Raw genomic sequence first — 72,089 nt, 5'->3', positions numbered from 1 at the left:
CAAACCCATACAGAAGAAAAAGAGGATTCATGTTAAATTTTCAAACTTTTGGCTTAGTGGACAGGAAGGAGGGAAGAAAGAAAGCATGGCATTATGGAGAGGGAAGGTAGCAGGCATACCATTGGCCTAGAGGACATCACATATTAAAAGAACCCAGAAGCCTCCAAATCTCTGCCAACAGAGCTGTCCCATATAGCATGTTGCTGTGTGTTAATATTTAACTTTGTCTTCATTTTATAGACAAGACAGTCATTAATTTATTTACTTCAGGTTTGGCAAATATGGGGAAATACTTGCAACCCTTCTTTATTCACAGCAGTCTGCAGTGTGGAATCCTAGGGAACCCTCAAAGCCTTCTCAGGACGATGCTCTGAACACCCACCATTTGTGGACTGGAGTTCATAATTGGCCCTGCCGGATCTCTGTGTTTGCCGTGAGGAAGGCTTCCTCATTTTAGTGGATGCTTCATACATTGGCATTGTATTACTTAGGTTAAATCAAAATGTTATAATAAATACAATGTATAACATTATGTATTATATAATATAATAAATACACTCAGAATTATATATTGCTGGAATATAATAGAGGTTTCTTTCCTTTTTAAGGTAACAGTCCAAGCTATTTATTTCTAGTTGATGAGGTGCATTACTAGTATTATTCAATGACCCAGGCTCTTTACACTTTGTGGCTCCCCTCCAATTGCTACTGTCTCATTGTCATCTTCAGTCAGCCGGTAAAAGAGGAGAGAGAACGTAGAGGAACAAATATCCATCTTAAAAGCTCTGTCTCAGAGATGACTCACATCACTTCCTCTCACATTTTATTGATGAGATCCAGTCATGTGGACTCATTTAGCTACAAGAGAGCCTGGAAAATGTATTTTAGCCATGATTCCAGCCACAGTCCCACCTGTACGGAAGGAAAGGGTGGATTTGGGTGGGGGCTAGTTGTCTCTCCAACAGGTGTCACTGTCCTCTGACAGCAATTGCAGGCACTAATTTGAGAAGACAGTGTACTCTCCATCTTCTTGCACATCTTATTGGAGTATAGTTGTGGTTCAAGGGTTTAGACAGTTGCAAAACAAGCATGGGGACATATTTGGAGATATGCAAAAAGATAAGATGAGTTAATCTCTTTCATACAAGCAAATACATCACTGTGATATAGCGTCAAAATGTTACCCTTTTGAATACATGGGAGCAACAATTATTTATTTTCTAAAAATTAGACACAAATTAAACTTCCAAATTTGCAATAGACTATTAGATATTTGAAAACATTGGAAAAAGTTTCAATGTTTTCAATAACTTATAGTAGATTTTGTATTTTTATACATTTTAACAAATTTAGTGATGTTTATCACTGCAAACAACAGGAGTAGAGCTAAAGGAAAAATTTGTTTTATATTTATGTTAAACTCTAAACACATACAATGTTGATTATTTTCCATTTTCAATTCCACATGTTCTCACATTTGCATCTCAGGACATTAGAATGGGACGGATGCAGTGACATTTTCAAAGCCAAGAAAGCCATTATCTGAGAAACACCTGGCCACATGGAATTCCAGAAATAATTATAAATACAGGAGTCGCATGCCTGTATTGGTAGAAAAGACTGGAAAGGAATACAGGAACAGTATATTATTTATTCAAGTTCATCAAGATCTGTGTAGTTGTGGGCTGCGGGTGTGTGCAAAGCCTCAGACAGCATAGAAACGACATCTCACAGCCTTTCCCCATCCTGTCTGCTCTCCCAGGCCTTCTATTGGGTTATAAAGTACAAACCACATGCAAACACACACAAACAGACAAATGCAGTCAAGCTTTATATCAAAATCATAATATACACTGGAAAACTCAGCTGCTAATATATCATTGCACATAGAACTAGAAAACTACCAAAAATTTCCAAAATTGCATTCTATGCTCTATTCTTCCATTTGCCTATAACTATAAAAGTCTTTCCTCATCCAGCAGCACAATCTAAGTGATCTTTTAAGTCTCTCAAGAAGGAAAAGGCAACCCGTTTTAGCCTAGTATTCTTCATTATTTGATTATAATTGTAACCAATGATAATATTGGTTGTAATTATGAAATAATCTACACAAAATGATTGTTGTTAGAACTATGTGTACATAAAAGCCTCAATCAGTATCTAGTCAGCATACAGAAGGTACTTGATAAATGTCAACAGCTATTAAATATGGGAAAATATTTATAAAAATAGGATGAGTATATTAGTTGTATTTTCAAATCCATATTAAGAATGTAAAGGCGAACTCCAATATTTGTTTATGGAAGAGCAACAGGAATGATGATTCACGTACAAGTGGTTCCCTGTCTATTTGTTACACCTCTGCCCCCTTAGGAAATGAAACATACCCTAACTTAGGACGTGAGAACCCTGCCAGCATGGAACACATGAAGCTTCGTCAAAACGCTTTTGGAGTCCACGAAATGCTCTGCTCCGAGGGAGCCACACACTAAGTACTGGGGAGATAAACGTAGCTATTAATCCTGCTCACCTGCGCTCCCCTCTGCACTGATCCAACAGATGATGCTTTGTAACGGCGAGACCTCAGCACCCGCCCACCTGTAATTTACTGGGAAATCAGCCAAGTACCAGGATAGCTCAGTCACCAGCAGCGAGGTACACACAGAGTCAATTTTTGTCATTTCGCAGGTGACGCCTTCATCCAGAATTCATCCTCAGCACCTGTGTTGCCCTCGGCCCGTGATATGCGAATTGAACGCCCCTGTGGGCATATGCCTCTTCCTGTTCAAAGACTCTGGGTTTATGTAGTATTATATCGTTTTTAAAAGAAATGTAAGTATGTGCTATTTTGGCACAATGTGTGTCTGCTCAGTTTACGCTTCAGGAGAGTAAACCATATTATGTATTTTCCCTTGGTTAGTGTTTTTTATACACTATTTAAACTTTATCTAAGGATGGAGCCTTCAGAGACATTTTAAACACTAGAGTAAGCACATAACTGCTTATTCAGCTGCAGGAGAAAGGCTATCAGGTTGCTTCTGCGGTGAACTCTAGGGAAAAAATCATTACGGGACAAGTATTTCAGTTGTCATGGAGCCTTTACAGTGACTTTGTAGTTTCATTTATTGGATAGTAATCAGGCTTTATTTGCCTAGAAATATTCTCACCATAAACTAGCACTGTAGAAGAAGAGATATTTTTTATTGTTATATCTTTAATATTTTATCATGGAATGAGTGTAAGAATCCAGGAACAATAAACAAGGAAGCACCAGAAGCAGCAGAAAAATTCCAAACCAAAACGAGACTTCAAAGCCCAGTGGGCATGCTAATATTTTGTGAAAATTTAACATATACTTAGTGAGTGTCTCAGGACAAACAAAATAGATATAAATAGAGTGGAGTCTTTCTAAAGCATCGAGGATGATGTAAGATCAATTCTCTTTCTGAAGACTGTGTCTGTGAATAGGCAATACTCTCATCATTAAACTAAGATTCCAAAATCATGAGATAGGCTAATGTGTGTGTGTGTGTGTGTGTGTATTTGAAAGACTTTCATCCAGATTCACTGCCAGTGTTACTTGGAAACTTTTAATATTTCTACCTTTTTTTTCCTTCTAGAGCTGTTTTACTTTTCCCCTAAGAAAAATTAAAATTATTCTTTAATCCACTTTACATTAACTTATCTGATCCTTTCCTTTTAGCTGTGAAATCACTGAAGCAGCAAGTTCTTCATAACTTGGCATTCACACACTTCCATGGAGATTTCAGTAGTTTCATGAAAAAAAACCAAATACGATGATCTGAATTCAATAAACTTCACCTTTGAAACAAACCTGTGTAGTCTAAATGGAGTTTGTGAGAACAACCTTTGGAACATGTCCACACATCTTAGTCAGCACAGGCTGAGTTCCACTGCAGGAACAGAGACTGCCGCATTACAGTAGCTACAGCAACATGAAGACGTATTTCTCTGAGTCACTCAGAGCTCAGCTGGGCTCTGTGCCCAGCAGCGCTCCTGTCGGGGTGGAACCATCAGGGCGGGAAGGTGACTCTGCTCCTCAGAAAGGGTCTGTGAATGATGATAACCTGCATGACATTTACTCTACTTTTGCTACAATTATTTCATTAGAAAGACGTATTCTGTATTTATAAATAAGTACATGGAGGAGTATAAATTATTCTTCTTTGAGAAACTCACTGGTTGATTATTTAAAAACTCATCTATAGAAACTGTACTAAGAATCCGTGCTGACTCACACGTACCACAGAGAAACACAGTGTGTGGAAGGCAGAGGAGTGTGCACTAGAAATCTTGAGAAGAGCAGAAAAGTTTGTAAGTACTATATAAATCAGTGAGAATATGTGTGTGAAATCGATTTAAGTTAAAACAGCAAGAATTAAATTCCAATTTCAATCTAATATTTTTAAAATTCCAAGATATCTAATCATTTTATATCTAAACTTTTTTCGTAAATGCAACAATCAACAGTTTTCAATCCAGTCTGTGAGGAGCTTAGAAGTGGCTTCTCCATCCTAATAACAAATAAAAACCTGAGCAAACTGAAAACTCAACAACTCTTCTTACATGTGTCAAAGAAGTGAGCTCACAGAGCAAAACGCTGTCCCCAGAATTGGAGAGACAGGACAGCAGATTCAGAGAATCAGAAGCAGAGCAGAAAGCCCCAAGCAGGAACCTCCACTGTAACCAGCACTCGGGTAGCAGACCTGAACGATAACTGATAACCTGCTGGAGGTTCAGTGTGGACAAGGTGAGGGGTAAAAACTCCCAGGGGACCTGGTCCCAGCAGCCCAGCACCCTTCTGTGAGTTTCACCTCCAGGAGGTGGAACAGGTGCTTACAGGAGATATCAGAGGAAAATTCTCTCCTTCTTCTGTCAGGGGAGGGGAAAAGAATCATTTTAGGGTACTCCAGAGCATTCTGTTCTTCTTAGCAAGGACTGCCCTCAAGGAAACTAGTTTTCCAGAGGCTAAACTGTTGAGTTTATCAGAGCATAACTGACCTGGGGTGGAAAATACCCAACTCCAGCCCCTCTAACCTTCCTGGCCCACCTAAAGAGGCAAAAAATCAAGAAACACCTGTGGAGTTCACAGTTCAGAGGTTTGGACTGACTAAAATACTAATCATAGTCTTTATCAAAGGACTTGAGAATGCTTCCCCTCCCTCCACACCTCCAGACCACATTACTCAAGGACTGTTTACAGCAGTATCTTTTACCCAGTACATCATGTCTGACTATAACGAAAATTACAAGACACACTAAAAAACAAGTTGAAGAGGGGCCGGCTCTGTGGCGTAGTGGTTAAGTTTGGCATGCTCCACTTCAGCGGCCCAGGTTCACAGGTGCAGATCCCAGGCATGGACCTGCACCACTCATCAGCCATACTGTGGTAGCAACCCACATACAAAATAGAGGAAGATTGGCATGATGTTAGCTCAGAGCTAATCTTCCTCAAGCAAAAAAAGAGGAAGATTGTCAACAGATGTGAATCGTCCCCAGCAAAAAAAAGAAAAACACGTTTAAAGAGACAGAGCCAGCATCAGAACCAGACATAGTGAAGATGTAAAAATTATCAGACTTGGAGTTTAAAAGAACTATGATGAAGATGGTAAGGGCTTTAATGGATAAAGTAGACAGCATGCAAGAACAGATAGACAATGTAAGCAGAAATGGAAATTCTAAGAAAGAACAAAAGAGAAATACTAGAGATCAAAAACACTGTAACAGAAATAAAAATTGCCTTTGATGGGCTCGTTAGTAGACTGGATATGGCTGAGAAAAGAATCTCTGAGCTTGAGGATATGTCAGTAGAAAGTTCCAAGCTAAAAAGGTAAAGAGAATACAGACTGAAAGAAACAGAAGAGGAAATCTGAAGACCGTGGGACAGCTACAGATGTGTAACATACATGGACTGGGAATGCAAGAAGGAGACGAAAGAGATAAAGGAACAAAAGAAATATTTGAGACAACAACGATGAAGAATTCCCCCCAATTAATGTCAGCCACCAAACCACAGTTCCAGTTAGCTCAGTAAGCACCACACAGGATAAATGCCAAAAAAAAGCTCACTAGGTGTACCACATGCAAATTGAAGATAAGGATTAGAAAAAAATCTTGAAAAAGCAAGACGTTACCAATACAGGATCAAAGATAAGAATTACATCCTACTTCTCCGAAACGATGGAAGCAAGAAGAGAGTGGAGTGAAATATTTAATGTTGAGAGAAACAAAACCTACCTAAAATTCTGTATTTGGGGAAATTGTCTTTGAAAATTGAAGGAGAAATAAAGACTATCTCAGAAAAACAAATATTGACAGAATTTGCTGTCAGTATATCTGTCTTGCAAGAAATGTTAAAAGAAGTTGTTCAGCAAGAAGGAGAATGAAATAGGTCAGAAACTCAGAGGTACATAAAGAAAGCAAGAGCAGGGCTGGCCTGGCGGCCCAGCGGTTAAGTTCACACACACCGCTTCGGCGGGTTCAGATCCCGCATGGGGACCTACTCACTGCTTATCCGGCCACCTTGTGGCAGGTGCCCCATATAAGTGGAGGAAGATGGGCACAGATGTTAGGTCAGGGCCAGTCTTCGTCAGGAAAAAGGGGAGGACTGGCAACAGATGTTAGCTCAGGGCTAATCTTCCTCAAAAAAAAAAAAGGAAAAGCACTGAAGAAAAGATAAGTGAAGGTAAAATAAAACGTTTTGTTTTTCTTATTCTTAATTGATCTAACAGATAACACTCTGCTTAAAATAATAATACAAACAATGTATTTGATTATATACACTTATGTACATATCATATATATTGTATATGTACTTATGTATGCTTATATATAAGGAAAATGAATGACAGCAATGATACAAGGAATGAGAGGGAGGAATTAGGATATTTTGTTATTATAAGTACACACTCTACCTGTGAGGGTATAGTGTCATTTGAAAGTGGATTTGGATTAGCTGAAATGTATATTGAAAACTCTGAAGCAACAACTAAAAGAATTTTTTAAAGAAATGTAACAAATATGCTAAGAAAGGAGAGAAAATGGAATCATAAAATGCTTAATAAAACCACAAAAGGTAGAAAAAGGAATGGAGGACAAAAATAGGAACAAAAAACAAAGGCAATGGTAGAAAATACTAACCAATATGGTAGATATTAATCTGACTGTATCAATAATCGCTTTGAACATCAATGGTCTAAAGAAACCAATTAATAGAAATTTTCAGAGTAGATCAAAAAACCAACTATATGAACCAACTATATGTTGTCTATGAGAAACCACTTTAAATATAAAGACATATACAGTCATGTGTCACTTAATGACAGGGACGCGTCCTGAGAAATCCCTTGTCAGGTGACTTTATTATTGTGCAAACATCATAGAGTGCACTTACACAAACCTAGATGGTATAGCCTGCTACATGCTCAGGCCGTATGATACTAATCTTATGGGATCACCATTGCATACTCAGTCCATAGTTGACCAAAATGTCATTATGCAGCTCATGACTATATAACTTAAAAGCAAATGGATGGAGAAAAATGTACCAACATAACACTAATCAAAAGAAAGAAGGAGTAACTGTATTAAATTCAGAGAGAGAAGATTTCATCAGGTATAAAGAAAGGCAAAACATAATGATAAAGAGGTCATTCTCCAAGAGGACATAGCAATCCTTAAAGTGTGTGAGCTTAACAACAGAGGGCCAAACTATGTCAGACAAAAATGGATAGAACTGCAAGGAGAAGTAAATAAGTCCACTACCATTATTGGGAGCTTCAATGCTCCCCTATCAGAAATGGACAGATCCAGGAGATAAAACAGGAAGGGCATAGTTGAACTCAGCCACACCATGAATCAACTTGATATAATTGTTATCTATAGACTGCTTCATGTAACAACAGCAGAACATACATTTTTCTCAAGCTCACAAGGAAGAGTTGCCAAGATAGATCACATTCTGGACCATAAAATATACCTCAACAAATTTGGAAAAATAAAAGTCATACAATGTCTGCTGTCAGATCACAATCAAATTAAACCGGAAATCAATTACAGAAAGATAGATGGGAAAATCCCAAACTACATGGAGATTAAATAACATATTTCTAAATAATATGAGTCAAAGATTTCAAGAGAAGTTTAAAAATATTTTGAACTACCGACACATAGATCAGTGGAACAGAATTGAGATCCCAGAAGTAAACCCACACGTTTATGGACAGCTAATATTCCACATGGGAGCCAACAGCATACGATGGAGAAAGGAGAGTCTCTTCAATAAATGGCGTTGGGAAAATTGGACAGCCACATGCAAAAGAATGAAAGTAGACCATTCCCTTACACCATGGACAAAAATCAACTCAAAATGGATTCAAGACTTGAATGTAAGACCCAAAACCATGAGACTTCTAGAAGAAAACATAGGCAGTACGCTCTATGACATTGGTCTGAGCAGCATATTTTCAAATCCCACGTCTGACTGGGCAAGGGAAACAAAAGAAAAAAATGAACAAACAGGACTACATCAAACTAAAAAGCTTCTGCACAGCAAAGGAAACCATCAACAAAATGAAAAGACAATGTAACAATTGGGAGAAGATATTTGCAAACCATATATCTGATAAGGGATTAATATCCAAAATATACAAAGAACTCATACAGCTCAACAACAAAAAATCCAACAATCCAATTAGAAAATGGGCAAAAGATCTGAACAGAGATTTCTCCAAAGACGATATATGGATGGCCAACAAGCATATGAAAAGATGCTTAACATCATTAGCTATCAGGGAATTGCAAATCAAAACTACAATGAGGTATCACCTCACTCTGGTCAGAATGGCTATAATTAACAAGACAGGAAACAACAAGTGTTGGAGAGGATGTGGAGAGAAGGGAACACTTGTTCACTGCTAGCCGGAGTGCAAACTGGTGCAGCCACTATGGAAAGCAGTATGGAGTATCCTCAGAAAATTAAAAATAGATCTACCATATGACCCAGCTATCCCACTGCTGGGTATTTATCCAAAGAACTTGAAAACACAAAAGCATAAAGATACTTGCACCCCTATGTTCGTTGCAGCCTTATACACAGTAGCCAAGACATAGAAGCAATCTAGGTGCCCATCAAGGGACGAATGGATAAAGAAGATGTGGTATTATACACGATGGACTACTACTCGGCCATAAGAAATTATGAAATCCAGCCATTTGGGACAACATGGATGGACCTTGAGGGTATTATGCTGAGTGAAATAAGTCAGATGGAGAAAATCAGATACCATATGATCTCAATCATAAGTAGAAGATAAAAACAATGATAAAAAACACACAGCATTGGAGATTGGATTGGTGGTTACCATAGGGGAAGGGGGAACGGGGAAGGGAAAAAAGGGGTGATTAGGCTCACATGTGAGGGGATGGACTCTAATTAGTTTTCGGGTGGTAAACATGATGTAATGTACATAGAATTCGAAATATGATGTACTGCATATGGTGGAATTATCATACAGTTAGATTTCAGGCAGTCTTTGCCTTACTCCAAGGACCCTTGACTTCAGCCAAAATAAGGATGAAATGTGCTAATTAGTGATTATAGTGTGCTGCTTAAAGCTTTTATCCAAAAATAAAAAAGTTAAAAAAACATTTTGAACTAAATGAAAATAAAAACACAACTTATCAAAATTTTGGGGATCCAGTGAAGGCAATATTTAGAGGGAAATTTATAGCATTGAATGCATATATTAAAAAGGAGGAAAGATGTAAAATCAAAAATCTGTTTCCACCTTAGGAAACCAGAAAAAGAAGAGCAAATTAAATCCAAAGTAAGAAGAAGCAAAGAAATAGTAGAAATTAGAGATGAAATCAATAAAATTGATTTCTAAAAAACAAAGTCTATTTAAAAAAGTAATGATCACGTATGACTGTTTTCTAAAGAATTTCTAAAGATATTTCTAAAGGTAAAGGCAAGATGCTTCTTAATTTGAAAATCTAAAATTCTCATTTAAATACTAAAATTTCATTTATAAATATTTAATTTAATGTTTAAATATTAATATAGGCACTATATGATCTATAAAATCTCTTTTAAGAAATGTAATTATCGTCTACTTAAGTTTGGGCATAATTAATATTCAGAATTATAAATTGACACAATTAGATCTTAATCCACTAGATTTCCCTTAGGTTTTCTGCCTAACAAGTCACTGCAATAATCACTTTAACACCCACCATCTTCTTGCTCACAGGTTTGTAGGTAAAGAATTAGGGCAGGCTCAGTAGGGACAGTTGTTCTCCATTCCACCTGTCATTGGCTCTCATGGCTCAGTTAGAGATTGAGGATTCAAGACCTTACTCACACGCCTAGCACCTTGATGAAGGTTGTCAGCCTGGATTCTTGGGTTTTTCCTCCATGTAGCCCCATTATGTTCTCTCTCATTCTGCAGGGCTTCTTTCTCTAAGAGGTTTGCCTGGACTTCTCTACATGGAAGCTCAAAGTAGCAAGTAAGCAAAAGCAGAAACTACCAGGTCTCTTATTTGAAACACACAATGTCACTTCCAGCAGATTTTACTTTCCAAAGCAAGTCAAAAGCTCATCTCAGAACAGAGTGGAGGGGAATCAGTCCTCTTTTTGGGGAAAGAGGCACACATGTGCAGGGAGAGAAGGAATTGTTGACAAGCACTGCATATGGTGGAATTATCATACAGTTAGATTTCAGGCAGTCTTTGCCTTACTCCAAGGACCCTTGACTTCAGCCAAAATAAGGATGAAATGTGCTAATTAGTGATTATAGTGTGCTGCTTAAAGCTTGAAACTCCTCTGGAAGTATGTGGTCTAATTGGTCTACATTGTTTAGGAATCTACAGATAACTTACACCCAGTTAAACCTCTTCCACAGCCTGGTGTGGCTACGTGACCCATGGGGTGTAAAAGACCTGCCGGAGACTTTTGCCCAAGTTCTCCTGAAACCAAGATTCCTCCCACATATCTGCATGGCTCACCATCCAGACACAAAGTGCATCCTGTGTGACCAAGAAGGGAGCTGGAGAGCTGCACCTGGAAAGCTTGCCTGCAATTTCTTTTTCCTTTTTTACCATACTATTCACTTTTATTAAAGGCTTACATTAGTATATTCAGTGGAGTCTTGCGAGTCCCTCCAATTATCTAACCGTGCATAACCATTTTAGACAATCTTTTACAATTCACTATAAAAAAAAGGAAAAAGTATAATCCCTTCATTTACAAAAAACACACACAAAAGTTAGTCCCTAGTGAACCACTTATAATCTAACAACAAATTTTTGGTTTAAAACTAAAGTTTTCTTTTTCTATTAGATGGGAGGGGTCAGAAGTACCTACTTTTTTTACAAATACTAATTTTACTACTGTTGATACTATAAATAATAATCATAATGGCTAAAATTTATTGAGTGTTTACCACAGGCCAAGCATTTAAATCCACTATATCACATATTTCTCACAAAAATATTATTTATGAAATCATTAACACTATATATAAATTCTACATCCATATTAATGTTCTCCAAATACATTTTACAGTGTATCTATATATATTAAATATATTATCCATTGTCTTTGATAGTGTTTGTGTTTATCAGACTAGTAGACTTTGTAAACTTTTCTTTTCCAAACCACGTTAACATAGGATATTTCTGAAACACGTTTCCTTCTAGACCGTTTGATAGAACAGTTAACTTGTTCCTTTAGAATATGTTTCTGCATAATTCATTTCACTTTCCCCGGATATATTTTACCCAAACTATCTTCTTCCACGCCTGTCGTTATGCCGTATCCACTGGAATGTTACTGTTCAGCTCTGCTCTCCGTGGCAGCCCTGATTTCAGGAATGCAGGGAGAGGCCCACACCTCAAGAAAGTTGAACTCCCTCAGGCTCCGTTCTTCCTTGATCCGAGGGCTCTCTCTTTTACAGTGCCTTTAAACCAAGATCTCATTTTCCTTATACTCATCTTAAAAAGAATACATTTACCCCATTTCTCAACACATTTTGTATTGAATCGGAATCCAACTTTCCCTGGGGCTGGATATTTTTGTCTCCCCTTAAATTTTCAGGCACCCTGTTTTTCAGAAGAACCCCTTTAGTTATGAAGGTTTCTTATATCTTCCTGGGAGAAATCGGTGTGTCCTGGAATTGATGACGAAAGCCCCTCACTCAAAAGAATATCAGTGAAAGAAGATCAGGTCAAACACAGCAAACATTACACAGAAAATGGACAAAACTAAGGAAGGAATCCATTGGCTCAATAACAAAAGGCCTAGACCAATAGAAAGAACTAGGACTCTGGAGAAATAGCTGATTCTAGGGCTAAGGCAAGAAATATACAGGATGAGCCTGGAGCATCTCATCATGTCATGAAATAAACAAGTTTGCAAAACACACACAAACACACATGCACATACCCGTTGATGAGAGTATGTTAAATGGACACAGGAGTCACCTGAAAGTGTTCTCAATGGCCAAGCCTGGAACAAGGTGAGCAATATTATTAATAAAATAAATATGAGCGACTTCATACTGATATAAATAAATGATGAATAAATACATAAGTGGAGATGAGACACATCTCCCATGCCGAAGAATCCCAAATAATTTACGTAGTTACTGCACCCTCAAGGAGACTGAGCATAACTCCTCACTTCTTAGGTGGGGTCTGTGCCATAGTGACATCTTTCCAAAGAATATGGAGCTGGGGAACTTTATGGTGGAGAAAGCTGACAAACACTACCTCAGCCAAGTGACAAAGGTCAGCATTAACAAGGATAACTGATAAGTCATACTGATAATACGGACCCTTGATGAGAGGTGAAAAAAATGACAGTTTGTCTTTATAGTCTTGCTACCCAAAATCCATAGCTGCAATCTAAACATGATAAAAACATCAGACAAATCTCAAGAGGGACATTTTACAAAATACCTGCCCAAGACTTCTCAAAACTGTCAATGTAGTGAAAATCAAGGAAAGTCCGAGAAATTGTCACAGCCAAGACGAGTCTAAGAAGACATAATACATAAGACACACAGGTAATACATTATCCTGGATGAGATCCTGAAACAGAAAAGGAACATTGAGTGAAAACTAAGGAAATCTGAATAAAATATGAACTTGACAATTACAGTGCATCAATATTGTTTTTTTAATTGTAACAAATACACTGTACTAATGTAAGATGTTACTAAAAGGGGAAACTGGGTGTAAGGATTATGGAATCTCTGTACTATCTTCACAGTTTTTCTTTAAATTTAAAAATATTCTAAAAATCTAAGTTTATTAAAAAATCGAAAAGCTCAACACTGATTGAAATGCTTAGAACAGAGGAGGAAATCAACTTTCAATTCCTAAAGATAGACTAAACAATGAGTAAAAAAAAAAAAAAATCCTAAAATCAATCCAAAATTGAGAAGATCCAAAAAAATCTATGTCTGTGAGTAAAAGTTTGGAGACATTTCAGTTGTCTAGTTCATGCCTTTGTGAAAGTTACAAGTCAAAACACCACCAATACTAAAATAGCTATAAAAAATCTATAAATTTATAAAGAATTCCATTGTGGGTGTTATGAAGAAAGGATGTAGGACCTAGGCTGAAGTGCCTTTCACTGGGCAAATCTGGAAAACTTTTGATAGTGAAAAAGAAAATTGATGGCTTCAAAAAATTAATGGTTTGAAAATATTGAATAGATAAAAATCCTCAAATCCATAGTAGTATTCAGAGAGAGAGCAAAGGAAGGCAAAAGAGAAGGAAGGAAGAGAAGAACACAAAAGACATTGAAAATAGAGTAGATCATAGTCTATCAACTGTTAAACAATAAAAGGAAAGTCTGTAAACTTAAATACAGAAAAACAGAAAGCCCCTTATTAGGCAAAAATAATTAGGAATCTAAGGATGTGTTGGTAGACAGAATAATGAAAAATATTAAAATTAAGTTGTAGTATAACATGCCAAGCAAACAATAAGAACACAGAAGACTTAAATGGAAAAGCAATAACTAATAAAATGTTATTTGCAAAAATTGAAAAATATCTTTGAAATGATTGACTAATACTCATAAAAATTGGTCATGTGCTCAGTCATAAAAAGACAAAATCACAAATAGGAAATTCTAAAGCCCACATTCAATGCTCACAGCACAATAAAAATTAACAACACAATTATAAACAAGAAACTCATGGTCATTTCAAAACTTCAGAATAATTTTTTAAAGAGCTTTTGAATCATAAAGAAAATTTTAAAAGCTTAAATCAGTGTACTTTGAAAATAACAAGGTGTGTAAACTTATGCAATCAAATTTCACCACAGTCATATTTAGAGGTTAAGTGATAGCATTAATATGCCATAATTACCAAAATTAAAATTTATTTAATTAATTAGTAGTTTCAGAATTTGGGGAAAAAATAATTAAAATGAAACAACCAGGCTCTTGGAGAACACAAAGTTCTTATAGTCTTTTCACATTTTGTGCTTTAAAATGTTAGCTCTGCATTTATGTCAATTTCCTTGAGAGTTTTGTGGGGTTATTAAAGAAAAAAACCCTAAGCATTTAATATAAGACTCAAATCATAAAATATATTTCCTTGGGAGACAATTTTAGTGACAGCAAGGGAGACTATATATCTATCAAGGATCTTTCATTCCATTGATGTTATTAGAAAAAAACATGGTATTTATTTGGAAGAAAAATTATTTTTAAGAAAATAAAAATAATTGCTTTTCAGTTTCTTTGGCCATGTGATGTTTCATATACCTTTGCCTCCAGGAGTAACATATATCAAGGATTTTAAAAATTGAGAGAAAATACAACATGACAACCCAGTCCATATCTACCAAAGGCAGTAATCTAAAAGGAAGTCTAGATTCTCTCTTTTCCCAGCATAAGAAAAATGCCATACTTATTTGAACTGGTTTCCAAAACAGCAGGAATAAGTCTAAATGAATTCACATTTTCAAAACAAAGAGGACTTTTAAAAATTAAAAGTGTCATAAAAATTAGAAAAGAAAATTTTTCATAATTTCAATCGCTTAACTCAAACACTAAATACAAAACTTGTAAGAATTTTAAGTGCTATAGAATACTGTCAGAATTATAAAGGAAGGTGAGCAAACAGCAAGGGATTTTGCAGTTTATCTTAAGAAAATGTAAAATCTCTTTGGTCTACATATCAGAGCACAGCCAATTTTAGGTGTCTATACTTCCCTTCTTTGAAGTAATTCTCCATTTTGAAAAATACAGATAGACGCACAAAGACAGTGGAAGTAAGCACAATTTAACAACAAGAACTTGATGGTTTTGTACTTGATCAATTCTCGTCTTATAAAATGATTTATACCTATAAAGATTGGAATTAGCATTTCAAGTAAATGCTAAAACAAAATATACCTAGTGCACACAAACAGGAAGAGAGTTGACAGTCTCAAAAGAAATGATGCAGAAGCCCACCAGTCATACTAACTTGAACTCACAGGTCTGAGTAGTACCTTAATCAAATGATGTGGCTCTACACTGTAGCCAACGCACAATGAAACACAGAATTCCTCGAGGGGTTAGCTAACTGCCAGCACATGATGTCTGGGTTCTAGCAAATAAAGCTGCTGCATAGAAGGCAATGGGCAATCCCCTTTATTACAGGCAAAAACAGCAAAAAGCACAGACCCCTCGTGTGCAAACCAGCAGAACTAGAAATGGAGGGACTTGAGGAGGATTGGGGTTAGCTTCACCTTTCATAAGGAAACTCGAGCCTTTGAAAGATTCTCTATAATGTTCTTTTTGACTTATTTTCTGATTAATATGTACTCAGTAAACAAGTATTATATTCCTAGGGCAAATTAGTTCTGCAGACTAAATTCAGAACAATTGACAAGAGGGCGTTGATATTCGCCTTGGCTTGACTAAACTTAAGACACATTTCTTCCTGACTGTAGGTTCCTTTTTGTTACAGCTTTTACTTTAGAAAATTGGCAATTGTAAATACTTTTATCCCCTTTTTGCTATGAAATTTTCCCCTACGTACCTGCCAGTTTTACAGCCCAGGAATATCTTTCTTGAGGACCTGGGAAACAACCTTTTGAAACGTAATTATGAAATGAAATGAAAAGGAAAGTGACAAGAAAGATAGGGCCCCTCTTTCACTGCCTCTGTAGGAGGACAGGAGCCTAACATCCTCAATAAACACGAGTTAGCAAACACCAATAGCGGATCACATTGACCAGCCTCACCCTAATGTCCTCCAGCACATTTCCACAACTCACTCCAGGGTTAGAACTGTCCTGGGTGAGAACTCTGGGCTACAACTGTTCAGGGTGAGAACTCTTGGGGTGAGAATTTCCGGGGTTACAAATCTCCAGGGTGAGAACTCATGAGAGTTAGAACTCTCGGGGGTTACAACGCTCTGGAGTGAGAACTCTCCAGGGTGAGAACCCTCTGGGGTGAGAACTCTTCACAGTGAGAACTATCCAGAGTTAGAACTCTACAGGGGTCAGAACTCTACAGAGTGAGAACTCTCCAGGGTGAGACTTGTCAGAGGTCAAAACTCTCCAGGGAGAGAAAATTCCAGGAGTTAAGACTCTCTGGGATGAGAACACTCAAGGGATCAGAAGTCTCCAGGGTGAGAACTCTCTGGAGGGAGAATTCTGTGAGGTGAGAACTCTTCAGGGTGAGAAGTCTCCAGGGTGAGAATTGTTCAGAGTGAGAACTCTCTGGGGTGAGAACTCTTCACAGTGAGAATGCTCCAGAGAGAGAACTCTCCAGGGGTCAGAGCTCTCCATGGTGAGAACTCTCCAAGGCTGAGAACTCTCGGGGGTGAGAACTCTTCAGTGTGAGAACCCTCTGGAAAGGGAACTTTCTCGGGTGAGAACTCTCTGGGGTTAGAACTCTCAAGGGGTGAAAACTCTCAAGGGTGAGAACTCTCCATGGGTCAGAACTCTCCAGAGTGGAAACTCTACAAGGGTGAGAAAACTACAGGGTGAGAAGTCTCCAGGGTTAGAACTCTGATGGGTCAGGACTCTCCTGGGTGACAACACTTCAGCGGTCAGAACTCTCTGGAGTGTGAACTCTCTTGGGTGAGAACTCGCCAGGAATCAGAACTCTCTGTGGTCAGAACTCTCCAGAGTCATAACTCTTCACAGTGAGAACTATCCATATTTAGAACTCTCCAGGGGTTAGAACTCTCCCTGGTGAGAACACTACAGGGGTCAGAACTCTCTAGGGTGAGGGCACTCCAGGGGTGAGAACTCTCAGGGTTGAGAACCCACCAGGGATCAGTACTCTCTGGGGTGAGAACTTGGCAGGGTGCAAATGTTCAAGGGTTAGAACTCTCCAAGGGTCAGAATTCTCTGGGGTGAGAACTCTCCAGGGGTCAGAACTCTCTGGGGTGAGAACTCTCCACGGGTGAGATCTCTTGAGGTTCAGAATTATATGGGGTGAGAACTTTAGAGGGTTAGAATGCTGAAGAGTGAGAACTCTCCTGGGCGAGAACACTCCAGGGGTCAGAAATCTATGGAGTGAGAACTCTCAAGGGGTGACAACTTTCCTGGGTGAGAACTTTTGGGGGTGAGAACTCTCCAGGTTCAGAACTCTCTGGAGTGAGAACACTATACAGGTGAGAACTCTCCAAGATGAGAACTTTCTGGGGTGCAAACTGTCTGGGGTGAGAACTCTCCAGGGTTAGAACTCTGATGGGTGAGGACTCTCCTGGGTGAGAGCTCTCCAGCAGTCAGAACTTTCCAGGGTGAGAACTCTCAGGGGTTAGAACTCTCCAGGTTCAGAAATCTCCAGAGTGAGAGCTCTTCAGGGGTGAGTACTCTTCGGGAGTCAGGACTCTCCGTGGTGAGAACACTCCAGACGTCAGAAGTCTCTAGGGTCAGATCTCTTTGGGGTGAGAACTCTCTGAGGTGAGAAAACTTCACAGAAAGAATTCTCCAGGGGTGAGAACTCTCCAGGGTGAGGACTCTCCAGATTGGTAGCTCTCTGTGGTGAGAACTCTCGGGGGTGAGAACTCTCCAGTGGTCAGACCTCTCCAGGTGTCAGATTTCTTTGGGGTGAGAACTCTCCATGAGTGAGAACTCTCCAGGTTCAGAACTCTCCAGGGTGAGAACTCTCTGGGGTGACAACTCTCCAGGGGTGAGAACTCTTTGGGGTGAGAACTCTGCATGCTGAGAAGTCTCCATGGGTCAGAATTCTTTAGGGTGACACTCTCCAGAGTGAGAATTCCCCAGCGTTCAGAACTCTCCAGGGGTGAGAACTCTCCAGGGTGAGAACTCTCTAGGGGTCAGAACTCTTCATGGTGAGAACTCTCCAGCATTCAGAACTCTCCAGGGTCAGAACTCTCCAGGTGAGAACACTCCAGAGTGACAACTATCTGGAACTATCTGGATTGAGAACTCTCTAGGGTTAGAACTTTCCAGGGGTCAGAACTCTTTGTGGTGAGAACCCTTCATGGGTGAGAACTCTTCCGGGTGAGAACTCCCTGGGTTAGAACTCTCCAGGGTGACAACTCTCCAGGGTTAGAACTCTGATGAGTGAGAACGCTCAAGGGTGAGAACTCTCTGTGATTAGATCTCTCCTGGGTGAGAACTCTCCAGAGTGAGAACTATCCGTGTTAGAACTCTCCAGTTTGAGAACTCTCCAGGGTGAGAACTCCCTGGGTTAGAATTGTCCAGGGTGAGAACTCTCCAGGCTATGAACTCTCCTGCCTGTCATTTCCATGAAACTGGGCTCAGTCTCCCCTTCCCTATCAATAGTCTTGAATAAAGTATTCCTGCCTATTTAACTCTGTCCAGTGAAATTTTTCTTTGACACAATGCAGGATTCTCAAACCAGTGAAAGAAACTACTTGGACTGAGATGGGGTAAAATAGGTGTTGGTAGCTTTTCTTAGTTATAAGAAAGAGTGATTTGGTCTGGGTGTCAGATGACACTGAAATAAAATGGGCAGTCACTACATGGAAAGCTTTGAGTTCAGCAGTGGCAGCTTATCTCCACTGCTGTTCCTTATGGTAAAAACCAATATCTACCCACTTTTAATAGGGTATGGCATATGGAAAATAAAAATACATATTTCTGAATTGTTGCATGAATAAACCAAGGAATCAAGTGTTCAAAGTACGTAAATGTCCCCTTCTATAAAAGAACAGAATTCATGAAGACAACGTTTGTCGGCATGGCTCTTTTTCCCTTCTGCATTTGCTTTGCTTTTAGTCTTCTCAGATTCCAAAAGCTCAGCTGATTCTCTTGGGTGCACCTTTCGCTTCTACAAACAACTGAAGCAAGAGTAGATATGAAGCCAGTAGCAATGGCAAGTTTGAAATACAAGTTGTTATAGCTACATCCCTTTAAAAAAAATTCAGGGGCTAGCCTGGTGGTCTAGTGTTTAAATTCATGCACTCCACTTTGGTAGCCCGGGGCTCATGGGTTCAGATCCTGGGCATGGATCTATACACCCCTCCTCAAGTCATGCTGTGGTGGCATCCCACATACAAAATAGAGGGATATTGGTAACAGATGTTAGCTCAGAGCCAATCTTTCTCACACAAAAAAATTCAAATACGTATTTTCATTAAAAAATAAAAAAAAAATCCCATGTTTTACATGTGTATCCTTCAAGAAGATTTCTTTTAAAATGCCATTTAACTCACTAGATAATTATGAGTGGAAATTTGCAATATAAATATGTAATAAGATGATGAGATATTCTATCCCAAAACAATTAAATCAGAAGACAAATCTGTGCCTCTAAGATAAGGCAAAGAATTTGAAAAAGAACTCAGACATCATTTTCCTTAAAACAGAATTGACTAATCTATCTATATTTCATTTTGAAATATTTTAATTTGCCTGAATTACAGATGTGTGCTCTGAGCTAAATCATATATAATGCCAATAAACCACATTTGTAAGGAATGACACATCACGAAAAGGATTGTCTATAAGCATTTCCAAAGATTTTTATTGAGTCTGCATATTTCCCATATTACAAATGATTTGCATTTGATATCTAGCCAATAAAACATCAAGCATCAAATATAACTATGAATGAAAAAATACACTTTAACATCTATGTAGTAAAAAGCAATCTTGTGCTTTTATCTGAACCCCATTGTCTTTTCTTTTCCAGAAGGAAGATCTGAAAGGGTTACCACAACACACATCAGGACACGCATTTTAAAAGTTTTATTTCTACTTAGCTGCCTATCACAATATTCTTAACATGTGAACTGTACTTTTAAGCTAGTGTATATATATAAGTCTTGAGTCTTCAAAAAGAGTAACTAAATAGATGTACATTCACAGATTTTGCAGATGTAAATAAACACAATACCGAACTAAAGACCCATTTAGAAAACAACAGTTGTGTAGGGGAGTGTTTTCTATGTAATAATGACGCACACAAAATGAAAATATAGTCTACTTTTTCCAAAAATGTCTGTATACCACTTTAAATCCAATTTTAGACCGGACTGTGAGATCATGGAATCACAGATATGGCTGTGCAGTGATATTGGGAAAGTTTATATTACAATTTCTGAACACAAGGAATTGTTCAAAAGTATAAAACACAAACAAGGGTGTTGTGTGGTTTGAGTGGCATTTTCCAGAAACAATCTTTTGAGGAGGCTAAAGCTTGGATAGATTTTCATCAAATAAAATACTGCAGTAATTAGAGACATGCAGTTCAGGTACAGAAAAACACCTGCCATAACATTTTGCATAAACATCTATGGAAACCAGAAACTAGAATCTCTTTACTTGATTTTCTTATTTTATTAATATAACTCTAGCTGTTTCAAAAATTGTTATGTTTATCTTATCTTTTGTATTCTAAACAGTTTCTGCCATCACATTTTATGAAATTTTCTTCTTTCTGGTTGATTTTCATACTATATATAATAACAAGGTAGCAACAGATCGATGAAAATGTACTGGCTAGTAAGTTTCAGAACTGATAGAAAACACGAATCTTCAGATTCAGGGAGTCCAAAGAATCTCAATTTGAATAAATGAAAAGAAATTTACATTTAAATACATGAGAACGAAGTAGCTTATTACCAAAAACTAAAAGATCTAAAAAGTAGCCAGACAGAAAAATGAACATTCTGCAAAGAAGCAACAATAAAATGGATTTGTCAACAACAACAAAAGATGTAAGATGATAAAACTATGTCCTGAGTGTGTTAGAAAAAATATTCACCTAGAATATATTCTCAAGGAAATTTCCTTTCAGGAACAAGAATGAAATAGACATATTTTCAGACAAAAAACAAAAGAGTTACTAGCAATAACACCTCACTAAGTGGAATTTTAACAGATGTCCTTAAAAAGGAATGATGATCAAGAGGGAAGGTTTCAGATGCTAGAAGAAATGTTAAGCAAAGAAATCGGTAAATGTGTGAGCAAATTCAAGCAAATATTGATACATTTGATAATATCTAAATTATAGAATACTATACATATTGGGACAAAAGTCATCATGGCTGTGTTGTTCCAAAGAAGAGAAAGAAAACATTAATTTTAAGGTTTATTTATACTTTGTTAAAATTAGTATTCACATTAAAATTTCTATTTCCTAAAATACTATAAATAGCATACACAATGTCCAAGCCAGTAGAAGAAAAATATTAATATGAGAAAAAAAGGAAGTAATACAATTAATCCAAAATAAGGCAAAGAAGGAGAAAAAATATATAAAATGTAATACATAAGCAAAGCATAAAATAAAATAGTAGGCATGAATCAGATATTTCAGTAATTGTGATAAATATAAATGAGTTACATCTTCAGATAAAATACAGGATCTAAGACTGTAGTTGAGGAGCCGGCCCAGTGGTGCAACGGTTAAGTGTGCAAGTTCCGCTTTGGTGGCCCAGGGTTCACTGGTTCACATCCAAGGTGCGGGCATGGCACTGCTTGACAAGCCATGCTGTAGCATGCATCCCACATATAAAGTAGAGGAAGATGAGCACGGATGTTAGCTCAGGGCCAGTCTTCCTCAGCAAAATGAGGAGGATTGGCGGCAGATGTTAGCTCAGGACTCATCTTCCTCAAAAAAAAAAAAAGACTGTAGTTGGTAAGTCAGAAATACATTCATTACCTGAAGCATGCCTACAATAGAAGGGCACACAAAGACTTTTTAAGATGTGGAAAAACATACACGATAAATTCCAACCAAAAGAATGCTGGTGTAGTTATCTTAGTACCATGCCAAGTTGTTTTTGCTAGAGGCAAAGTCATTCGATAATGATTTATCATCAGAAAATGAAGAGCAAATAAAATGGATTCTTCCCCCACACCATAAAAATTCTTCATGTATTAAGGACTTAAGTATAAATAGCAAAACCACTAAACTTTGTAACCAATACAAGAATATAGCTGTGAACTTTGAGGTAAAGGAAGACTTCCTACAGAAAAAGTATAAAATATAAAGGAAAAGATTTATGAATTTGAATATATTAAAATTATGAGTTTCTCTTAATCAAAAAACGTCATAAAGTACATGAAAAGATAATCTGCAAAATGAGAAAATCTTTGCAATAATAAAACTTACAAAGGAATAAGTATCCAGAATATAGTTTTCAAAAAAACTCCCAAATACCTATAAGAAAGAGACTTAAAAAAATCAAAAGGAGAGTGGGCAAATGATTTTTAATAGGCACTTCATGAAAAAGGAAAAAATAATGTGTAATAAACAGTCCAATAGGTACTCAAATTCAATAAAAATAAGGGGAAAACAAAATGACTGAGATCAGTTTTACTTCCACCAGACTAGCAAAAATTAAAGTCCCTCAATATGAAGTATTTGCAAGGGTGAAACCATCAGGACTCATGCGCTGTTGATAGTAAGAGGACATTGGTACAACTGCTTTAAAAAACATGTTGACAATGTTGAACAAAGTCAAAGATTCATACGTCTTATGACCTGACAATATTACTAATAGGCATATACCATAAAGAGGCTTTTGTCCACACACACCATGAGAAATGTATGTAAAATATACAGCATCATTGTTTATAGAAACAAAAATATGATAATACAATGTAATTTATATAATCATACAAATTATTGTATGAATATGTGAATATGTAATATTTATAAAATGAAATACTATGCAGAAAGTGAATTATTGATTGCCATAATCATCAACATGTATTATCAATGAAAAACATAAGTTGCATAAAAATATATCCCATATAGTACCATTTATATAACCTTCAATACCATGCAAACATGTTATAAGCATTAGAAAGACAAAAATATGTTATACGTAAAGTTTAGCACAGTGATAACTTTCAGAAAAAAATATAGAAAGAAAGTTGATGGAATTGAGTAGGGGGAAACCAGGATGTTCAAAGTATGGCTATTTCTAAAAGTGAGTGATGAATATACAGATGTTTGTTTTGCAGTTATTCTTTGTATCTCAACTTTGTCATTTTTACAAATTTAATGATCTATGTTATCTATCTATTGATCTATAGATCAAGAATCAATAGATAGACGATGATAGATAGATGATAGATGGATAGATAAATATAGGTAGTTGGTAGGTAGTTAGGTAGATTCTTTTTCTTAAGATTGAGAACTCTGTAGACAATGATCAAAACCTTGCTATGAATCTTTGTGGCTGTGTGACTTTGGACAATTTACTTAAATTATTTTTGCCTCAATTTCCTCTATTGTAATGGAAATAATAACAATAATACCTACTTAATAGGGATGGGAGGATTAAATGATGTAATGTTAAGCAGTTATTACAGTGCTAGTATATAGTGCTTAATAAATGTTAATGAATCTTTTTAATTCGTATTTTTAAAAACTGCCACACAGAGAACGAATATACGGGAATACAATGCAGATGTGAGAAGGCTAGAGACATCATGCTGGCTGGAATAGACTACCTTTTTTCATGCAAAAGTGTTCTCATGTGACAATTGTGTTTCCCCTAAAGACTCATACATCTTAGATCTCCAACTTCCCTATCAGAGACATCCTCGTGTCATAGTTGTGTCACACAAATATACTTTACTCCTCCCAAACCTATGCCCTCCATTCTCTGTTAAAACAGTCATTAAATTGTCTCCATCTTCTAACAACCAACTCATTCTAACTTGTCATTTTTAAAAATATGTACATTTAATCCATTACACATTTCATCTATTAATGGTCAATTAGCCTAAAATTTTAAGTAAACTAGTTTATAATAAATTGGTTTGCTATTAGTTAGAAATTTGGATTACTACTGTTTTGTAAGTGAAAATTAATATTCTTTTTGTCAGAGTTTTATCCCACTGACTAAATACTTAGAAGTAAGATTTCTATTGGCAATTTTATTGCTAATTTTGTATTACATGAAAAAGATATAAAATCATATTTTAACTTAAATGTTATTTTCAATATTGTGGTTGCATAGACATACATGTAATAAACTAAAAATAAATGTTTTAAAAATATTGAAGCACTGATGAGAAAATTCGACCCCGATATGATAAACTATAAAAATTTAGCTACTCTAAGCTATATTTGAAAAGATCATAGAATCACTGAAATAGAAACTCTAGAACTGAAATAAAAGAAAAATCACACTGTTATAATTTACACTAGGACAAAAATATCTACCAACTCTAAAAAGATGGAAACCAAAGAACATGAATAGAATGAAGAAGGCAAACATGTCAAGAGTTCAGTTAAGAATTAAGAAAAACTGTAAGTTCTTAAATCATCCTCAAAAGGTTACTATACCATAGATGTTTTTGGAAAGCACAGGTAAAAACCAACTCTTTAAAATGTTAAAAATTAGCCATTTTTGGGTATAATTAACAAGACGAGAAATAACAAGTGTTGGAGAGGATGTGGAGAAAAGGGAACTCTCATACACTACTGGTGAGAGTACAAACCGGTGAAGCCACCATGGAAAACAGTAAGGAGATTCCTCAAAAAATTAAGAATAGAACAATCATATGATCCAGCTATTCGACTGCTGGGTATTTATCCAAAGATCATGAAAACAAGAATGTGTAGAGATATATGCCTGCCTGGTGGTGTAGTGCTTAAATTTGAACACTTCACTTTGGGGGCTGGGGGTCACAGGTTCGGTCCTGGGCGCAGACCTACACGCCACTCATCAAGTCATCTGTGGCAGTGTCCTACATGCAAAATAGAGGAAGATTGGCACAGATGTTAGCTCAGGGACAATATTCCTCCATCAAAAAAGGGAAGATTGTCAACAGATATTCACTCAGGGCCAATCTTACTCACAAGAAAACAGAAAACGCTATAGGCACCCCTATTTCGTTACAGTATTATTCACAATAGCCAAGACTTGGAAGCAGCCTAGGTGCCCAACAAGGGATGAATGGATAAAGATGATGTGGTCTATATACACAATGGAATACTACTCAGCCAAAGAAAAAGATGAAATCTTGTCATTTGCAATAACATGGATGAACCTCGAGGGTATTATGCTAAGCAAAATAAGTCAGAAGGAGAAAGTCAAATATCACATGATCTCAATCATAAGTAGAAGACAAAAACGATGACAAACAAACACATAGAGACTGGGATTGGATTGGTGGTTACCAAAAGGGGAAGGGAGAGAGAGAAGAGAGCAAAAGGGGTGATTAGGCACATGTGTGTGGTGATGGGTGGTAATGAGTCTTTGGGTGGTGATCATGATGTAATATACCCAGAAATCAGAATATAATGGTGTACACCTGCAACTTATATAATGTTATAAAACAATGGTACCTCAATACAAAATAAAAATTAAAAAAATTAGTTATTTTATATGTGTCTTTCAAAAGAGATTTGGGGATGGTATCAAAGTATAAACATTTCAGATTTGTTAGATAATATCTATCCACAGTTTACATATTTTCAATAAATGGTGACTATAGCTTCTTATCTGCTAGTGCATTCCCTTTGGCAATAAAACTCAGATTTATTAAGTTTTTGATCCTGAAAATATTGTTTTTCCTCATCAAGTTACGATTTAATCATACATATTCTTGTCCACAACTCTTACATATATTTGTATGGAAGTATGATCATGTAAAGGATATAGTGTTAATTAGTAATGAATTAATAACTCTTAATTAGGTAAAAGTTAATGTTAACTATATAACAATGTTAAGCACCACTTCTGTAGTTAGTTGTATTGATATAGGAGAATCATCCACGTTTCACAATTAGAACTCCAGAAAGGAAGTGACCTAATGTGACATATATTCTTTTTTTTTTTTTTTTTTTTTTGAGGAAGATTAGCCCTGAGCTAACTATGGCCAATCCTCCTCTTTTTGCTGAGGAAGCCTGGCCCTGAGCTAACATCCATGTCCATCTTCCTCTACTTTATATGTGGGACACCTACCACAGCATGGCTTTTGCCAAGTGGTGCCATGTCTGCACACGGGATCCGAACCAGTGAAGCCGCTGAGAAGCAGAACGTGCAAACTTAACTGCTGTACCACCCGGCCAGCCCTTGTGACATACAGTCTTAATAAGTGTGCCCAACGTATCAATCAGGAATTAGAGAGGGATAAGAAAGGCACAAGAAAAGAACAAATATCACACAATTGGATGACCGAGTTGATGGGACTCTGAACCTTCGTAGTGGTAGTGAATGTGAAGACTAGAGAGATGTACTAAGTAGGATCAACAAAATTTGGGGAGTAGTCCTATGTCAAGTGTAAGAGAAGAGAAAGCTGTCAAAGATGACCCAAAGGTTTCTACTTAAGAAGCTAAGTGTAAAGAAAACCTAAAACCAGTCAAAGGAAGAATATGTTTTGGGGGTAAGAAAAATTACAAATTTGGTTTTGCATACATTCAAAGTTAAGATTTCAAGCTATGGTTCAAATCAACATATCTAATAGATAATTAGATATATGGAGCCAAAACGCAGAACAGAATTTGGAGCTAGAGATAGAAATTTTAGTGTGGTCTGCAGCATCCTGTTTAAAAGTACTTGTGTGGGAAAATAAAACATTGATGGGAGCTAATAAAAGAGTGTGCCAAAGATAGAGTCATGTCAAATGGCAAAATTTTAGAGGCAGGTCAAGAAAGGTAACATATAAAAATACAGGTCATAGAAAACAAATTGTCATTAAAGCAAAAGAGGTAAGTACGCTAGATGTGGCGAGTCGTCCAGTTAGAAAAGATTGACCACAAATTATTAAGCATGAAATAGCATGATATAGCCACCAAATAAAATCATAATTCACAAGAGAAGGAAAGTATCGCATACTAAGTCAACGATGGCTTTATGAAAACCTAGAACATGGCTTGAACTTTAAAAGTTGAGTAGAATATAGCCAAGTAAAAAATAAAGAGAGGACATATTTCATGAGATAAACAACATATGACAAAGAACAGGAGTGGTGGTGAGCATGGTTCTTGAAATATAAAGACTACTACAGGTTTTCACTGTGTGAAAGAATTGGATCGGTATGGGCTAGAGTAGAAGAAATCCTATGACTGGGCAAAGGAGGTTTATATTTAGCATAATATAGAGAAGAGAAGATAATGGAGGATCTTGTGCAGGGAAGCAACATATAAAACTGGCATTCAATCATGGATTTCTCAGAAGTAATGAATGGATCTAGCTGAATGAAAAAAACAAACTAGAGAGCCACTCTTCTAAACCAGGAATGAGTGGCAATGAATTTGACTACGGTAGTAGGACAAGAAAAAACAGAGAGAGAGAGAAACATTTTGAAAGAAAAAGTCTGATCTCCAAGCCCAAAAATTTAAATAAAGATGAATTTAATAAAAAATTTAAATAGAGATGAATAAGTCAAAGACGACTCCAAGATTTAACCTGTAAGTGACTGGGAACTTAATAGGAAGCGGAGATCTGATAAACACTAATTTAGGATGAGAAGTACAAGTTTACTTTGGTATCAAAGTTTACTGCGATGGAATCCATCCAAGAAGATATGTCCATTGGACAACTGGTGAAGGGAATAGAGGATGGCAAACAGATTTGAATTATTTTATTAGATATATAAGTACATGATAATTGATAATTTGTCATACTTTATTCATAGATATTGGATCATTTTTTGTATTTCGGATATTTCAAAAATAATATCAAGCACATATTGAACACTCGAAGTATTCCAGGAAACATTTTTATCTCTTTACATGTATTTAATTCTTAGAACAAAAGTTCAATCTTGGTATCACTGTTATGAATTATATTGTAAACATGAAAACATTGTGAGAAAAAGAGAAGTTAAGTGACTTGCCCAAGGTCACGGCGCTACAGATGGAGTGGAATACCACATGGGTGCTCTGAATCCAGAGCCTGAACTGTAGCCACCAGGCAATATTTATTGCAGGCACTAAGGGTAAATAGGCTCCAAACATTCATAGAAGGAAAATTTGTTGATTCTGTTAAAAGTAAAGGGCTGAAGGACTTCTTTAAACGTTATCTGAAAACATCCATGAAATAAAATCTGTAAGAGAATTAGCAAATAATGGAATCATGAAGCTGACTTTCTTCTTCGAAAAGAGGAAACACTTTAGTTACTCAAAGTGTATATTTGTTAAAGAAAGCATATCTTAAATAGTAAATGTAAAAATATCATCTATGTTTATGTAGGCTTAATTTCTATAAATTTTTGTAACTTCCAATGCTTCATGTTTTAAAAGACTAAAACAATAGTCTTAACTTTTGTGCTGAGCTGTATTCTGATTTTCCAGTTACTGCTTTAGAATTATTCTTTGAAGAACTATAGGTCACTTGGAAATTTTGATTATAATAATTTTCTCTTCATAAACAACAGTTATTGTTATAAGACAATACAACTGTTACAACTGCACAGTAACAGTAGATACTTGAAGGCAAAACACTGAATTTTCTCAAGATGACGCTTCAGTGCACGCTTCAAGCTCGGAAAGTTACCTTGGGGCATGCGCTATAATTATGCACTACTGAAAATGAGTAAAAGATGTTCTTCTGAAACCAATATAACGTAATCTTAGAACTCTTCCTTTGTTCTAATTTGGAACAATGCTACCACATATGTAATCCAAAATAAATTTTATTTTAAAACATTCAGGGTTACATATAAAGTAATATTAAAGGACAAATATATTACACACACAATAAAATAAGGTATCAATTATTCATGAATATTTTTTCTTCTACAGATAAAGTTAAACCACCACCATTTTCTTTATTTTTTCCACCGTGGAGATTTAAGACTCTTTCAAGTACCTATATTCCATAGGTTAAATAGTAGCCAATTCTCAAAAAGAGCAAGACAGGGGCCACCCAGTGGCATAGCAGTTAAGTTCCAGCACTCTGCTTTTGGGCTGGGGGTTCACTGGTGTGGATGCTAGGTGTGGACCTACTTACCACATGTCAGGCCATGCTGTGGCAGGCATCGTACATATAAAGTGGAGGAAGTTGCACACGGATGTTAGCTCAGGGCCAGTCTTCCTCAGCAAAAAGAGGAGGATTGGCGGCAGATGTTAGCTCAGGGCTAATCTTCCTCAAAAAAAAAATTAAATTTTTTAATAAAAGCAAGACAAATTGTACCTACTAATGGATGCCAACTAGGCTTTTGTAAGCAAATCATGCAGTTTATTTCTTACAATATCTTTGATAGACTGCAATTGAATACATAGTGAATATGCTTTAAAAATAATGATCTTTATTGCTTAGATTTAGTAATTTATCTGTCCATAGGACTTGACAAAAACTATAGACCAAAGATTAGATTCAGTTAGAAAATTAAAATGAGATTCTGATCATTGATTAATTTAACACTTTAGGATACTTGCTAATAGTAGACATTAGCTTACTGAAGTCACTTTATTACTGCCTGGAATAGCTGTGTTGCTGATTCTTGAACAGATTAAAGTAGAGACTCTCAGAGGCTGAACACATGCCTACATGAGACAGTGGGCATCTCCCTTTACTAGATTTAATGCTGACTAAATGTTGTTGGTTTTATCCCCAAGGAACTTCTGACCCTGATCCTGGAACATAGGGCAGATTAAAAAAAGAGAAAAAATAAGCTGTTAGACAATGAGAAATTCTTTCCACCCTAGCAGCCTAGTGGAGCTTCAAGATTTAGATTAATCTTTATATTAAATCATTAATAGACATAAAAATTATTTCTGTATAATTTGAGTTAATGCCAGTTTTTGTTGTTAATGAAAAAGTGTCTACCTCTACAACAGTGGTACAGAAATGCTTAGGTCAAGTTGGTGGCATAAGCAGACTCTGAACTCATCTCCTCCCATGAACACAACCAGGTTACAACTATTTTTGGAAAAATTACCCTGGATAGAAAACTGAAAACTGGATAAAAAGAACCCCCACAACAAGGGACAGTCCTGATTAAGGCAAAAGAGGCAGAAATTCCTGCTGGAGAGAAAAATAGCCACCTTCAGGAGCAGAGGAGTTTCTCAGCCAGCCAGGTGGGAACCACCCTAATGTACCCAGCCCTCCCTGGAGGAGTGAGGTACAGAGCAGGGAACAGGGACCCATACTGCTATAAGCATGCTTCAGACTAAGCACTACTGAGACGAAGGTCTTACTATCTGGCTTTGTTGGCTGTTAACTGCAGTGGGGAATACTAGCAGAAAAGCTATTGGATGAAAGCTGAAAAGACTGGGGTCTTAACCGGCCCACACACAAATTTACTCTCTCAGCAACCTAAGATCACCAGAAAGAAGATTGACAGCCGTTTGATGAAAAGGGACTCACCTGGTGGGCTCTGGGGACATCTTGGTGAGAGGAGGGACCTCTCTGGAGACTGAGACATTGGTGGGGGCCATTGTTCTGACCTATTCCAGGCATGCTGACACAGACCCTGGCAGAGCCATTGAGGTTCTTCCCCTGGCTGCCACACCCACTAGAGTGCAGATTTAATCCAGTTCAGCGAGGGCAGGCAGCACACCCTAGGGACCAGCCCCTCCCAACAGCAAGCCCTCAGGTTACTTGTTGGCCTGCATTGACTGGGTACCTTGATCCTTTACAGGCAGGCAAGGGTATCTGCCTCTGTGGGGCAGAGCCTGTGTGAGGACCAGGTGAACTGTGGGGGGCATTGGTGGGGAGGTGGGGGCCTCTGCAGTGGGGCATAGGGGTATGCTCCAGGGGTTTGGGAAGTGTGCACAGACCAGGGCTGTGTTGATGTTGTGTGTGGTCATGTGGGGGGTGGGGGTGATGCTTATCAGCAGCATAAAACCTGTGCTCCACAAATAGCCATAAAAAGGATTAGGCCCACCTTGCAAAGGCTGAAACAATTGAGTGCTCCTGTGCCTAAGGCCAGCCCCACTCAGCAACACTACTAAGAGAACTGACAACAGCCTTGTAGACCTGAGGACTATAACAGGTGTAAGCCCCTGAGCCTAGCAACCAGCTACACTGGGTACCAACCCAATTAAGAGGAAAACTGCAACAGGAGCATGCTGTTAGACCTTGTAGTCAATGGTGCTGAGGCTCCCCATACCAGATTTACAAACAGCTGGCCAAGGAAGGAAAGACTGGACTCCCTGGGTACCTGCATTAGGAGCAACCCTGCCACAGCAGAAGGACACAAGTAGCCCACAAAGTGGTCACTCCTGGATCTTTTGGTCTGGTGACGAGACGGAAGCACACTGCTGGGCCTCAAAAGGCATCTCTTATGTAAGGCCAGATCTCCAAGATCAGGAGACATAGCTGACTAACCTAATACATAGAAATAAGCACAGAGAAAGAGGCATAATGAGGAGACAAAGGAATACATTTCAAGCAAGGGAAGAGGACAAAACCCCAGAAATAGAACTAAATGAAACAGAAATCAGTGACCTACCTGACAAAGAGTTCAAACAAAATCTCATAAGGATGCTTACAGATATTAGGAGAAGATTAGATGAACACAGAGAGCTCATCAACAACTGGAAAATATAAAAAAGAATCTATAATAAATGAAGAATACAATACTGGAAATGAAAAGTTGACTAGAGGGACTCAATAGCAGAGTAAAAGATACACAAGAAGGGATCAGTGAGCTAGACAAAAGACTAGAGGAAATCACCCAAGCAGAACAGAAAAAAGAAAAAAGGATTCAACAGAATGAGAACAGTCTCAGGGAACTCTGGGACAATATCAAGCACACTAACATTTATATTATAGGTATCCCAGAAGGAGAAGAGAGAGACAAAGGGGCAGAAAATATGCTTGAATAAATAATAGATGAAAATTTTCCTAATCTAAGGATGGAAACAGACATTCAAGTTGAGGAAGCACAGAAAGCTCCAAACAAGATAAGCCCAAATAGGCCCACACCAAGACACATTATTATTAAAATGTCCAAAGTTAAAGATAAAGAGAGACTCCTAAAAGCAGCAAGAGAAAGGCAACAAGTCACATACAAAGGAAAGCCCATAAGGCTATCAGTGGATTTCTCAGTCAAAACCCCACAGACGAGAAGTGAATGGCATGATGTATTTAAAGCGCTAAAAGGAAAAATCCTACAGCCAAGAATACTCTATCCACCAAGGCTGTCATTCAGAAAGGAAGGAGAGATAATGAGCTTCCCAGACAAGCAAAACGTTAAACGAGTTTATCACCAAAAACCCAGTTCTACAAGAATTGCTGAAGGGACTTATTTAAGTGTGAAAGTGATGACCACAAATAGGAATAAAAAAATTATCAAAAAAAAAAATAACCCCCCCAAAAAACCCAGGCAATAAAATCACTGCTAAAGGCAAAAATTTAGTAAAGGTGGCCGATCAACCACCTGTGAAGATAATATGAAGGTTAAAAGACAAAAGTACTAAAATCACCTATTTCAATCATAAGGGGCTAATGGATAGACACACACAAAACAAGAGATTAGATATGATTTCTTAAACATAAACAGTGGGGGGGGAGTGAAAAAGTAGAGCTTTTAGAAAGATGTTAAGCTAAAGATTCTATCAACTAGATATAGACTGTTATATACATAGAATATTAAATAGGATCCTCATGGTAATCACAAATCAGAAACCTATAATAAGTAAGCAAATAAGTTTGAGAAAAGAAATCAAACACATTACTAAAGAAAGACTTCAAACCACAAGGGAAGAGAGCAAGAGAAAAAGAAAGGAACAAAGAAGAACTACTAAAACACCCAGAACAAAAAGTAACAAAATGGCAATAAATACATATTTATCAATAGCTACTTTAAATGTCAATGGACTAAATGTCCCAATCAAAAGACATAGGGTGTCCAATTGGATAAAAAGACAAGACTCAAGTATATGCTGCATACAAGAGACACACATCAGACCTAAAGACCCTCACAAACTGAAAGTGAAAGGATGGAAAAAGATATTCCATGCAAACGGAAAAGAAAAGAAAGTGGGGGTAGCAATACTTATATCAGACAAAATAGACTTTAAAACAAAAACTGTAACAAGAGACAAAGAAGGGCACTACATAATGATAAAGGGAACAATCCAACAAGAAGATATAACACTTGTAAATATCTACGCACGCAACATAGAAGCACCTAAATATATAAAATAATTATTAACAGACATAAAAGGACACATAGACAGTAACACAATAATACTAGGGGACTTTAACACTCCACTTACATCAACGGATAGATCATTCAAACAGAAGGTCAATAAGAAAGCACTGGCCTTAAACGACACATTTGACGAGATGGACTTAATGGATGTATGCAGAACATTCCATCCAAAAACTGCAGAATACACATTCTTTTCAAATGCCCATGGAACATTCTCCAAGACTGATCACATATTAGGCCACAAAACAAATCTCAATAAATTTAAGAATATCAAAATAATACCATGCATCTTTTCTGATCAAAGGTATGAAACAAGAATTCAACTACAAGAAGAAAACAAGAAAAGCCATAAAAATGTGGATATTAAACAAAATGCTACTGAACAATGATTGGGTAAATGAAGAAATCAAAGGAGAAATCAAAAAACTCCTGGAGAAAAATGAAAATGAAAATAAGACATGCCAAAATCTATGGGATACAGCTAAACCAGTTCTAAGAGGGAAGTTTATAGCAATTCAGGCCTATCTCAACAAAGAAGAAAAATCTCAAATAAGCAACCTGACAGCACATCTAAGTGTACTGGAAAAAGAAGCATAAGCAAAGCCGAAAATCAGCAGAATGAAGGAAATAATAAAAATCAGCAGAAACAAACAAAATAGAGACTAAAGAAACAATAGAAAAAATTAATGAAACCAAGAACTGGTTCTTTGAAAAGATAAACAAAATTGACAAACCCTTAGCTAGACTCACCATGAAAAAAAGAGAGAAGGCTCAAATAAATAAAATCAGAAATGAAAGAGGAGAGATTACAATGGACACCTCAGAAATACAAAAGATAATAAGAGAATATTATGAAAAGCTAATAGCCAACAAATTGGGTAATCTAGAAAAATGCATAAATTCTTAGAAGCATACAACCTTCCAAAACTGGACCGAGAAGAACGATAAAATTTGAATAGATCAATCTAAGGAGATCAAAACAGCAATCAAAAACCTCCCAAAAAATAAAAGTCCAGGACCAGATGGCTTCCCTGGTGAATTCTACCAAACATACAAAGAAGACTTAATACCTATCCTTCTCAAATTCTTCCAAAAAATTGAAGAGGAGGGCAGGCTTCCTAACTCAATCTCTGAAGCCAACATTATCCTGATACCAAAACCAGACAAGGACAACACAAAAAAAGAAAAATACAGGCTGATATCACTAATGAACATCGATGCAAAAATTCTCAACAAAACACTAGCAACCCAAATACAACAATACATTAAAAAGATCAGGGGCTGGCCCGGTGGCTCAGTGGTTAAGTGTACAAGATCTGCTTCAGAGCCCCGGGGTTCACCGGTTCGGATCCCGGGTGCAGACATGGAACCACTTGGCACGCCATGCTATGGTAGGCACCCCACATATAAAGTAGAGGAAGATGGGCACAGATGTTAGCTCAGGGCCAGTCTTCCTCTGCGAAATGAGGAGGATTTGCAGCAGTTAGCTCAGGGCTAATCTTCCTCAAAAAAAAGAAAAACGAATAGAACTACCATATGATCCAGCTATCCCACTGCTAGGTATTTATCCAAAGAACTTGAAAAGGCAAATGCATAAAGATACATGCACCCCTATGTTGATTGCAGCATTATACACAATAGCTAAGACTTGGAAGCAACCTAGGTGCCCATCAATGGATGAATGGATAAAGAAGATGTGGTATATATACACAATGGAGTACTACTCAGCCATAAGAAATGATGAAATACAGCCATTTGTGACAACATGGATGGACCTTGAGGGTATTATGCAGAGTGAATAAGTCAGAGGGAAAAAGTCAAATACCGTATGATCTCACTCAAAAGTAGAAGGTAAAAACAACAACAAACAAACACATAGCAATGGAGATTGGATTGGTGGTTACCATAGGGGAAGGGGGGAGGGCAAAAAAAGGGTTGATTAGGCTCACATGTGAGGGGATGGACTATAAGTTTTTGGGTGGTGAACATGATGTAATTTACACAGAATTCGAAATATATTATCACGTACATCTGAAAGCTATATAATGTTATAATCCATTGTTACTGCAATAAAAAAAAAAAAGAAAAGAAATGTTTAGGTCACTACACATTTTTGGATTAAACAAAAGGGAATTGTATGTGTTTGGTTCTTGATCAATCTTATCCAAAGCCTTGTTATTCAGGTGAAAGGTACTCTGTCTGGGAAATTGAGTCGTGTCATACACTGCAAATCTTCTTTGCCCTCCTTGTCCAAATTGTCACTACATCCCAAGTTCCCTGTCTAAATATCAGTGTCAACAACATTTGTTCCTTTTTCTCAACCACCCACCAATCTACATACCACACTACTATAATTCAAGTCCTCATTTTTTTACATATAATAACTTCTTTTTAAAAGTTTCTTTTACCAATACATTTATTAGGCCTCATTATGCTTATTATTAAATATAAATTCTAAAAGAAATACGGAAAAATTCTCATCTTATTTTCCAGAAGATGTAACCAGTTTTGTAACCTTACAGACATTTTCAGTGTAAGCAAAACTATGTATGTATGTGCATTCAAATTTAACAAAAATGAATTCATATGTCCTGTTTTCTAATTTTAATATCATGTATGTGGAGGCATGGTGGTGTGTGCATATGTCTGCATTGTTAATATTTGGCTGTAATTTTATTAGGGCCGCTTGGCAAACCCTTGTAGTCAGTGCCTCAGTGTTGTATAGAGTTGTATTTGCCCAATTTTTCAAAAATTAATTTAAAATGTCAGAAAATAAAAATGAACGAAATAATCAAAACTTTTAAAGCTTTATGCAAAAATTTTGAGTTGACAATTTCTGCAGGGCTCCTTTTCACTTTACTGTATGGATTCCTAAGAATCAGTTGATGAAAGACACCATTTTATTTGGTATTAACATATATATTGTTATTCTATTTTCACAGACATTCCTTAATAACTTTACAATTCTTGTCTTATTTCTAAAGTTATTATAGACACAGAAAACAGATAATTTAGCAAATTGGAGCTTAGGTAAACTTTAAAGCAAATATCCAAAAATTTGCGTAGATTGAAATAGGCTGCTTCTTCAGCCACATTTGCGTTCTGTGGTAATTAAAAGATCACCACAAAAAATATACTTTAAAATACTTTGGGATGAGAAGGATATGCACCAATCACATCCTCTAGCATGGAACATAGTTTGCTAAAATCCAAAAGGAGACCAGAATTGCTCTCCTTGGTTGAACCTGGGTAGAAACAGTAATTTTCCCCCAAGTGTCTGTGATATGCTCAGACAGGGCAGTTCCCAGAAAATTAATCTTAGAACTGGTAACACCAGAAGTTTTCTATTTCCATGTACCTAATGAGTAACAAGTTATTTACAATATTCTATGCTTCTTAAAGATTATAAATAAGTGTATTTCTACAAAGCACTTTCAAATGCTTTGGACATTGCAGCCCCAGTCACAATCGCAGTGGCCTCAGCAGTTTGATTTACTTGCCAATTTCTTCGCTTCCCTAATTTCTAGAAAAAGCAATCCATTATCACTGTTTCTACTTCCTCAGCATGCTCTTTTTTGAATTATCTCTAGTCAAAATTCTACCCCATTCAACTCACAAAATGCTTTGAGAAATAATCAGAGATTTTCCAAATGATGCTCCACATCAATGTTTTCATTTGTGTCCTTGTTTTATATAATGCTACATTAGCCTGGTCCTCCTCATACCTTCACCATTAGTTTTACTAACTCTACTTCTTCCTGTGCTCAACAGTTTACCTTTATCTTTATTTTTTTCTCCCTTTATACACTTCTTTTTTGTAGGTTCCTGAACCCCATTTCATGAGAAATCCCCTCTCTACATCTACTGTTCAAGTCTGCATTTTATTTTCTTTCAAAGTTCTAGTTACTTGCATCCTGAATATTTCTGCTTGGATATCTTACTACCCTAGAAAATAGAGCTTAAGTTTAAATATTTAAATAGCATTCCCTTAATCATACTTCCTCCCTCCATTCCAATTTCCTTCACTCTCTTACTGCCTATGCAGTAAAGTCAAATCTCTTTAGCCTATCATTTTCAGGGAACCTTCCAGCCTTATTGCATCTTCTCATCTTTTCAATGGTCACCATTCACATTTAATTTGAGCACTCACTGATGACCCCCAAGAAGTCTGGTAATTTTCTTTCTCTTTTCTCTATACCTCTCCAATTGCTGATAATCTTCTCCCAATTCGTGATCTGTCTAAAGCCTATCCATTCTCAAAGAACATCTTACATCTCCAAAATGGTGCCTCTGTTAGTCTATCAAGCTGTCTGTTACTTCTTTAGTATTGCTTAGCACAAACTTTAATTACCAGACCTGTATATATGTTTATCTATGAATATGTATAATATACACATAGGAAGACCAGAAAGACCAATAGAACATGAGCTTCCCTTTGTCAAGGTACTTCTGCTGGACAGTAATTATTTTTACACATGTCTTTAATCAGAAGTGCCCTAAAGTGACCCCTCAATGAGTCACACTCTTGGATAATCCTCTCCCCTTGAGGGTGAGAGAAATCTTTGACTTGCTTCTGGCCGATAGAATATCGCAAAAGCATAGTCACCCCTTTGATTAGGATATGTTATATGGCCAAAGATGATGGAACAGTCATTCACATAGTTATGTATAAAACTCCATCTTAGTAGACTGGAGTGAGAGACTCTCCTGCTCACCTTAAAAAAGTAAGTGAGTATGAAAAAGCCTGTGAGAGGGCAATATGGCAAGGAACTGTGAGTAACGTTTATAAGCTGATCTCTAGAAGCTAGGTGACAGACAGCGAGAAATGGAGACCTCAGTCCTACAGCCACAAGAATCTGCACTCTGCTAACAACAAAGTGAGCCTGGAAGAATAGTCTGAGCTCCAGAAAAGAACTCAACCTAACTGCCATCTTAAGTTCAGCCTATGAGACTTTGAGCAGAGGACTGTGTTCCCACACCCAGACTCCTGACCCATAAGGACTGTGAGATTATAAACATGTTCTAACCAATTAAGTATGTGATAATTTGTTGAATAGCAATAAAAATCTAATACAGGCCCTGGTGACTTTTGTTCTGGCCTATCTTTTCCAGAACGATTGTTTGGCAAAGAGCCTTGGAATATCAGCATCTCCTGCAAACATGAGGGCAAGGTTGCTGACTGACTGGTATAATCAGTGTCTCCTTCCAGAGCAAAGGACAGGCAGGTTTGCTTACTGTCCATAATAAAAGAGTCGGGATCTCTAAGCCCAGGGTTCCTCAGCTGTGATGCAAACCCACTACCTGTTCAGTGCGTGCCTGAGCCCCTTCACGTCACCCCTGGGGGACTTGAAGTACAAGGGGAACTCACCCAAACATGAAGCTCCTTCTTTTTGCTGTGCCGTTAAGTGTAAAGACTCTGACTCAGAACAGGAGTCGCACACCCTCTGCCGTTATCCACAATACTATGGCAGGCTGACTTGTGAGTCTGCACATAGGGTGAAAGCTCATACCATTCACAGTTTTTGACAGAGTTTATCTTATTTGCTTTTGTATTCCCTGCATGTGACATAAGCCCTAGAATCATGCCTAACACATCATAGGTGGTCAACTGAAGATTTTAAAGTAACTAATTAACTAATGAATCCAGTTCAACCACTATAATCTTAAGGAATTTCTCCTTATGAAATATGTCATTTACAGTCTGCGTAATTAAGTTTCCTATAATGTCTTTATTAACATTTTGAATATGTAAATTTTATATTTAATTTTGTATTCCCAAATAGATGATATGCTTGTTGAGGACATGGATTTTTTTCCCCAGTATTTATTTATATCTCTGATTGTGTCTACAGAGTATAGTATTTAATAAATTGTGAGTACCTAATGACTACATCCATTTATTTATTAAATTTGATTTTTAATGTAGTCACACACACTTTCAGAAGCAGTATATTGCCCCACATCATTTTCAACTGATCTGCCAACTAATTGCATTTTAAATAATAAATAATGAATAATATGCGATCACTAGCTATTTGAAGAATGTTCAACCTTTTTAATATAAAGTCTTCTGGTGGTAAACAGATGATTTTCTTAGAATTATTTGGATTATCAATATGAATGTCATTTACAACATTCTCACACTATACCTATGGCATACAGGCCCAGGATGCTATATTCTCAAGAAGGCTAGTTTGACATTGTTATTATGTTAGAGTAGACTATATAACATTATTTTTCTTCTTTTGTCTAATATTTTGTATGTTGTGAATGAGAATTCACATTAATTATCTCTTTCATACTCACTTGGAAGGATAGGTAATATGCTATGAGTGAAGAATTTGAAACATATGAGTTACTTACATCACACACAGATCAATGAAAAACCTAGTAGTGAAATGTAGGTCTGAGGTCATATCCCAGAGCATTTTTAGGTAAGTTGCCTGCTTTAAAAGCCACAGAAAGTAGAGGAGGACCCATGGAAATCTTAACTTTGGGCTTGAAATATAAAGTTTTCAAGTCTCTTCAGTTGGGGAAAATAAACACTCTTGGATTTGGTAGTGGCCTTAGTATTTTCTATCTTCATTTCTTTTTTCTCTCCAAAGCCCCAGTACATAGTTGTATATCCTAGTTGTAAGTCCTTCTAGTTCTTCTCTGTGGGATGCAGCCACAGCACGGCTTGATGAACAGTGTGTAGGTGCGTGCCCAGGATCCGAAGTGGAGTGTGAGATTGTAACCACCACCCCACCAGGCTGGCCCCTCCATCTTCATTTCAAGAGTTCAGTTTATCCTGTGAGGCAGAGCTTGAGAAGGAAATCTTTTTCGGTATGTACCTCTTATCTGATGAGAATTCTTGTCAGATACAAGATGGCTTAAGTTTAGCAATTTAACTAATTTGAAAGTTTCCACCACTAAAGTGGCTTTGTCATCTAACATCTTATTCTTAAAATTCAAAATGGCAGGCTAATAGGCAACTAGAAAGTACTAGAAAAATGTGACCCTGAATACCTCTACACTAAATAATACCTTTATCCTAAGGGATCCAATGATAAATTTCAGGAGGCATTTGAATCTCCAGAAATTTTGCATATGTGCTTATTTTGTGTGTGAACATATAGTCATGCATCTCTTAATGATGGGGATGTGTTCTGAGAAATGGGGCGTTAGGCAATTTCATCTTTGTGTGGACATCATAGAGTGCACTTACACAAACCTAGATGATACAGCCTATTACACTGCATGGTACTAATCTTATGGAGCCTCTATCATACATGCAGTCCGTTGTCGACTGAAACCATCATTACACGGTGCATGACTGTATGTTCTAGGGAAAGTCTGTACATATTTGATCATATTCTCATGATCATATTCCTGTCCCATAAGGGAATGAATTAAGGAGATTATAAACACAGGCTAGTTGTTCTAGAATCTAGATTAGTAGATGAGTAAATTTAAGGGCATTCTAAAATTTTAAAAACTAATTTTCATTCTTGTTATAAAACAGCATGTAACCTGTTACATTATTTCTTATAGAAGAAAGCTTTGTTATAAATCAAGGCATTTAATCAATAAGAACGTTTTCATTCACCAACCCTCTCCTGTTTACACACTAGACCATATTAATAATAACTATACCATCTCCAAAATCTTGAGTTCGAGTAACCAATTCTTTGACTCTTATCCTCCAGGCATACCAACTGTAATGTTCACATTCCAAAAATTCTTCAGTTCATCTGAATCTCCAATCCACATATTTACTTTCCATCTCTCATCTCATGGTCTCATGTACCTTCTTAATCAGTTTGAATTTCATGGCCCGTCATTATAACAATTTCTGTGCATATACCCACAACTCCTTTGTTCATTTTTGTTTAATTCATATTTTCCTGACTACCACCCCCACCCACCCCCTGCTAAAGATGCCTGTTTTGATGGACAGACTGTTTATAAACTATCTCTGGACAACTGCTCCATTTGTGCACTAGGTTCTTTTATCCATCGCCTCTCACCTAACCTTAGAATTTTTTCTTGAAAGGTTCACTTTCCCTCCTGCATCATGATTTTCCATATTTACTGGAAAATTTCTACAGCTATATGGACATGTATTAAAGTAAGATTGGGAGTTTTTCAGTAGAGCGATACAGAGGATAGGGTGGAAGAAGGGAAGAGCACAGCTGCAAAAGGTGTTTTCAATAGTGATATTGTAGTAGCATATCACAGAACGTAAGCTGGATAAGGAGAAAACACACAGGAGGAGATTAAGATTGTACAGTGAAAAGGTGATGAAATCAGTGGATCTGTGCTCTTGAGGAAAGTCAAAGAACTGTTGGGTGCTATAAAAATATAGATGAGCTGGAAGTTGGTGGTCAGAGAGGAGAAAAACTAAAATTGAGATGTAAAGTTGTGATATAATTATTGTTAATGGAAATATCCCAAGTTTATCCATGGGAGTGGTGAAAAAGTAGTGTGGAGGAAAAGCAACTGAGGGCTCAGGGTATTGGTGGGTAATTAACAAGGTTATAGAAGACACTAAAAACCCAGGCAAGAGTAGTGATGGAAAGGAAGGCAGTGATCTGGACAGCAAAGCGTGGCATGAATGTGATGTGGAGGTGGGAACTGACATGGGCATAAGTAAATGCCATCAATTAAGAGTTTAGTCTGAAGGTTTATTCTGATAGCATGCACTTTAGAGAAGTTGAGACTATGTGGGAGAGAGGAGAATTTGCTTGAAAAACAGCAAACAAAGCACAAAAGATACCATCTACCCCCAGACTGACATCACATGTGAGAGAGGGGAAACACTCTCCACCTGAGAGAGCCCTGGGAGGAGTGTCCTCAGTGAACAGCTACATTTCCAGTAGAACAGGAAACGGAAGGGACACTCAGAAGTAGGCTGTTGAAGACAAGGTTACTAGACCCTTCATAGACCTCACGGTGCTATGGAGGTAAAAAGCGCCATGAAATTTTGGGGGCTTCTGTTCAAATTGGCCATTCTAAGTGGATATTAAAATTGGCTCAAGGAATATACCCCAGTCTAGTTACTGCATTCATAAACCATTTAATAATTTTACCTCATTAAATACATTTACATTTGAATCCTAGCTGGGAGAGTGAATCAGAATTTATTCATTCGAATGATAACACAGTTACAGGGCAAATAGAGCTGGACTTTGTGTTTAACTGAATTTATCCTTTACAGACTCAACATGAGGTAATCAGCTTTTTAGCCAGATCTTAATAACAAATCCAAAAGAAAATGATCGAAAATAGTAACGTTTTTGAAGCGTTACTCTTTGTCTTGAATTATTATTACTAGGGGCTTAATAACAAAATTGAATCAAAAACAAATTTTTCATTGTTGTATTCAAAAAAAGAATCTACTTAGTGTTTCATTGACCCAAAAATCTATCTTACAATCAGTACTGAGCAAGGGGAATCAAGAGTATAGAGGAAATGAGAAATTGCCAGTTAACATTCTTTTTAGAACTGAAAAGTCACTTGTGAAATCGATTAATGTCGAAAAGTGCAAGATGAACAAAGATGTGGAATAAAGGGAACTGTACCTTCTTACAAAGTGTGTCATCGCACTCTGACCTCCTCATGCCCTTTTCCCACCATAATGTCTCTCTGTCAGGGGACTCTGTGGATAAGCTTCAGCTGGTCAGTCTGCCTGCTGATCATTTGATCACTGAAAAAGACAGCAAAACAATGTCACTACACAAAGAATAATTCTTAACTTAGTGTTGGTGGAAAAAGAAAGAACAAAACATTAATTTTACGTTTATTTTTAGTTGGAACATTTCCTGTAGCCAATGCCAATTCTTTGGTTGGTCTAGAAATGAACGTATAAAAAAGATAAGAATCATTAATAATTGCATAGTAATATTAGTTGGAAAAGTGTATTCTTATACTCTCTAAGGGAGGCATTATTATCTACTTTACACATGAGGGTGAGGAGGGTGAAAGAAGTTAAATTATTTGTTCAAAACTTCAATAGCCATTATAAAGCTTTTCTGTTCTATGTCTTTTCTTAGCACAAAAATAGAATTTTTATACATCTCGCCCTGGGGTTTTCAAAAGCCACTTATTTAAAATATTCATATAGCACTTGAAAATAAGAAGTTAAATGTTATAGATAAACAAAGAAATCAGAGACTTCAAAAAGAAAAAAAAAGGAAAACATTATACAAAAGTGTTTGTCAGCTATGAGAGAGGCTTGAAGACAAGTGTGCTGGAGAAACAGAGTGGGTTGGTTTGAAAGATATGCAAAGAGAAGGGGGTTTAAAAGGATTTAGTGGGATAAAGAAATTGTTTAGTGAAATAATCTGGAAAAAAGACATAAGGAATAGGACAAGGAAGCCAAAGGCTAGCTTTGTCAGCTTTTATTTTTGACTGTGTGAAATGAAGGATACGTGCACAGTGACTCATCTCGCGTGTGTGCTGACTTATTTGCTGTATCCAGAGGCGCCTCCTGACTCTCAGCATTTAGCACTGGAACAACAATTCAAAAACTAATAACTGGAGTTTTCCATTTTTGACTGGCCATTTCATGTTTTTAATGGACTGAGCTGGAACAGAGCTAAAGAATTTCCAAGTGACAAGTTATTTCCCTAAAAGAGAAATGGTCTACTTAGGATAGGGCATAGCAACTATGAATCTTAACAGTAAAACCAGTTTTCTTTTTTTTTAATTGTCTTTCAAAAGAATTTTTGTGGCCAGCCCAGTGGCCCAGTGGTTAAGTTCACGCTTTCCACTTGGGCAGCCCAGGGTTTTGCTGGTTTGATCCTGGGTGCAGACCTAGCCCCACTCATCAGGCCATGCTGAGGCGGCGTCCCACATAGCAGAGCCAGAAGGACCTACTACTACAATATACAACTAGGTACTGGGGGTCTGTGGGGAGAAGAAGAAAAACAAAGAGAAGAAAAAGAAGATTGGCAACAGATGTTAGCTTAGCTGCCAATCTTTAAAAAAAGAACAATAAATTTTAGGGCTGAGAGTTACTTTTCAGATTTTTAAAAAGTAATTCAAGTAGGAAAAAGAAATGATTCATGTTGCTGATTATTAAAAACTAGTAAACATATGGCTATCTTCCCTAATTTAGCTCAATTTAAACTAAAAATAATTATAGCATGTGTAGAAAACTTATTTTAAACAATATTTTGTGTCTATCTTGATATGAAGGAAAATTTGTATTTTAAAAGACTGACATTTACATCTAAAAAGAATCAGACTGGATTAAATTATTGACAATAAATTCCTTAAGTGTATTGAATTATGGAAGAAGTAATGTGCAAATTACCAGAAAATAAGAATGTGGCGAAGGTGGAGAAGACCCTTGTAAAGCATAGAGTCTTGTTCAGGTAAATGCTGTTATCACTGTGATCAACTTCAAGTAAACATGGAAAGACCATGGGTCACTTATATTTATTTTTCATTCTTAACATTTGAGAGTATACTAATTTTTCTGCTTTATTTTCTTGATACAGCAATGATACTTCCTAAAGCTCTATTTTGCATAACAATTTTTGTTTTACTACTTAAGACTTATATATTGTAAAAAAAAAGGAGTAGATTTACACCTCTTGATGCCTTACTCCCCCAGTTAACTCTTTAACAAAGGTCTATTGGGGTGTTTTGCATTTTTGTGACTACAAACCTGTACATGAAAAATTAGTAAAGTGTAATATTCTATACTGAGAAGATGCAAATAGCTCAGAATTATTAGTTTGTTTTACAAAACGATCTACTAATGAATTCCAGAATATATTATTTAATGCAAACAAGTAGTTGATTGATACTCTTTTTAAACCAATTAAGCTACTACACATTCAAAGTTGGGACGGTGTTTTTTTTCTTGTAAGACCTACCAGGGATCCACAGCTTTACTTTGCATTGTACTCTCCAATAATATCTATTTAGACTTGTTGACCATTGTTTAGGACAGAGGCAGAAAACTATTTAATGTTATCTTCACGCCATAATGCTTTTATCTGTTTCATTTCTTTTCTCCAAAGAGACTGAAAGGAAGTTCACATATGTATACATTTTCAGAGAAGGTTTCGGAAGATGCAACATAATTGCTTTGCATAGCAAAGCATTTACAGGTTTGTTTTTGCTGTTGTCTGGAAGCCAGTTTTACTTTTTCCCTGCACAACTTATACATCCAAAATTACTGCAAAAATCTCCTTTGAAGTTGGTCCGAGTTCTGAGCTGAAATAAATTCTCCTGAGAAAAGTAAAAAAAGCTCCAAGATGATTTCTAGAATTGCTTTCCTTGACTATGTGTCCAGTGTTCTAAATTTTATTAAACTTCTAATGATATTGTTGAAATAGAGATAGTTTTGAAAGTTTACCAATTTACATATCTATTATAATAGCTACTCAGAGAAAGCATTTATTAAAATATCTAGAAGGCCCATATTTCAAAGATCATTGATATTTTTATATACTTGTTCTGCTATTTACACAGTAAACCACAGTCTCTGATAATCTTTGATATATTGCCAACTATTATGTACTCTGTAAATTACTTCAATATGTTCACTTAAAATATCCATTTAACTGGAATGTCTTAATGTAGACAATACTTGGTACTATGCAAAGTGAAAATGAGCGTTTTTCTTTACTGTTTATATAGAGAGCCATTAATTCACATTATTAGTTGGTAGAATCATATTGGTTGACAAAATGTATATTCTCTCTTGTATTTCCCTCCGTTGTGAATCTTGAGCTATTACACTAGCTGTCCATTTAAATGGAAGTCACAACTGGTTTCCCATTTTATTATTTAAAAAAAAGATGACTCTCTTTTTTACTTGGCCCTTTTATCGTATTGACCTTAGGTTAATAAGTACAGGAAACAATCTAAATGTAAAGATTAACTTAATGTTAATATCTTCTAGGCATTAGATCTTGCTTTATTGGGTAGGAAGTAAACATTAAAAGAAAATGAGCTCTTAAAAATGCTATTTCACCACTGTTTGAACCCTCAAGGTACTAAAGGTAATAAACAAAAGAGAAAAGAAGTGGAACCAAAATGTACAAGTACTGGTGTATCTGATGTCACTTCGTTCTTTAGAGGTTCTGCTTATTTTCAGAGAAAACAAATTCTTCCAAAGCATGAAAATTGAGTTTTCATATTTTGTGAATATTGTTTTAATATGGCTTCTTTTAATAAAGTACCCAAGACTTTCTAACTCTTGAAGTTGATTTAAAAAGCAATGGGGTTTATCTTAGGGCCAACAGGTAAAAATCTATGAAGACAGGCTAAAAAAGATTTAGTGCTCTCTTGGGAAGAACATAATTAAGAAAGATTTCACTGAAATACACAAAACTGAACATGATAGAAATAATGTCAAGCAGACTATTTTCCACTTACAGAAGATAACAAGATGAGGGTTCAGGAATGGGACTGGAGGAAAAAGGAAATTCAAGGCAGATGTTGGGAAGTACTTTTTCATCAAATGGATCACAAGTACTTGGGAAAGGAGTCTAAATGGAAAAACTAAAGTTGAAGTGAAATCATTGGGATTGAAGAAATTTTAATATACATTTTAAATGTGAAACATAAGAGAATACATAATTATTTTTATTGTTTAGCATGCTTATTTTGAATTTCAATTAAACAGACCCAAAATAAAGTCATGCAAATCAAACTAATGATAAATTATGAAGAAAGAGAGCGGATGTACTAGTTTTAACAAATAAATTCTTTGACCTACGGCGTGTAAATCACGATTCGACCCAGTGACTCTGGGATAGATGCTCCCCTTCTCATTCTGAGTGATTCTCTTAGTGCCTCTCAGGCACCAGTGTGCCATCTCTGAGTTTTCTTAATTTAGTCTCTTTAAGCATGTACTTTTGAGAACTGTCAGTATTCTAAAGATTGTTAGATTCAATCTCTTAAATGCTATAGAAATTAAATGAATATGTATTAAATTGCATAGCTGGAGCCCAAAATCAGAACTTCTAATATTGCCTGATAATTTCATGTCCTAGGGGAACTTAGAACAACAGATCCGAGACTCTTCTCTCCCAAACGTCTTGACCTCCTATTTTGCACATTTCTAGCCCCGAAACTAAAATCAGTTATTCTCGGAAGCCCTTGTTCTCTTTGATGGGGAATAGTTTTTACAGAATATAATCTGCGTGTTTTCAGTAGGTAGAATTAGGAACTATTTAATTAATTAAAAAATTAGAAGATTATGCTGATATTTCCATTTCATATTAAATATCATAGAGTCAATCATTTTGATTTTAAAACTATATCTCTTATATACTGAAAAATCTATGCCTAACAATATTGGTGTAATTATTTATTTGTTTTGTTCTCAACACACACAGAGATTTTGAAGATAAAAATACCAGCATTGCAACTAACAATGTCTTATGGATGTATTTGAAAGTTGCTTTTGTTTGTAGAATGCTATCAAGTATGCAAGTCCACATCTATGTTCTAAAAAGCATTTGAAGGAGTTATTTTATCCATGCTGGCTGTCAGCAACTTGAAAAACAGATACATTCTTTTCAGTTGGCTTCCCATTTTTAGGAAATTTTTTTCCATTGGATTTTCCTTTGCAATTCCATTTTATTTTTTGAATATTTAAAATATTTGATTATTTCAAACTTCAATACTGAACAACAAATAATATTCAAAGAAATATTCCCACTCTGTCCTCTCCCGTATGTTCTCCCTCACAAAGATAATGATTTATTAATGTTTTTCTTTATATTTAAATGTTGCCTTTGCAAATTTGTGGAAATATGGTATTGTAGTAACTCTAACCAACCAGTTGTCAAAACCAGAAACCAGGAATTATTTTGTCTGCTGTTTAATTTGTTTCTTCTCTTAGATTTCTTGAATCTTTTCTCTCTACCTTTTATGCAGTTTTTTTTCCTGTTCACATCTAACAGCTATTAAATTATCACCCTGCCAATAATCATCTCTCCCTCAAAAACATCATCCACAGCATCTAGAAAGTTATTTTTTCATTTAAATGTACACTGTTATATGTCTCATCGATTCCACATTGCCTCCAGAGCCAAGATTCAAATTAAAATCTTCAGACTAAAAATTAAATTCCTTTTCTATTATAAGTATTTGCCTCCCTAAGTCTAATACGTCTTAGTGCCCCACACATTTCTTTTTTTTTTTCTGCTTTATCTCCCCAAACCCCACAGTACATAGTTGTACATCTTAGTTGCAGGTCCTTCTAGTTGTGGGATGTGGGACACCGCCTCAACGTGGCCTGATGAGCGGTGCCATGTCCGCGCCCAGGATCCGAACCGTGGGCTACCGCAGCACAGTGCACGAACTTAACCACTCAGCCACAGAGCCGGCCCCTGCCCCATACATTTCTGACCCACCTTCCTTTGCCAGCAAGTTACCTATGTTCAAAGAGGGTGAAACAACTTTCATATTATAAAAAAGTACATAATTATATATCATATAAGAAATAATTTCCATAAAAAAAGCTTTGCTGAGCCTTAATAAAGCAATATATTTTGATTTTAGTTGCATAATATATATTTAATGATAAAATTAGTAAGCATAGCCCTAAAAGATCAAGTATTATTTTTCAGCCTCTGATCTACAGAACTGCCTAAATCCGTACTATAGCACATTTGGGATGGACACATGAATTCAGATGCTTTGGGTCCTAGACCTAAGACTTTAAAAACTGAGATCTTGAACAAAAGTAGAGATATATAATAGGATGCGTGAAACTCGCCAAGAAAACACTTTTTCCTACAAACTTCATGTACTTCCTTGATATATTTTATACTTTGTCATTAAAGTCTTGAACAAGGGGTTTCCTGGTAAGCAGAACTATCACTGATTTCACATAATTCTTCTGACTGATGAAACACAAATATCTGTGGGTCTTTGATTTAAAGCTTTAGCCTAAAGCCATATCTTTAATAGGGCATAATTTAGTTTATTTGTGTTGTGTTTATATTTGTAATACTCATTTTACTATTTATGGAACTTTCACATCAAGAAACTGAATATATACATTTAGCTTAATATTAAAGACCTATTGATATTTTATTAACTGTTCTAAATAAAACCCTTGGACAACAATCTAGTTATGTACCAATTTCCCTCTATAAGTACAAACAATGTTTATCTAATGTATTTTTGGCTTACAAAAAATAACGAAGTGCCTGTATTGAAGTCACATTAGACACTTCGTGAATGTGCAAGAATTATATACTAATTACATACTTGAAATCCATTCATTCAAAAGGGTTTAACTAGCCATTAAATTCAAGCAATTATGCCAGGCTATGGGGGATAGAGGGCATCAAAATGAATAAAACTGCATTACTATTCTTAAGGAGTTTACAATATAGAAAGAGAGAAAGCTTAATAGAATAGTCACTGTTCTGCAAAGAAGTGTAAGATAAATGCTACGAAATTCCCTTACCCCTCCTCAAAAAAGAACCAAAATAAAGGAGGAGAAAACAAAATTACCTAGGAAGTTCCTGGTGGAATTTCAGTTCTTAGAAGGGAGAGCTTGGGAGAAGCAGCTCAGGAAACAGTGTCTCATGGAAAGCTAAGGGATGGAGAAGCTCGAACTGGATCACGACACTGTGGAGACGATTGCAGGTCAAAGAGGCTTACTCCAAGGATAACGGCTGTGGATGTCAGAGACGGAACGACGCACTTGGTAGGATGACAGATGTTCTTGAGGAAAATGTTAACTTAGAAAGTGGACTAATTATGGATCAGCCAGTATTGATAGTTCAAATGAAATCTCAATATGTTGTTCTGGGTCTTGTTAAGATTCTAATCAAATGTGAATGCTTATTGCTTGCTGATGAGCCTCTCTCAGAATAAAAGTGTATCAATAACTGTGACGGGTCTGAGATTTACCCTACTTGTAAGTTAACAAGTTGGCCTGCCACAGATCCATGGATTCTGGCAGAAGACACGAGACTCCTGGGCCAGAGACAAAGGACATGAGGACTCACAGTAAAGCAGTAGCAAGCCTGTCAACACTTCCTCCGGCTAGTTCCTCAGACCACAATTCCTGCAGGAAGATGGAGTGCTTTTTCAATTGAGTGCTTGCATTCAAGATAATACCTAACAAAGAAGACCTTGGCATCAAGTCCAATTATGTGTATTGCAAGAAAATCTCCACATATAATTTTGATTTTCATTTGTCATTAAAAACAATTCAATAAAGAGTAATTTGAAAAAAGAGTTCAATAAGCTTAAATAGCATTGGAAATATAGTAATTACCAGTCAAGTCTCTATTGTAAGTAAACTTTGTATGTGTCCACCACCATGCCAGAAGTTGAAGAGACAAAAGAAATCCTAGATGAAATCTGTGCTTTCTCAGAATTTACATGTTAACTAGGAAGGTAAAAATGCAAGCATAAATCAAAAAAGGAAATTAAGTACTTACAGTACAGACTAAAAGTATAGTAGATACATAAATAGAAAAAATTAAAAATAATAGTTCTTATAATAATATATCAGATTATGGTTTATTAGTTCAGAACCGGTTATCATATGTGGAAAAGAAGCTGTTTCAACATTTATATGTTTCTACCTTATGTGTAGTGAGAGGCAGTATGCACAGTCGTTGTAAGTGTACACCCTGGATCAGCACCTTAGCTGAAATCCAGCTGTTTGACTTAGAACAAATTATGTTAACCTCCCTAGTCCTCTAAGACTTCATCCACAAAATGAGCATAATAATTGCATCGAATTCTTAGCTTGGTATAAAACTTAAATAGTTAATACATGTAAAATTCTTATAAAAGTGTCTATGACCTAATAACCACTCCATATATTTTAGCTTCCACTGTTATTTCCAAGTACCAAGTGCTTGTCTCTATCAGGCACACATTTATTTACTTGATGCTATTTCTTAGGAGATCAGGTACCACATTGGATTTATCATATCCGCAATGCCTGCACATGTCAGATCTATTACAGCCATGTTACACTTACTTAAAAAAGGGTTGGTGGGGGGCTGGCCTGGTGGTGTAGTGGTTAAGTTCGTGCACTCCCCTTTGGCAGCCTGGGGTTGCAGGTTAGGATGCCTGGTGTAGACCTACCACCATTCATCAAGTCATGATGTGGTGGCATCCCATATAAAAAGTAGAAGATTGGCACAGATGTTGGCTCATGGCTAATCTTCCTCAGCAAAAAGAGGATTGGCAACAGAAGTTAGCCCAGGGCCCATCTTCCTCACCAAATCAAAAGTGGGGAGTCGAGGGATGGCCCGGAGGGAAGAGAAGGGAAGAAGGAAGGAAGAAAAACAAGAGAATTGCAAAAACAGTGAATGAAAATAGTCCCTTTGCTTGAAAAACTCCCATTTTATCAGTGAGACAGACGCTCATACATTTGATTTAAACACAGCTGTAGCCCTGTGGTGAGGGGCAGAGGGTGCGGCACCAGGACGGCTGTCGGAGAATGGGGTCTGCGGAGGTTGGGGGTCGTGGGTGGAGGCATTCTGTGCAGGGGAAATGGCGTGAATGTGGATATGGGATGGGAAAAGACACAGACTCTATAAGGAAAAAGCAGTTCAGTGTGGCCTCAGGATTTTGTTCAAGGGGAAAACTGAACACCCTAAGCCATAGTGTAAATTGGATCCAGACTTAGCAGGACTTGGTGTGTCATTACATTTTCCGTATTTAAGAAGACGAACTCAAAGGTGGGGTTTTTTTCTGGTGTTTTTATTATTATTTGTTTCTATTTATTAATGTGTATATTTTACATTTCTGGTATTTTGCAGTTGTTTTGAAGAAAAAGAAAGATAAATTAAGCTTTGCTTTAATTTTGCTAGTTTTGGGTAATTTTACATGGTGGCTATTTATGTTAAAAATAAGCATGTGTAACATGTTTTATCACTCTGCCATGGGAAATTTGATCTAGTCCCCATGCTAAAAGGCCCTCTGAAAGATGAAGACATAGGGCTATGATTCGGTAAATCACAGTGCCAGCGCCGGGCTGAAAAGGGCCTCGGGTTTTTCCGCGGCCCCACCGCAGAATCCTCTCGACGACGTCGCCACCAAGCGGTGGTCGAGCCCCTGTGGGAAGAGCGGGCCGCCCTCACGCCGCAAATAAAACTAGAGTGAGCCAAACTTTAAATATAAGCAATAAAGAGTGGTGTTTTTAAGTTAAAACATGTACAATGCTGATCTTTAATGCCCCCAGTTCCTAAAGAAACATCTCTGTTTCACATAGAGTTTGAGGATTAGATTCGAAACAGTTACTTTCTAACCTTAAGAAATATTCATTTTAAAATATTTCTTTCTATACACAGTGTTCTGCACAGAAGACAGCAAAAGCAAGAGGAGCCAGGAATTAACAAACATGAGCAGAAGTACTGCAAAAGGAAAGCAGGAAGGGGACAGACGACACACTGCAAATGCAGACTGTGCCTCTGCTATTGGCCCTTGCATTTTATTTCTATGTAAGAAATGAGCACAACTTTATTATAAAAGATTCATTAGCGTCACAAGTAATGGTAGATCAGCTAGTGTTTTGATCAACCCAAGAAATAAGCACTTGGATGTTTAAAACACTTGGCAAGACATAGGCAGAATCTGAAATGAGTTGAAGGATCACAGATAATGAAGGATGTGCTGCTTGTCCTCAGAATACACAGTGTTCTGGCTTCTGATGCCAGCAGAGGCTCAGGAAGTAATTCTATTAAGCTCGTGCTACAAATCCTTATTGATGTCATAAGGCAACTACAATAGCAAAAACAAAACTAAATAAAACACTTGATCCAACTCTGAACCAAAACAGAACTTTCTGTGGAGAAGAGAATATAAATTATTTATTCTGTGAGAACAGCAGGTAACAGTCTTTATTCCTTCTCTCAATAAAGATAGAATTGTTTATGGATCAACTTCAGCACCGTGTAGTTCGAAGTAACTCTTTTCTGAATTAGTTTCATTATTATAGGGGAAACCATCAAACTATAGGTAGCATAGAATGTGGCAACAAGATATGTCCAGATTCTGTTGCCAAAATTTTACTCCTTCACATACCTCAAAGTTGTTTTTATTCATTTATATATTCTTATACTCTGCTTTGTTCCAGAATCACACATACACGCATGTGCACATACACCTGTGCACACACGCACACCCCAAAAGGATTTAGTGTATAGTTAAGTGACTTAGAGTGAGGAGAAAATAAGGGAGAGAAAAATATAAAACCAGGCTCAAAAAGCCATCCCAGGCGGTCCAGTGAAGTTGCTAAAAGCAAGAGATGATCATTAGATGAACCTAAAAATAGGCTCTAAAACCTTTCTCCTCAGTCTCACTGGGGCATAATTATTGTCATTTCAAAACTGCTTGTTCTGTTGACTGCGTCCGCACTCTCTGTGGCTGCCATCCGAGGTCGTTAGTCTTTCAAGCAGTTTGTCAGAATGATTGGATGTTGCTTTTGGGTTCCCCTGCTGATGAGAAAGTCAGCAAAGCTTTTAGGACTGAGTACGGGAGAGCACTCGGCAGTGATGGAGTCGTTGTGCCCTGTGAAGTTATGTGAAGAATCTCTCTCCCATCCCAGGCTCCCCCTCGGAGCCGCTCTTAGGTGCCTGAAGTTAGTGGGCTCGGCATTCCACGCTGTACCAACTGGACCTGAAAGCCTTCCTTTTTCCTTTCTATCTCAGTTGGGATTCATTCTTAAATATTACTATATTACTACAAAGCAAGCGAGGTTTTTTCCCTTTTTTCATTTTTTGGAGGAAGAACAGGGCAGATGCTTAATCAGTAGAGCCAAAGCCACTGCATTTTGAGGAATAAATCCCATATAAGCAATTTTCAACTCATTTGATTAAATGGAAAGATATTTTAAATGTAGCCTGTAATCAAATACAACTGAAGATTTAATAGAATTTACTGAAAACAAAAATACAATCTTCGTATGACTTGAATCACAGTACCTCATTCAAATACAGCCCCTACAAATGTCCGTTTCTACTTGTCAAATAGTAAAGCCAACTATAGAATACGTCGCACCATGACTCCTAAAGTCACCGTTCTAGGAGTTGATACACAGTAATCTATTTACCCTCGCAGAGACCCTATGAGATGAGAATTACTCCTATGTGACAATGAGAAAACTAAGGCACAGAGAGATTACGTAACTTGCCTAGAGTCACAAAGCTGATTGGTGGCAGAGCCAGGATTCACATACACCTGCAGTCTGGTTCCCAAGCCCATGATCTCATCCACTAGGCCCTTCTGCGTCTCAGAGAGGGTGTCAAGTTTCTATGCTGACATATCTTCCAGTATTAGGTTTTCAGTCTTATCATCATTCATTTTGGTCCCAGAACCAGACGACGGTACCTTTGTTTGGACAGTGCTTAGCTAATCTGAGATTATTTAGGTAGAATGAAAAAAAACAATAAACCAGAATTAATCCTAGGTGTAATATCTCTCTTTGATAGAATTAGGGAAGCCATTTTAACATTTTGTGGCTTGTTTTTTTTTCATTTATAAAGTTGGAATATTCATATAATTCTTTTCACAATCATAAATGGAAGCTGAGCATGAATGTGACTATATAAGTCAAAATAAACTCCTGACAGATCAGTGTTGCATAAAGTAGTACTCTAACTAGTAGGACATCTCCTGAAGGAGTCTGCTTGATTTTTTCTCAACTGGTAAAGTACATGGACCATGGGTATAGGGTCCCCTAGGACGCCTGCAAAAATGTAATTATAGTACCTTTACTTAGACCGACTCATCAAAATTCCTGGCAGCTTGGCATAATAAAAATACGCATTTTATTAAGCTCCCATGTGATTTTTATATACTAGAATTGGATAATAGTTGCTCTTGAACAAGCCTTGGTTCTCCAACCTGCCAACACATTCAGTTCACGTGGGAACTTTGAAAGTTAAGCTGAATAAATCAGAATCTTGGGTGGTTATGGGGCCTGAGCATCTGATGCTGTTAAAGCTTGCCAGCTGCCTCACGTCACCTGTGCACTCAGGTCCCAGGACCACTGCCTGCCTTCAAGTTCACAGAAAACGATGGAAAAGGGAGTACACCTTTTCTGACTTCAATAATTTCGGAATTATTATTACATCACTAATTATAAAAATGATCATCTTTGCCAAGTTATTCTTTTTGACCTGTGAAAATCATGTTGAAACACATGTCCTGCCCTCACTTTCACGAGAGTAAGTACCCTGGAAGCTGCTGTATCGATTTCCTTTTCACCATTACAATGGGAGCATCTGTGGTCCAACAAGATCATGGAACAGTGGGCTTGATCACATGGCTTCTGGGGTTGTTTATAATTGTGTTGGTGGAGTGTCCTGCCCTGACAGCATATGAACATACTAGGGAATGAAATGCTTGCATACATGCTGATCTTCGAGAGTCAGTTATGCTCCTGAGACTTAAATACTGTTCATGAGTGACGCTATACAGCCCATTAAATCTCCTCACTCTTTCCATATGGAAATGCTTTGCTTAAAACTGTTCCCTAGGGACAGAGAAAAAAAAAGAGGAAATTATTTTCAAAATATGTGGGAATTTTTACCGGGACATATTATATACTATATGCTCAAGTGACAATTCTGAATGGACCGTGATGACCCAAGACTTTAATTTTTGATTTAGTCTGACATTAACATCTTAACTTCTCAGTTCAGCAAATTCAAGTTCAATAGTGTAATGAAGTTAGATGCCACACTTAATGCTCCTTTTGGAATGTACTTAGGGAAATTGATTTAGGCCCTTTTTATCCTGGGGAAATACGATTTTATGCTCTTAACTTTGAAAATGAAAACAATATGTAATAAGATGAACACTGATATGCACAACAAAAATAAATGGGTCTTAAGAACTGATTCGCTCGGGATGTGTCCCTGAGTCACTCTGGTAGCAGAAGCAATAGATATTTGGAGAGAAAGCCTGATAAGTGATAGAGAAAACGAAATATGACATCGCGTAGTGAAATACGACCAAAGTTTCTGATAGTTATCTTAGCTTAAAAGCTTTAAGAAATATGCCACACTTCAAGATAATACAGGGGAGAAGTTATTGTTGCCTTGCACACAACTGAGGGCAAATCAAATTTTCTTAGCCAATGGAGATGCCCATGGATTGCAGACGGTGTTCACAAATGATGCCTTGGAGATGATGATGTCAGCTTTACATGCGAGGTAAAAGTCCAGTGGCTGGGATTTTGACAGCATGTGTTCCACTTAATAACAGTAAAAAATAACTTTATATACTGTTTTGCACATGTGCCTACTATTCTGCAAGAAAAATGCAATGTAGTAAACAAAGGCAAACAGATTATGTGTGGTTAGGCAATGGTATGTTCACTTTGATGTTCCTTTTTTTGCATTTCAGTTATATCATGTTGCTCCATGCCATCAAGTACCTGGTTCCTACTAATTTAAGGCTAATAAATCAATGAGTTCTGTGATGATCAGGTATCTTGTGTAATGACCCCATTCCCAGAATCTTTCTGTAGTGACCATATTAGACTTACAATCCAATAAGACTACATTTGACACATCAACCTAGAGTCAATGGGCCATTATATTTTAAAACTGTACAACTCAAAAAGTGCTGGCCGGTGATGCGATAAGGAGCTTGCTCTGGAAAATAAATCAATATACCGTTTCCTTCACCACGAAAATCTTTCTATGGGGGCCGGCCCCGTGGCCAAGTGATTAAGTTCACATGCTCCGCTTTGGCGGCCCAGGGTTTCACTGGTTCGGATCCTGGGCGTGGACATGGCACCGCTCATCAGGCCACGTTGAGGCGGCATCCCACATGCCACAACTGGAAGGACCCACAACTAAATAATATACAACTAGGTACTGGGGGAATTTGAGGAAAAAAAAGCAGAAAAAAATAAAAAGAAGATTGGCAACAGTTGTTAGCTCAGGTGCCAATCTTTAAAAAAAGAAAAAGAAAATCTTTCCAAACAACTGTCAGCTGAATCTGTGTGCTTTATGATAAAATTGATTTACCTGCTGGTGCAAGCACCTCATCTTGGTGCAGACCAGTAGCAAATAGTTCACAAACTTGGTGGCCATCTGAGGACTGGATTTTGAGTAACACTGCTTAAAACGTTCATTTACCTCTATAATGCCTGTTGTGAGTTGAATGGTAGCCCCCCAAAAGTTATGTCCCTGTCCTAACCCCCAGAACCTGTGAATGTGGCCTTATTTGGAAAAAAGATCTTTGCAGATGTTATGAAATATCTTGAAATGAGATCATGCTGGATTTATCTAGGTGGGCCCTACATTCCATGTCAAGTGTCCTTACAAGGGAGAAGACACAGGGAGCAATTGGAGAAAAACAGGTGAAGTCAGAGGCAGAGACTGGAGTTATGCGGCCACAAGCCAAGGAACAGCTGGAGCCCCCCGAAGCTGCAAGGGCTCTCCCCTCAAGCCTGAGAGGCCGTGCAGCCTCCAGCACGGTGAGAAAGTACATCTCTGTTGTGCTAAGCTGCCCAGTGTGTGGTGATTTTTCTGGTAGCCCTAAGAAACTAATGCAGGGCCATAGCTTCTTAATGTTACGTTAACTCCTAAAAATGTCATCACATACATTCTTTAAGAAATATGTTTTTGAGAATATAACATACATTATATATACATACATACATGCATAGATACATATAGAAATATATATATTTGTCAAGTACAGTGATTACACAGGAAATTAACATTTAATGGTTGCAATTCATATTTTTTAAAGGTCTTATAATTAAGCAAGGGACTCTCTCCCATTTAATTCAAGTACATTTAATTATCTGCTAAACACTAAGAATTAAATTAGCCACTTGTCACAAATATCTCTCCCATATTTTTTCTGAGTAGAAGGGATTTTTTTTCTCTTCCACAGAAATGCCATGCCATGAATTCTAATAATAATGAACCGGACAGGAATTTATGGTATGTGGTCAATATCTGTGAGTTTCACAGGTTCATTCTGATTTCTGCATACACATATACGTATACCTAAACATGCAGAAATATAAACACATATGCTCATACTACTACAGGCAAAAGTTGAGAAGATACTCATATGTGAGCTCATGACTTAAATGTAAGAAATTCCCCTCAAGATTCTATTTCCAAGTGCAAATAGATTTGGAAAATGATTGTGAGAATGCACTATAATTAGCCTGACCACTTTAGTTTTTGTTCTCTTCTTTCAAAAGAGAAGGAACAGGGTGAATTTCATCACAGTGGACCACAGCATACAGGCTCTGGAGTCCCAACCTGTCAGGAACGAAACCCTTCAGGGATCTCTCACCAATATCACTTTTCCCTTTCTCAAAGCATTTATCCTTCCATTCACTACGTACAGTTGCACCTGCATGGTACATTCACATTCACTGCTGGAACTGCCAAAAAGTGACTTACAGTTACCATGTTTCTGTTAAAATTAGCGGGGCTCTTTCTGTCTGTGAAACATCTGCTCTGAGTGATACCGTGGCAGCTGTGATGACCTAATAGGAAGCTGAGCACTTCAGGATTCAATTGTACAAAAGGGGCTTTGAGGAGGATGATAAATGACCTAAATTAGATGACGAGTTTTAAGTACCTAATTTTAACCTCACCCATAATGAATGCTTTTTCCTCAAGCCACTTTGCACCTGTCGCTCTTGGAAATCGAGTAAAACGTTGCTTGTTTAGTTCAAGTTGCCTTCTCAACAGATTGTTAAGCAGTGCCTGACGTGGTGGAATGACCCACTACATTGTGCCTTTTAAGACTTTTCTTTTCAGTTTCCTCTAATTTCCTATGGTCTTAAAAGGCAGGACTATCTCCAGAGATGCACATATATCATAGAAATAAATATTATAAAAGCCTATATATCATTCTTAAGAATTTTTTCACATTTTTAACACATTTCATTTTTAGACTAATCAATATGTTTTCTCTAAAAGCTTTCTGCAATGACAGTATTTTGATTTAATTTTATATTAACATGTCTACATTGCTAGGTAAGTATGTGCACTAGATAATATATGATTATTAAGAAGGTGCTTATCCATCCCTTTAAAATTATAAAGGTAACTGCATTCTTGTCTTTGAAAGCAACCTCTTCCTCACCCATCCCATCCTTTTTCATACTCACGTTGGAGACGGAATAGTGAAATAATTCTTATCATCTTGAGATCAATATAATAGCAATATCCTATTTACAAATTACTTTCAGAACAATATAATATCTTCTTCGTTCCTCAGCATAGGGTCATTGAGGTAAGTTTCTCCGTGACAGATAAAGGAAACAAGATCCAGGTAGTTTAACTGCAATGATAAGGTGAAGTCTAAACTGACACATAGGTTGGGTGTGATTTTCTTTCATTAGTTTTATTATATGTTCTTGCCAGTATATATACTTGATAAAGGAAAGGGAGTCCTTTCAACACACTTTCAACCATTGGTCACAATGCTGTGACTTCTGTGTGTGAAAAGGCACAAAATGCCCAAGTCTTTTATTATTTTCTTTATTAAATTGCTTTTCCAAAATTATCAGAGTAAATCTTTCACATAAGAACTCGTAAAATAATACAGCGGTCTGTGAAGAAAGCTGCTATATGTTCTCCCCAAACCTTTTCCATTTAAATGCCTGTCTCCAACAGGTAATCAATATTGTCTTTGCCCTACTCTAAAAATATGCAAACATCTACACACATGTAAGGGGTTTTATTTATTTATTTTATTTATTAACATCTCTTTTTAAGAAAATGTATTAATACTATAGACACTACTTTCCACCTTGCTTTTCTCTCTGAATAATACATCATTGGCATATCTCAGGTGAGTAGATAAAGAACTCAACCCAAGACGTGCTCTCACTTTAGGCCATAGCTGGCATTTACAGTGGTCAGTGGTGAAGGTGACCCTCTGGCCTGCTGGCCCCTTGACCCCTTCCCTCTGAATGTCTTTTTGTGCTTCCTTCTGTGGCATCAATCCAAGTTGAGAACCTAGAGGTCCCAGGTATATGCCAGGAAGAGCGACTTCTACATGTCACTTTTTTCATATCATCTGCTTTTCATGGTTCCATTCAAAAGCACATACTCCTGCTTTATCTCCTGGCACTTAGAGGACACATTGTCTTAGAGAACGCCTCAGCCTGGGTATGTGTCTCCTGCTGTCCTTTCCCCCTTTCCTGGCTTCCTTCCCTCCGAGTCTATCTAGACAGCTCCAAGTGTCTGTGCCCATGACGAGCTGGAGGCCACCTGAGGGGAGAGGCAGGCATGTTTTGAGGAGAGCCTCCTCTCTGTGAGGGTTCTGTAACAAGACACTCTTCAGGCACTTTCTGAAAGAGCAGCCCTATCAGAAGGGACAGATGCGCACTCTGCAGGGAGAATCACCAACTGTCCAGCCCAGGCGCACTCAGAGCTGGCGTGGGGCCAGATAAAGCAGACTCAGGAGAGCAGCAGGAGCCATCTGAGCTCCAGTAGCTGCAGGTGGATTGACCATTCCTTTGATGGGGAGTTAGCAAGGACTTGGGATCCAAAGAGTCTACCTAATGAGTCACACAAGATATTGTTAGCTGGGTAGCTTCCTCTTCCTTCTAGTGGCATATTTATATATATACATATATAAAATGACTCAGCTTCCATGCAGTTACAAGTGGCTGTTCTAACCCTCAATACTCTATACCTAGATGCAACATTTTTTATTTTCTTTTAGATTTCGCTCTGCACTCCCCCATCTCTTACTTAATATCTACCTCAGAACTCGGCTTCCTCAAAGTTGTGCGTTATTCCACAGTTTTCACCATATTCAAAACTGTTACTTACGATATATTTACATTCATATACTCAAAATGGACTTCTTATTACTGTAACTTTTAGAAAACTGGAGTATGCATATTTTTCTAAATCTTGCTTTTCTCTTTTAATATTAGCTTATGGAATTTTTTCCATATCTTCTGTAATAACCATAATTCATTATTTAAAATGATGCAGAATACTTCATAGTATGAATGTACAATAATGTACTCAGCATCTACCCATTGACAGACCTTCATGTTGTTTCCACATTTTTGCAAAACTAATTACTACAAGTAACATTACACAATAAAAATATTACAGGCTAGTTTCCCAGCAATGGGCTGTCAAATTTACGTCAGCACCTTTGATCCAGCCCTACAAAGTAAGTGTCATTGCTTTTTACAAATTTACCAGTCTTACAGAAAATTATCTCATTTTTACTTTGACTTGTATTATTCTATTACTATTTACTGTTTAGATTTGCTTTTCTATGATTTCTCTACTTGTATCATTTTTCTGGTTTTTTGTCTTGGATTTTGGTAATTTTCACTTCAATTTAATGATAATAATCCTCTGTACTACAAAAATATGTCTATGTAGCTTATTTTTCTATTGACCCCATTTATGACATTCTAAAAATGTTTTCTATAGTTAAGTAATCTTTTATCTTTTTCCCAGCTTCCACATTTCTGGTCTTGTTTCAAAATTCTCTCCTGCCATATTTTTTAGTCTCTTAGATTTACTGAAATATTTCAATTATTTCAATATATACACAATTTGTTATTAGATGCAGTATAATAGGGTCTGTTTTTGTTTTCTCCTGGCGGACAGTTACTTAATGTTCTTAATGAGTTTGCTTTCAACCTCCAGTGTGATTGTTGAGAGAGTCACCCTGCCGTGGGCCCCGAGCGTCCTTTATGCCCTTGCTGACGAGCGGGAAAGAAGGCTCTCACTCATGGCACTGTATCCAGACAATTCCTCTGGGTTGCGTTTGCAGACATAGCCTAGAAGGACAAAGTCCTCTCTCCCTCTGAGACAAAGAGCAGGTTTACCTGCCCCTCATTCTAAAAGTGGCCTTTTCCCCAGACTCAGCCTTCCTATTCTGTAATGCACCCAGCGCAGGGGCAGGCGTGCACCAGGGCCACCTCCTTCAACCCCAGGTCACTGGAAAGGGAAAGGGAACCCGTGTAGACGTGCTCATGTTCCTTACTGTACTGTCAAAAATAAGTCCTCTTTCTCTCAGCCAAGAGCCTTGCATCTTCTGTCAGGATCCATTCAATAGTAAAAGCCTAACTCAGTAGCTTGTAACTAGAGTAAAATCCTCTCTCCCACAGCAGTGATTTAGATAAATGTCTGCACAACCAAACATACACAAACACACGAGCTCCATGGCAGTCTTGTAAACATAGTGTGCTCTTGGTTATTTTTATCTCATTCTAATTTTTGAAAATATATATATAAATGTATGTTTATATCTGTGCTTAATCGAATTCTCCTTGGAATTTGCTTTGTTCACTTGATTGCTGGACTGTCTCATCCACAAAGGTCTATGACTCTGTCATCTCTTTTGGGAGTATATTTTTTAATGTAAAATAACAATCCATATTTTCTTCCTTGGTACTTTTCATGTCAAATTTCTCTTTGTCATTAATCTGTCACTTTCAGATTTCTTTTTGTTTGCATTTTCCTGGTACAATTTACTCATTCTTTTATTTTGAAACTATTGTTTCCACGTTGACTTAGGTGTGTCTTTTATAACAATTACATCTTTTATAACAAATTTGCAGCAATTACATGATATAATTGTTATAATTTCACTGTAGGAATTTCTAAATTAACAAGGGAAAAAGGCAATAAAAATAAATTAAGTCATAAAACGTAAGGAAAGAAAAAACAACAATAGATATTGGTAAAAGTAGTACCCAAATTAAGATAGAATTAATTAAAAAATGAAACTAATAAATAATTTCTTCAGCAAATTGCGATAAATAGAGATGATCCATTTTGACTAAACGTTTACACTTGGTTCCTGGTGAGAACTTTCTCCCTGGCTTGAAGACAGGCACCTTCTTGTGTCCCACGCGGTGGACAGAGAGAGAGCAGGCTTTCACAGTCTCTTCTGAGAGCACTAACCCCTCCCTCTGGCCCCACCCTCACGACCTCATCCAACCCCAGTTACTTCCCAAAGGCCCCGCCTCCAAACGCCATCGCGTTCGGATTAGATCTTTAAAACTGAGTTTGGTGAGGGAGGGACGAAAACATTCAGCTCACAGCACGTTCCATTTGCATTTCTTGTAATCATATCTAAAACTCAATTTTTCCAATAATTATATGGAAATAGAATAAAAATACCATCTCAATTAAGATGCTTTATCTGTTTCTTTCCAAACCCACTAGTAATGAGCCTTTGGAATATTTTTATTTCCCCACTCCCCCTCTCTTCCTCTCTCAAATATTTAATCTTAGGAATTTTACTGAGATAATTCTAAAGTCTTGAGATTCGTATTTACAATGTGTCTCTTCTGTTTCAAGATTTTTATCTATCCTTAAAAGTATAAAATCTTAGTCCCATTGTCACTCATTTACATATAGCTACACATAAAAGAGGCAACGCTTATTATTGACTGTCAAATTTATGTCTTTAGAGTATCCTTTAAGTATTTTCTGCAGATAAAGAGGGGCATTCTATTAATTTGTGCTCATCTTTCTTTTGCACTGTTCTATTCGTGATTTTTAGAGTAAAGATGCCAATATGTTTAATGGTGAATCTGGAACCAGATTCTGCTGCTTCCTGTCTGGGACACTTAGGAGTGGGCCTCGGTGTTTTCATATGTAAATTGGAGATAATGAAATCATCCATCTCGAAAGATTGATCTATAGCACATACAACGATGATTAGTATATTGAGCACAATTATCCATGCTAGCCTATCTTTACTGGGGACAGATTTTTTGATGATAAACGTTTTCTAACAATAGTCTGTGAATATTATTCTACCACCATATAGTTTTCAAAGTCACTGTAGAGAAGTCTGGTTATAAACTGATTCTTTTTTCTACTGTGTTGCTTAAAATATTTTCTTTATACTCAGGATTTAGGAATGACTATGGACTTTTTTTTTTTTCTTTGCTGAGGAAGAATCACCCTGAGCTAATATCTGTGCCAATCTTCCTTTACTTTGCATGTGGGTCACTGCCACAGCGTGGCCACCAATGGATGGTTCCCATGGCTGGGAACTGAACCTGGGCTGCCAAAGTAGAGTGCCCTGAACTTAACTACTCGGCCATAGGGCCAGCCTCTATGGATTTTTTCCTTAATCTTATCTTGGGTTTGAAAAGTTCTTAAAGATTTCAGACCTATGTCTCTACGAGGGAAAAGCCATCTTCTGTTATTTGTGAGTTACATAAAAATTTGCTTTTTAATTTCCAAATGTACTTGGTGTGAATTTTTAACCATCATTTCATTATAGATTTCTAATCTAATTGCTTATTGTTCACAAAATAAAATCTATATTACATTGTTTCAAATATTAAAATTTCCCTGTAGGTTAGTATGGAGTCAATTTCTATAAAAATTCCGTGTATGTATGTATAGTCTGTCTTTGTGCAGACAAGGCAAGTTTCCATGTATTTATTAGATCAAGTTAGTCAGTTGTGCTGTTTTATGTCATCAAAGATAACTTTATAGAAAATTTTTTTGATTAACAAATTTCTGAAGGAAGTATATTAAATCTCCCAACATGGTGTTGGATTTGGTTGATTTTCCTTGTAATATGTTTTCTATTTTTCCTTATATTTAATGAATATATGATTTTTAGTCATAAATATTACATTTGGATTTTTTGTGACTTTTTTCATTATATAGTACCTTTTAAATTATTTTCACTTTCAATTCTACTCTATCAGATATTGGTAACTTTTTTTTAGTAATTTCTTTATTTTGGCATTTTCTGTACAGATTTCTACATCAATGCCTCAATATTACCTTTCTGTTAGCTACTCATCTCTTCAACTAAGTCCAGTAAAGCAAATATTCTATTAAATTTTTTATTTAAAATTTTTCTTATTATTTTTTCTACTGCTTTTAATTTGTATTATCCTACTTTCGCTTATTAATTTCTTTGTTAGAGAGTTTTAAACACACTTTGCTATATACTTTTTGGAATATTATGATAACATTTGACTTTTCTTTGAAAGCATGCTCATTCCTTTACTGCCTATCCTTTGTGAAATCTGTCTCCCTCCATGTGCTCTGGAACTTCAGTTTGAAAGGCTGCCCTTCCAGTCGTGTGCTTTTATTTAGATGTGCGCAGGTGCACACACGTGTGTGTTTCCTTTTTCTCTCTCTGTGCACCCACTTTCTTTTTTGGTGGTTTGACAGGCCTTCATCTGGCCTAACATGGTCCCCTGCTCAGATCCAGATCTAATCCTTGTACCTGAGGCTATTCATCCGCAGCAACAAATCAAGGGCTGGGATGTTGCCTTGCCCTGATCCTATTGTACGGCCATGTATCTCTCTGTTCCCTCATACCATTCCTAGAAGTAGAGCAACAAGGTCCCAGCACTCAGGCAGGGTTGTAGTTGATTTTAGGCACCCAGCCCAAGTAGGGGAGCTCACACCGTAATTTCAGGTGCTGAGTCTGGCTTTTGCCTCCCACCATATGGGAGGAGCTCTAGTCCCTGTTACCACATAGGAAGAGCATCTTGACAACCACCACCCATTTACACCGGGAGCCAGACACTTTTCAATTCCTGCTGCCGGCTTTCTTTTGTTTCTTGTCCACAGAAATGTTTAGATTGTTTTATAATATGGCTATATCTTCTTTTTCAATATTAAAGAAAATTGCAATGGGAGTGAGTTTTACAACCTTGAAAGTTAACAATGTTATTTAACTGGAAGTGTTTAATTCACTTCTATTCTATCTGAAGGGCATAGAGTTATAAATTTCCTTCATTTGTTCTTCCTCAGCTTTCAGCCTGACACAACCCCAAACATGTAAATAGCTGCACGATGTTTTAGTGTTACTCATACCAATACCTTCTTGGCCTCAAATAATACTTTCATTTAGAATAGAAATATATAATACACTGTGCCACATACTTTCAGGGTTTTTTTTGCTTTAAAATGTTCATCTTTAAAGATCACAGCCTCTAGGATACGTAATTTTAAAACTAATTTTGGAGGATTATAGCCACATCCTCACTTGTTTCTCTTTAGACAAAATAGCTAAGCAGCTATCAAAGGCTTTGACGGTATAGTTTGTGAAACATTAGATAAAAATCTTAAAATGATATCTGATCTTCAACCAGAAAAAAAATTCCTATATTTGACTGAAGGGTTCTTACTTTTTAAAAATGTATTTTCTCAGTCATTGCATGCAAAAATTTTTCAAAGAAAATGTCATATTGTTCTATAATGAAATGAGAAAATGCAATGATATTTGGTGGACAACAACTTATTAATCTATAATTTGAAGAGCTTTGTAGCAGAGTGTGTAAGAGGACAGCCAGACTGGGCTGGGCTGTCAGCATAAATCCTGGCTCTCCCACCTAAGAACAGTGTGACCTTGGGTGAATTATTCCACTTTTCTCAACTTCAGTTTCCTTATGTTTAAATGGAAAAAATAATAATACTTATTTTATAAGGCTGTTATCAGAAGTAAAGAATTAAATATATTTTGAAGGCTTAGAACAATACTTTACCCATACTAAACAAATGGAAATATAAAAATTCTTTAAATTTGCAAAATCAAGTCTGTTACTCATCATATGAGTTTTCTTATCAAAGATGAGATGTCAGTGATTTCTAACTGCAACCTGGAATATCCATTTCTCACTGGTGTATATATTTTAACTTCTATCTCACTTTGTTAGAGGCCTCTATACTTATAAAGTGAAAAATAGAAAATATCATTGTAAACTCAATCATTTCTGCTTTCTTTCTAAGATGATGACACATTTCCTTTTATCCAAAACATGAAATAATAAAGATAACAAAACTGTGTTGACTGAGTTAGTATTATTCAGCAGCCAGTCTATGCAAAATAAGAATTTCCAGCCTTGAAACAATGACCTCTTTATACTAGACTTACTTTTTCAAATAACCAATGTAGTTTTATGACATCCTGTGGGGAAATTTTGAACAGGTGCCTGTGAGGGTTAATTTTATTGGTCAACTTGACTGGGCCACTCGATGCCCAGATATCTGGTTAGACATTATTTCTGGGTGTGTCTGTGAGGGTGTGTCCAGAAGGGATTAGTATTTGAGTTGGTGGACTGAGTAAAGCAGATGGCCTTCTCTCATGTGGGTGGGCATCAGCCAACCCATTGAGGACCTCACTAGAACAAACAAGAGGAGGAAGGTTGAATTCTCTGCCTGACTGCCAAGCTGGGACATCCATCTTCTCCTGTCCTCAGAGCCCCTGGTTCTCAAGCCTTCAAATCTGGCCTAGAATCTACACCATCAGCTTTCTGGATCTCACACCTTCAAACTGTAACGGGGCTTCCTGGGTCTCTAGCGTGGAAACAGTAGATCATGGGACTTCTCAGTCTCCATAGTCAGTGAACCAATTCCTTATAATAAATCTCAAACTTAAAGAAATTCTCAAAGGGTAGTGGAACATATCAAAACAATACAAAAGCCAGCTTGAAGGGACTCCTCAGGCAAGTCTGGAAAAAGTTGACCATCAAAATACACAACAAATTTACAAAACTTCATCTAACCACACACTTAAAATGGGTAGATAGGTAGATGGTAGATATACACATAGATAGTGATGTATTATAACAATGATTTCATGTGTTTACATAGATAAAACAACTAGTAAATAAGAAAGAGAGAAGAAAATCCCATCCATATAGTAGCATACCAAAAGCTATCCACAGAAGGAATGGTGGAATTAGATAATCACCATTTGGCAACTACCTCAGTAATAATTATTTCAGAATCTTCAATAAAATTAATAAATAATTTAATAAAATTGATTCAAGAAAATTCAAAAAGCAATTTAGTGAAATATTTACATACTCTCGAGCTATCTACCCGCAAATTATTTATTAACAATGAAGAAAAATAACAAATATGTAAACAAAGTTACTTTATCATGCAGAAACTTGGCAATCGCTTTTTAATCAAATTTATGTTCTACACCACCTGAGAGGAGGCAGTGAGAAGAACACACAGTCAATTCTGTGCTATTCTGCCCCAAATGGATGAACTGAAGCTACACGTGAGGAAACATCAGACAATTATCAATTAAATAGCTTACAAAATGATTGGCTCATGTCTTCAAAAATGTCAAGGTCATGAGAGTCCAGGAACGATGAGGAACCAGGAGTCTAGAGAGACGAACACCGGCCGCACCACAGTGGCCGGGACTGATTCACGGGCAACTGGCGTAACGTAAATGGGTTCTCTGAAGGAGTGGAATGCAGTCCTTTGTGCTAGTTCTGCAAACATTCTGTAAATTGAAATTGCTCCAAATTATATATTTTTAAGAAATGCATGTAGAAACTATAAAAATAAACAGGATTACCTCAGGTGGTGGGGGAGATGAGCAGTCTATTTGGAGAAGTGGAAAAAGGACTGAAGAGAAGCCAGATTTATCTGCATGTAGGATGTGTGCAAGTTTGACTTGGAGTCTCAAACACACACAAAACAAAATGACATTTTGGTAAGTTATCCAGAAACATTAAAACCCAATGGAACAAACGAAACAAAATGCGCATCAAGTTAGAGGCACAATCACATGATGACTTTAAAATACAGAGATTTGACTGTAGATATACCCTAGAAAGAAAAAGAACTTCAAAAAATATTAAACTCTTCTCTGTAGTTGTTATTTATGAGCGATGCTAGTTTCATTCTGAGCCTGGTGTGCATGTGTGTGCGCTGTGGGATAAACCAAATGAGGAATTGCACTAACGTCATTGAGAACAGGAAAAAAGGAGATACAAAGGTGAGATGATTGAGTTTCATAACATCTCTCTGGTCCTTAGTTTGAATTGGAAGTAACAGTAAGAACTCATGATAATTTTCTGTTAAAGTATACATATCTTGTAGCTCAGACTACAGAAAAGACTAGATACCATTTCCCAGTAACAAGAATTAGGATCCTTGGAAGACCGTGTGACACAGGGTCTGAGTCAGGAAATGCCCAAGATGAGCCTGCAGCATATTGTCATAGCAGAAAACAAGGAAGTTCCCCAAACTATGTTTCAAATAGATTCAAGAGCTAAAGCTTGAATTTATTCTTACAACTTTTTGAAAAAATTATTATATAGAAAACTGGATTTTTTCAATTAATAAAAATATTTTTGGGCCTGGCCCGGTGGCGCAGCAGTTAAGTTCGCATGTTCTGCTTTGGCGGCCCAGGGTTCACCAGCCCGGATTCCAGGTGTGGACATGGCACCACTTATCAAGCTACACTGTGGCAGGCGTCCCACATATAAAGTGGAGGAACATGGGCACGGATGTGTGCTCAGAGCCAGTCTTCCTCAGCAAAAAGAGGAGCATTGGTGGCAGATGTTAGCTCAGGGCTAATCTCCATCAAAGCAACAACAACAACAACAACAACAACAAATATTTTCATAACTTTTTAGTCTATGTCCAGTATTTTTTCTGGATTAATCTTCTTAATATTTTTAAATTACATGATTTTTTTCCTTTGATGTTCACATAGTTTATCTCTAAAATGTAATTATGGTTTGAAATTATTTATACAACTTTATGAGTAGACTGTGTGTGTCTGTCCATGTATGTGTGTGTGTACTATACAGGGGTGAGATGTGTCCTTGAATGGTGTTCAAAAAGGACTCGCATTTGGGAGCCTTGTTGCAATGTCTGCCTGGACGAAGGTCTGCTCTCCAGCTCCGAGGTCACGGTGCTGTCAGACAGGCCGGCGGCTCTCCCAGTACCAGCGGTGAGAGAAGCTGCGCATGGGAGCGAGGCTTCCGGGGAACTGTGGGTTCAAAACAGATGTTGAGGCCTTGCTAAGAATGAGAACTATTTAAAACTCTAAAACCTAGTTGTAGCAAGAAAATCTTTTTTCCTGAAAATAGGAAAGCAGTATCTGAAACTATATGCAGATAATATTTGTGACAAATGTGTCTAAACTAAAACAAGATCATGTCTTTGAATAAAAACACACGTTTTAATCTCATACCGTGAAGCATTGGTACAAATGTCAAACAACAATTCAGAGACACACACAAGAAAGAAATTTCTTTTATTGCATGTGGCTGATTTGATCATGTTCAAAAGTTCCCTCCCATAATTTATGGGAGGAGGCAGTGGAGGACTTTTAATCTCACATTTTAAACTTGACCCAATCTTGTAACTGAAAATTTTCTGATAGGCGCTGTTCAGCACAGTATGAAAATTAAGTGTTTGGTTGCTCAGTGGCTTGTATAGCCTCCCTCCCATCCTGCTTGTCTCCCCTAAATGAGAGGTGGAAGTAGAGACTAGAGGAGGCTTGGTCACCCTTGTCGCAATAGCGGAGACAGGGCCCTCCGCCTCCCCGTCGCCTCCTGCTCTTCCTGGTCCACCTGAGTTGCTCTTTGCGACTAAATCTGTAGCTGCTCTAATTCTGCTCTAGTTGTGATTTTTGCCAATCAAGGCCAGGCAGCCTTCTTCAGAACCCAGGTGCTGGTAAGGCTATAGACTCTGGGATCTGGCTATGACGTATCTGTCCAGCACACAGGGAAGGCCCCGAGGCGGCAGGCACAGAGCCACCTCACCCCCACCGTCACACCCTCACTTGGAATCTTCTTAGCCAAATGTCTACTACTTGTCTAACCCAAGAAATGAAAGAGGCAGGGGATTGCTAAGCCTCCAGGTCTCCCTCTGCCGCCAACAATGCATGGTTAAGTTGATAACCCGACATCCCAGGTTGATAGAGGGGCTGGCTTTGAGATCATATCCTTTGAGAGTTCTTAAAATTGAGTTGAGCACAAGCCTCTAACTCTATTTTTGGCTTCACCATCACTTGTCTAACACGGAGTTTCTATTTTGGATGGAGCAAAATTGTTCTCCAGCCGTTCTGCCTGCCTTTCTTTTCACAATCTCACAGATCAACCTATTGCCCTTGAAGCAAATCCTCCTTCAGATACTTTAATCACAGTCAGAAGTCTCTTCAAACTCAGATAGGGAGATACAAATACTGCGGAGAGGTTTCTTTAGATGGTATCCTAGCTTGAAACCCTCTTTTCCAGTCTAATAATCCAAATTTGAATGTAGAAATCACATTTTACTAGTTATTTTTCTCTATTTATTTTACCAAGTCCCTGTTCCTGCTCTGGCAGGTCGGTACTTCGAGTATACTAGGATGAAGGTCTTATGTATAAGAAGGAAAAACAGAAAAGCAAACAAAACATGAAGCTATTACTTCTTTACTCTTGTTTATCATAATAGTCTTTTGAGCACTGTTTGCTAGGGTCAGCAGGGGGGTGGTGGTTCGGTATTTCATTGCGATGACTTGGAGTTCTCATTATTTTTTACTACAGGGATTAATGAGTAGACCATAAAAGGTTGTTGTTTCTCTCTTGTCTTTTTTATTAGTACATAGCATTACAGTATTTTAGTGGCTAAAATTCTTTTCCCATAACCAAATACCTTAGAAGATTTTTTCCTAAAATTTTATATTTAGCATATTGAAGAGAAATGACAAAAATCAGAGAACCATGGAAATTTTAGAGCTCATAGAGACCCAAGACATAATCAAATTTAATCTCTCTCTCAAATATTTATCTGTTGTCATGTAAACAGTATGGAAAAAGTTCAACTTTCTGGGTTGTTACCCAG

The 72,089-nt window shown here is 37.1% G+C and overlaps 1 long non-coding RNA gene across 5 annotated transcripts; it reads right to left on the bottom strand.

The window, feature by feature from the left end:
* Positions 1 to 19,972: 19,972 nt before the first annotated feature.
* On the bottom strand, positions 19,973 to 68,875 carry LOC138920871 (uncharacterized). 5 transcript variants are annotated; one of them, XR_011432807.1, is made up of 4 exons: positions 68,557 to 68,749; positions 43,116 to 43,240; positions 29,400 to 29,531; positions 19,973 to 22,086 (listed from the first exon to the last, which is right to left on the bottom strand). It is a non-coding gene; the product is annotated as an uncharacterized lncRNA (long non-coding RNA). The 5 variants fall into 5 exon arrangements; XR_011432809.1 differs by having other exon boundaries at positions 19,973 to 22,090; positions 29,400 to 29,535; positions 68,557 to 68,713; XR_011432808.1 differs by having other exon boundaries at positions 19,973 to 22,090; positions 68,557 to 68,705.
* Between the last annotated feature and the right edge of the window lie 3,214 nt (positions 68,876 to 72,089).

This window comes from Equus caballus, chromosome 26 (assembly GCF_041296265.1).
Source record: "Equus caballus isolate H_3958 breed thoroughbred chromosome 26, TB-T2T, whole genome shotgun sequence".
Taxonomy (NCBI): Eukaryota; Metazoa; Chordata; class Mammalia; order Perissodactyla; family Equidae; genus Equus; species Equus caballus.
This window is presented reverse-complemented; position numbering and strand designations above follow the sequence as displayed.